General features: G+C 46.8%; 2 protein-coding genes and 1 non-coding gene across 3 annotated transcripts; 2 read left to right on the top strand and 1 right to left on the bottom strand.

The window, feature by feature from the left end:
- Positions 1-3,117: 3,117 nt before the first annotated feature.
- LOC115855551 (U6 spliceosomal RNA) lies at positions 3,118-3,220 on the top strand. Its single transcript, XR_004040488.1, has one exon. It is a non-coding gene; the product is annotated as a U6 spliceosomal RNA (small nuclear RNA).
- Positions 3,221-19,936: 16,716 nt separating this feature from the next.
- Positions 19,937-53,547, top strand: CCDC63 (coiled-coil domain containing 63). Its single transcript, XM_030860931.2, is given in 14 exon segments — positions 19,937-20,114; positions 24,865-24,960; positions 25,362-25,525; positions 28,396-28,585; positions 35,033-35,056; positions 35,058-35,153; positions 35,566-35,747; positions 36,739-36,882; positions 36,884-36,915; positions 40,474-40,694; positions 43,535-43,609; positions 47,468-47,660; positions 50,826-51,029; positions 53,402-53,547. Coding segments are annotated over 13 exon segments (1,680 nt in total). The 5' UTR covers positions 19,937-20,114; positions 24,865-24,951.
- A 2,166-nt stretch (positions 53,548-55,713) lies between these two features.
- MYL2 (myosin light chain 2) lies at positions 55,714-63,829 on the bottom strand. The gene is made up of 7 exons (XM_030860933.3): positions 63,797-63,829; positions 62,437-62,526; positions 59,877-59,952; positions 58,612-58,716; positions 57,631-57,709; positions 57,484-57,532; positions 55,714-55,812 (listed from the first exon to the last, which is right to left on the bottom strand). Exons 1-7 carry the CDS (start codon positions 63,797-63,799, stop codon positions 55,714-55,716), a joined length of 501 nt encoding a protein of 166 aa, XP_030716793.3. The 5' UTR covers positions 63,800-63,829.
- Positions 63,830-71,225: the final 7,396 nt, after the last annotated feature.

The raw sequence follows: 71,225 nt of genomic DNA, 5'->3' as shown, positions 1-71,225 counted from the left end.
CAGGTGGATTGAAGGCAGGGATGCTTCTAAACATCCTGCAATGTACAGGGCAGCACCCACAACAAAGAACTGTCCAGCTGAAAGTGTCAATAGTCCGCACAAAAACCTGTACATGAATGTTCACGGCAGCATTATTCATAATGGCCAAAAAGTAGAAACAACCACAATGTCCATCAACTGATGAAAGGACAAACAAAATATGGTCTATCCCTACAAAGGAATATTATTCAGCTGTAAAGATGAATGAAGAACTGATACACACCACAAGATGAATGATCCTTGAATACATTATGCTAAGTGAAAGAAGCCAGATACAAAAACCACATACTATATGATTCCTATGGAATAGGCAAATCCATAGACAGAAAGCAGATGAGTGGTTGCCAGGGCTGGGTAGTGACTGCTAATGGGTATGGCGTTTCTTTTGGGGTGATGTAAATATTCTAAAATTGATTATGATGATTGTTGCACAACTCTGTGAATACACTAAAAAGCATTGAATTGTACACTTTTAAAAAATATTTTATTTATTTATTTGGCTGCACCAGGCCTTAATCGCGGCACACGGGATCTTGGGTGCTGCAGGTGGCATGCAGGATCTTTAGTTGCGGTATACATGTTCTTGGTTGAGGCATGTGGGTTCTAGTTCCCTGACCAGGCATTGAACCTGGGCCCCCTGCATTGGGAGCGTGGAGTCTTAACCACTGGACCACCAGGGAAGTCCCAGAATTGTACACCTTAAAAGGGGGAATTGTAAGATACAGGAATTATATGCCAATAAATCTGTTTTTTTTTTTTAAAGTCAGTAGTGCTGAGGGTGAGAGACAGTGAACTAGTAGGTAACTAGGTTGACAGAAGAAAGTGGGGGGATCAGTTTAGAGGACCATGAAGGGTAGGCTAAGGAGTTTGAATTTTATTGACACTGATGGGTGACAAGATTAGTGGACTCAGCCCTGTATATACATCCATATTTCAAGACTCTTTGAGTATGTGCTGTGTGCTGGGCATTTTCATGTACATCATCCCCTGTAATCCTCATGATGAATTTGTAGCTAGGTCTGCATTCCATTGTTCAGATGAGTAAGCTGAGGCTCAGAGAAGTTCACGGACTTGATTGAGGCTGCACAGCTGGTAAATTGTAGAGCTGGGGTCTGGATGCATTTGGATTTGCCCTTGACCCCTCAGGATTTCCACTGCTGTATGCTGACTCTCAGTGAACCATCTGCCTTGGCTCTCTCCTGCCTCAGTCCTGGTTGCAGCCTGTGGTCCTGGCAGAGCCCCAGGAGGCCCTCCCCAGAGTGCTGACGCTCATCCCTCTGCCCAGGCTGCAGCTGGCATCTGGATAGGGGTTGGTTGCTTAGCAACATGGGCGCAGATTCTGCCCTGAGCCAAGGGAACCATTTCCTCAGTCTTGGCTGCAGGAATTTCAAGGAGAACAGCTCCAGGAGGGCCTGAGGGAGCAGGGCATGGGGAAAGCAGGAACAACTATGTCCCCGGGAGGGCATGGAGATGGGGACCCTCCTTAAGGAGAAGACTCAGCTTCAGGGACAGTGAAAGAGAACCAGAAGACCTGTGTCATTCATAAAGATGTTATTATTATGACCACAGCAACATTTCTTGAGCACTATCTGTGTGCCAGGCACTGTGCTAAGTGCTTTATAGTCTATGATCCTTTCCAAACCCCAGGCAATAGGTTACTATTATTATGTCCCTTTTGCAAACGAGGATCCAGGGCTCATGGAGGTTGACTTGTCACACAGTCAGAAAATGCAGAAGCTGGGATATGAACCCAGGTCTTCCTTTTCTTTTTCTTTCTTTTTTAAAAAATAAGCTTATTTATTTATTTTTGGCTGTGTTGGGTCTTCACTGTTGTGCAGGCTTTCTCTAGCTGTGAAAAGCATGGGCTACTCTTCCATGCGGTGCACGGGCTTCTCAGTGCGGTGGCTTTTCTTGTTGCGGAGCACAGGCTCTAGGCTTGCAGGCTTCAGTAGTTGTGGCACATAGGCTCAGTAGTTGTGGCTCATGGGCTCTAGAGTGCAGGCTCAGTAGCCGTGGCACATGGACTTAGTTGCTCCGCGGCATGTGGGATCTTCCCGGACCAGGAATAGAACCTGTGTCCCCTGCATTGGCAGGAGGATTCTTAACGACTGCACCACCAGGGAAGTCCCAAACCCAGGTCTTTCTGATGCCCCAGCTCAGTCCCCATTACAGCCCTGGCTGGGCACTTGATAGAGAAAATATACTATGGGGCTCCCAAGGCCCTGGGCAGCCTGCCCCACTCTCCCTGTCACTCTGCTTGCTCCAGACATACTGTCCTGGCTTTATTTCCTCAAACACTCCTACCTCCTTTCAGCCACAGGGCCTTTGCACATGCTGTTCCCTCTGCCTAGGTTGCTCTTCCATCTACTCTCTTCACTTGGTTTACTCCAACTCATCCTTCTGGTCTCCAGTGGAACATCACTTTATTCATTCATCCATTGATCCAAACCTAGTTAATGGGTGCCTCCCAAAGCCAGGTAAACATTAGCAAATAAAATGTATGACCCCAGGCTTCTTGGAGTTTATAAGCTAGTGGAAGAGATAATAGATGAATAGACAAGCCACAATTGCATGGGAAACATTCCCTGACTCCTCTGCCCTTTGGCAAGAATAATTATCAATTAATTGTATAATTATTTATTTAATGCTGGTCTCCCCTTCTAGGATGTAGGTTCTCTGAGGCCAAGGACTGTGAGGCTGTACTGTGAGGGTCAGTACTATTATTATCCCCACTTTATAGATGAGGAAACTGAGGCACAGAGAGCTTGAGCAACTTGCCTAAGGCAAGAGCTGGTAACTGGTGGAGCCAGGATTTGAACTCATGGCTCCAGGGTCCATGTTTTCAATCAGCAGGTTATGAGCAGTTTAGGAGGAAGAAAGAAAGAAAGAAAGGGAGAGAGAGAGAGGGAGGGAGGGAGGGAGGAAGGAAGGAAGGAAGGAAGAAAGGGAAAAAGAAAGAAAGGAAGGAAGAGAGAAAGAGAGGAATGAAGGAAGGGAGGAAAGAGAGGGAGAAAGAAAGAAAGGAAGGAAGGAAGAAAGAAAGAAAGAAAGAAAGAAGGGAAGAAAGAAAAAGCAAGCTCGCTTCAGCAGCACATACACTAAATTTAGAACGATACGGAGAAGATTAGCATGGCCCCTGTGCAAGGATGACATGCAAATTTGTGAAGCGGTCCATATTAAAAAAATTTTTTTTAATGAACTAATTTTTTAAAAAATTTGTTTATTTTTGGCTGCATTGGGTCTTCATTGCTGCGCACAGGCTTTCTCTAGTTGCGGTGAGCAGGGGCTACTCTTGGTTGCGGTGTGCAGGCTTCTCATTGTGGTGGCTTCTCCTGTTGCAGAGCATGGGCTCTAGCTGCACAGGCTTCAGTAGTTGTGGCATGCAGGCTCAGTAGTTGTGGCTCGCGGGCTCTAGAGCACAGGCTCAGTAGTTGTGGTGTATGGGCTTAGTTGCTCTGCGGCATGCGGGATCTTCCCGGACCAGGGCCCAAACTTGTGTCTCCTGCATTGGCAAGCATATTCTTAACCACTGTGCCACTAGGGAAGCCCGTTCCATATTTTTAAAAGACAGCCTCTTCAATAAGTAGCGCTGGGAAAACTGGACAGGTACATGTAAAAGAATGAAATTAGAACACTTCTGAACACCATACACACAAAAAAACTCAAGGTGGATTAAAGACCTAAATGTAAGACCAGACACTATAAAACTCTTAGAGGAAAACACAGGCAGAACACTCTTTGACATAAATCGCAGTAAGATCTTTTCTCATCCACCTCCTAAAGTAATGAGAATAAAAACAAAAATAAACAAATGGAACCTAATTAAACTTAAAAGCTTTTGCACAGCAAAGGAAACTATAAACAAGACAAAAAGACAACCCTCAGAATAGGAGAAAATATTTGCAAACGAAGCAACTGACAAAGGATTAATCTCCAAAATATACAAACAGCTCATGCAGCTCAATATTAAAAAACCAAACAACCCAATCAAAAAATGGGCAGAAGACCTAAATAGACATTTCTCCAAAGAAGACATACAGATGACTAACAAATATATGAAAAGATGCTCAACAACATCACTAACTGTTAGAGAAATGCAAATCAAATCTACAATGAGGTATCACCTCACACAGGTCAGAATGGCCATCATCAAAAAATCTACAAACAGCAAATGCTGGAGAGGGTGTGGAGAAAAGGGAACCCTCATGCATTGTTAGTGGGAAAGTAAATTGATACAGCCACTATGGAGAACAGTATGGAGGTTCCTTAAAAAACTAAAAATAGAACTACCATATGACCCAGCAATCCCACTACTGGGCATATTCCCATAATTCAAAAAGACACATGCACCGCAATTTTCATTGCACCACTATTTACAGTAGCCAGGACATGGAAGCAAGCTAAATGTCCATCAACAGAGGAATGGATAAAGAAGATGTGGTATATATATACAATGGAATATTACTCAGCCATAAAAAGGAACAAAATTGGGTCATTTATAGAGACGTGGATGGACCTAGAAACTGTCATACAGAGTGAAGTCAGAAAGAGAAAAACAAGTATCATATATTGTAATATTGTATATCGTATATTAACGTATATATTGAAATATAGAAAAATGGTATAGATGATATTATTTGCAAAGCAGAAATAGAGACACAGAGAACAGATGTACAGATACCAAGGGGGGAAGGGGGCGTGGGAGGAATTGGGAGATTGTGGTTGACATATATACACTATTGATACTATGTACAAAATAGATAACTAATGAGAAACTACTGTATAGCACAGGGAGCTCTACTCAATGCTCTGTGGTGACCTAAATGGGAAGAAAATCCAAAAAAGAGGGGATATATGTATACGTATAGCTGATTCATTTTGCAGTAGAAACTAATACAACATTGTAAAGCAACTATATGCCAATAAAAATTAATTGAAAGAAAGAAAGAAAGAAAGGGAGAAAGAAAGAGGCAGGGAGGAAGGAAGGAAGGAAAGAAAGAAAGGTGAAAGGGAAGGAGGGAGGGAGGGAAGAAGGGAGAAAGGGAGGAATGGAGGAAGAAAGAAAAAGAAGAGAAAAAGAGGGGCTTCCCTAGTGGCGCAGTGGTTGAGAGTCCGCCTGCCGATGCAGAGGACACGGGTTCGTGCCCCGGTCCGGGAAGATCTCACATGCCTCGGAGCGGCTGGGCCCCTGAGCCATGGCCGCTGAGCCTGCGCGTCTGGAGCCTGTGCTCCGCAGCGGGAGAGGCCACAGCAGTGAGAGGCCCACGTACCGTAAAAAAAAAAAAAAAAAAAAAAGAAAGGTTCCATCAAGGGTCGTGCCTTCCGTGACCAGCCGGTCCTGCAGGAAGTTGTGGTCTGTTTCAGAGCCAGGCCCAGCCTCCTGGGTCCCCACCTTCCCTGCAGCTGTGAAGCAGCCCAGGGTTGCTCAGTAGGCTGGGAAGATCATTGCTGCCCACGAACTTGGTTTGGGCCATGGGAAGGGAGCAGTAGAAGACAGCTTTGAATGTCAGAGGGAATGTCAGAAGCAACCTTTGCTTCTCTGCTGGGCAAACTGGGGTCTCAAGAGTACAATCTCACAGCTCCTGAATCCAGCCCAGGGTTCTAGAAAGATTACTCTGCCCCAGTATTCCAGAGTGTACATTCTCACAAGTCTGTGAGCCAGTAACCTGGGCTTTCTGGGGCCTTTTTTGTTCTCCTATCAAGGAAAGATTCTGGCCAGAGAGCCCTTGAGAACAGTTTTATGCAAGGCTGTGGCCACAGAACAGAGCCAATCCCTTTTTATACAAAAGAAGTCTGGTGTTATCGAGCTCATACCAAGTGCCAAGCAGTGTGCTAAGAATTCCACGTGCATCCACACCTCCAATGGTATATAGTGAAGATCTTGTCTCTATTTGATGTAAGTTGTTCCCCTTCTTACCAGCTGTGTGACCTTGGGCAAGTCCCTTCATTTTTCTGAGCTTCCATTTCCGTTTGACGTTAGAAAGATGAAGGTACTTGTCCAAAGTCACATGCTTATAAGAAGGAAAGACAATTTTTCCATCCACAAAACTTTCCTGAGTTCTTAATATATGAAAACTTATAACTATTTTGGGGCAGGAAGTGGGCAGAGCTGATTACGACTCTACTGCTGCTCTCAAGGAGATTACAATCTCGAGAAGGAAGAGCAAATGTGTTTTGTTTTTTTTTTTCCTGACAGAACGCTAGAATCAGCGGGTAATGGCTACCTGCCTGGACTCCTGCATCCTGGATCTGCGGGGAAAGAGTTCCAGGATTGATTAGTGATGTCTGCCGCAGGATCCAACTTGATGATCTAAGTACCAGTGGCCAGATGGGGACTGTTAAGAACAAAGTGAGGGTCTCCATGGAGTTCTGCAGGGGTGGGGGAAGGAGAGAGGGGAGACCACCATTTGCGCTTGAGAGAAAACTCATTGGAGATGGTAGCCGTGCTCTGAGGGGAAAAGGGTGGACTATGGCTGTGAACACGTGTGTGGCACAGTAGCTATCCAAACTGGAGGCCAGCAGGCTAGAGAGGGCACAGGCTCTGGATGAAAAGAAACCTGAATTCAAATCCTGACTCAGTCACTTTTTAATGTGTGACTTGGGACATATCTTTTAACCTCTCTGAACTTCAGTTTCCTCTTCTGTTATTGGGTTGATTGCTGACTCTTGCTACAGTGTCCACTGACAACAATAATCCAGGGAGGTAGTATTGTCAGCGCTGCTCCTTGCTGGGCTCCTGGGTTGGCATTCACTCCATAGCCTGTGAAAACTTGTGCCCTCTGGTGCCACAATGTGAATGACTACCTCCTGGAGTTGTGTGACATGGCCGCCTGGATGAAAGAACAGAGGCCAGAGAGGTTAAGTCACTTGCCCAAGTCACACAGCTAACACATGGCAGAGGTGGAATTTGAGCTCAGGTCTGTCTGCTCCACAGCCCAAGCCTGTAAGCAGCATGACCTCCTGCCCACGAGCGATTTGCCAAAACTGGAAAACAGTTCAGCCTCTATAACAGTTTGAACTTTGGCAGATTGATAAAGGTGTGTAACTTCCCCACCTGGATTTTCCTGCAGGGATAGGTAGCCAATGAACTCATTTTCATGCCTGTGAAAATCCCGAGCATAGTGCCTGGTGTGCAGTGAGAGTAACTCAGAGTGGTGAGGTTGAGGGCTGCTGGGAGACTGAACCCCACTCTGAAACTCAGTGTGAGAAGGGCAACCCTAAAAGAAAGAGGATGGTAGTAGAATTTTCAATGAGAGGGAAGCAGATGAGTTCTTGGGCCTGGGGAAACAGACTTGGGGGGAGAGCGGTGCTCAGCTGTCAGAAGGGCTACTGGTGTATCCAACTGCAGGGATGCCAATCAGTTAGGGTCCCACAGGGGACATGGGGGTAACTGCTGATCAGTAATGAAGGGCTTGTAACAGCTGTGAGCAGGAGAAAGGGAGCCAGCAGTGGGTGGTGACACTTCTGGGACTGGCAGGAGCAGGGAGCCCGTGCCCAAAGGCATGAAGGGAAAGGTTGCTCTGGAATCTGGTGAGAGCTGTAGCTTTATGAAGGAGCCGCGCTGTAGGGAGACGAACGCAAACTTCATCCAGGCCACCTGCATCCAGACACCGTGGGGGCGGCCCCCCAAACCTCACAGACTGAGAGGGGTCAAGGGATAAACCTCCAAAGGGATACTGGGATGCCCTTACCACAAGAAAGTAGGAAAACTCGACAGACGTTCATCACACAACCCTGACCAGGATGATTTGTGAACATTCTGGCAGCTCTCAAATTCTTTAATTTGATGACCATTGACTCGATCAGCTTTTATTTTTGGGGACATTAAGTTATGTGGAATCTGGTGGAGCTTTCAAATGATGCAGATTCAGGGCGGGTAGCTGGGGGGATGGGGAAAAGGGGTTAAGAGAGGCATGTTTATCTACAGCCCGACATCAGGTGGCCCACGTGTTCAAGCCAGAGAGTTTCCCAGAAGGTGAAAAACACACCACCCCCAAAGTCCCTGCTGTTATTAATCAGCAAATGTCTCAGCAGCAGGTGTGCATGAGTGAATTTTGGGGTCACGGCAGGTAATCCGGTCTGGCCAGGCCGTAACAGGTGACCTGACTGTCTGCCTGATCCTGAGCCACTGGATAAGGGGATTAATCTAAATCTCTTGGAGGAGAGGATGTTTTTCGAGAAAGCCTGGGACCCACAAAGTGAAAGCTGACTTAGTGACCTCAAACTCCGTTCCTTGGGATCATTTAGCCATTGAGGTTGAGACCCCCAGGGATGCAGGGGCAGAAAACACGGAGCTTAAAGGGTCTGGGAGGAATGGAGATAGAAAATCAGGGAGATAGAAAATCCGGGGAGTTCATGCCCTTCTCAAGGGGGCAGTTAAGACCCAGTGCTAGTTGACAGTCACTGAATAGAGCCAGATGGGCTGGATTTGGATCCTGGCTCTGCCTCTTACTCATTGTACGACACTGGGCAAGTCACTTCCTCTCTCTGTGACACAGTTTCCTCATCTGTAAAATTGGACAATGATAAAACCCACTTCATAGAGATGTTCTGTATGAATGAATGTTTGCAAACGCCTAGAACAGTCCCTGGTATGTAGTAAAAAGCACTATATATAATGTTTGCTAAATAATGAGATAAATAAGAATATAGGTTATTTGTTGTCAGATCTTCCAATCTTTATAGGGAACTAAACCTGGAAATCTAAGTTTTAATAATCATATTAATGGCAAACACTCAAGCAGTTTCGAAACACCTTAAATATTGACTGAATGTTGTAAGGTAGATACTGTTATTATCCCCATTTTACAGATAGGGAAACTGAGGGGGTCACATGTTTTGTCCTAAAGTTACATACTAGCAAGTGGTAGAAATGGAATATAGGGTGACAAACCATCCTGGTTAAAACCAGGACATTAGAAGCCCCACCTCCCAGGAAACTCTTCAGTTTGGGAGAACCAGGACTGTTGATCACCCTAGCTTCAAACCTGGTCAGCCTGGCTCCAGCATTCTGCTCTTAGCAGCATACTCTATTTTCTTTTGCATGAATGCTCCTGATTTTTAAATGTTGGCCACTGTGGGCCAAACAATTTGCAATTCCTGAAAGAATCTGATATTCCCTTGCATCAAATTTCCCAGTTGTTACAGAGAAGTGCCTGTGTTTCCTCATCTGTAGAATGGGAAAAGAATAACACAGACCTCATAGAGTTGTGGTGAGGATTAAATGAGTTCATGTACTTAAGGCACTTAGAGTAATGCCTGGTATGAAGCAAGTGCTATATAAATCTTTGCATGTATTATTGTTGTTCTTAAACAGACATTATCAAGACCCTCTCAGACTTCCTGAATCTGAATCTTGGCTTGAGGTCTGGGCATCTGTTGTTGTTGTTGTTGTTGTTGTTTTTAATGCCAAGTTCCCTAGGCAACCAGGTTTGGGAGTCAGCAATCCTGGGGTCAAGTCTGAGTAGTACAATTAATGCTCTGTGTGACCTTGAACAAGTTTCTTCACCTCTCTTTCTTCCCTTTGCAAAGGACCAGGAGTCCTGCCTCTCTCAGAGGGTTAATGTTTAGAGGCTTCTAGAACCTCTTGGAAAGGGAAAACATTTGATATAAGGCAGGTGAGGAGGTAAAGAAGTAAGAAGGGAAGCCCCACATTGCACTTGGAGGGGACTTAGGATTCAGGCCTGGGGGCTAGGCTACAGGATAGTCAGGATGGACTAGGCTATGCTGAGTGACAAAGAGCCCCAATAACTCAGTGGCTTAAAACAAGTGTTTGTTTCTCCCTCACTCCACATGCTAGTTATTAAGCTGCTGTCTCTCAGCTCCAAAGCTGCCCTCCCATACGTTGCTCTGTGATGCTGGGGCTGGGACCCCACTAGCCACATTCCTGCTTTGTCAGCTGCTCCTGGTAGGCTCTCCAGGCTCCGGACAGCCTGGAGGAAAGAGGAGGGACTTGCTCCTTCCTTCTGTTGTCTGTTCAGGTCAAGGTCACCCAAGCAACACTTCTGCATCCTGGCAGTGGCTACTGGTTCCAGTCCCTGGGTTTTTTACACACACCCCTGGAACCAGCCTCCTTGTGTCCCCGCAGTGCCGAGCACTCCCCACTTGGAGGTCTGAGTCCCAGCTCTGAGGGGGCCTCTCCTCCAAGGCTCTGGGTTCTGACACTCCAACCTCCACCCTTTGTCCACCGGCGCCAGGGACAGTGGCTGCTTCCTGTATCAGCATCTCTGTGTTGCCTAGTTGCTCTCCTGTGCTTTTTCAGCCCTCCAGCATTCATTCTAATTCTCTGTTAAAATGACTGCTGTGGTTTCCTTTTTTCTGTCAGCCACCCTGACCCACACACTCCATGCATACTATGAAACAGAGTTCACTCTGAGACCCAAGCTAAGGGAGCAGCCCACCTGGAAATTGCCAGGCATAGTGGCATAGGGGAGAGAGCCTGATGGACCACACACTAGCTCTTAAAGCTTCTGCCCAGAAGTAATGCGTCACTTCTGTCCACATGTCATTGGCCAGAGTAGGTCATGTGACCACATCTGAGTTCAACACGGGATAGGCAGTGAATATTTATGATCAGTAGTACAGGCTACTAGTGTGTTCTTGGAAAGACTGAGAAACTATACTCTTTTCTCCTTCCTGACAGTCAACCCTAATCAGATCGCTAATTAGATTTTCCTGAATAATAATAACCAGCAAGTTATTGTGCATTTACTATGTGCTAGCCTAAGCGCTGATTTTCAGAGAGTCCATGGGTAGGTAGTTGTTACCCCTATTTCTCAGAAGAGAAGAGGCTCAGAGAGGGGACGTGACTTGCCTCAGGGTATAGAGCTGTAAGAGGCAAAGCTGAGATTTACACTCGAGTCTGTCAGACTGAAGCCCAAATTCTTCACTTCTGAACTCTGTGGGGTGTCCCTTCTTGCTCCCATTCCAGAAACCCCGGGGAGGGCAGACAAGGAAAAGCAGGTATTTAAACTGGCTCAGCCCCTTTAACTGGCAAATCCTGCCTCCCACTGAAAGTTGCAGGTTCTCTACAGGGCAGCCCACTTCTGGAGCTCAGCAATCCAGAAAACTCCCCATGATTCTGCCCCCGGGAGGCTGCTCCTCTGGCCAGTCCTACTGCTGGCCTTGGCGCTTGGTTTTCACCCTCCAGCTTCCTCGTCCAGCACCTTGCTCAGCCCCAGCCTGGCTCAGGTTCTGCCCAGAGAGCGTTCCCAGGAGGGGAGACAATGTCCAGGGTCTGGGACCCCATGAGCCTGAGCTCTCCCAGGGCTCTGTCACCCCTCAACATTCAAGGGACACTGGGCTGTGCTTGGGGCAATAGCCACTTGAGTCTTGTCCCAGCAGACATGAATTTCCTCAGTTAGAATATAAGCTCTTAGTGGTCTGAACTGTGTCTTTTGTATCTTCTGCACAGTATTATTGACAGCTGATGCCCTCAGGCACCCCAGGCATCAGGCACTATGCCTATTTCAAGGGTACCTGGGATTTGTTTTAATCAGGTGTGGTAAGACACACAGAGGTGGAAATGACTGCCATGAAGGAAGAAGTTTATACTCTCACATCCCTAGAAATAGGCACAGCAGACACAGATGTTTAAAAAGAACTCACTTCTCCTGTGTTCCTTCTTTACTCACACTATTACCACACTCACAACACTTCTGACACCAGATGTGTGAGTTTTTTTCCCACACCACGCAATTCTCTGTGATGCCAGCTGGGTGTCCTACAGTTTAACTCAATTCTGACACCATCTACCTGGAGCCCCATGACACTGCCCCCCACTTCAGGTGCCAATCGCCAAGTCATAGGTCCTCAGGTTACCCACAACTTCTGTCCAGCTTGACTATACATCAGAGGTTCCCATGACCTCCTCCCCCTTGGATTCGATTATTTGCTAGAACAGCTCACAGAATTCAGGGAAACACTGACTTACGTCCACCAGTTTATTATATAATAAAGGATATAACTCAGGAACAGCCAGATGGGGATGCATAGAGCAAGGTATGGGGGGAGGGATGCAGAGCTTCCATGCCCTCTCTGAGAGCACATCACCCTTCCAGCACCTCCACATGTTCACCAGCCTGGAAGCTTTTCGAACTCCATACTTTGGGGATTTTTATGGAGGCTTCATCACATAGGCACGATTGATCGTTAACTCCATTTTCAGGCCCTCTCCTCTCTCTGGAGAATGGGGGGGCGGGGCAGGCTGAAAATTCCAAGCTTCTAATTATGGCTTGGTTATTCTGGTGACCAGACCCCAAAAGCCCACCACAAATCACCAAAAAAGCCCACCACAAATCACCTCATTTGAACAAAAGACACACCTCTCACTCAGGAAATTCCAAAGAATTTAGGAAATCTGTGTCAGGAACTGGGATCGAGATCAAATATTAGGGCAAAAGATGTTCTTAATGCTCTTATCACTTAGGAAATTCCAAGGGTTTTCGGAACTCTGTGCCAGGAACCAGGGGCAGAGACCAATATATATATTTTCTATTATTTCACAGTGTAGGGAAAGGTACATGGGGAAGAACCAGGGTCAGTCAGGAGGCAGAGGGAGTGAGGGGAAAACGTAGGCAGGAGGTTTTACTGTAGTTTCTGCAGGAAGAAACGTGCAAGGCAGAGTAAGCAGGCTGAGAAGGTTTAGGATTGGCTCATTTGATTACTTATAACAGGCTCTAGGGTGCAGGTTCCTTCCCCAGTTGTCTGGTACCTGGCCCTGGGGCGATTAAGGCAGGGGGATATTGGCCTGGAGCTAAGAGCTTGATAAAGTAGATGGTTGGGGTGTGGGCTTTGGATTGGTTGGTTTGCAGGGGAAAGGCACACTCCCAGGGGAGTTGTTTGCTCTCTCTAGGAATTAGCTAATCTTGAGAGGGGCAGTCCTTTCTAGTGTCAGCAAGGCCCCGAGATGTCAAGGCATCAGAATAAACAGATATGCTTACTACAGAGCCTTACAAGTATCATATTGCTCAATATTTGAAACCAATCTATTATTTCAGTTGGCGTGAGTTCAGCAGCCAGTAACAAAAGAACTGATTAATAGAGGCTTAAAAAATAAGATGTTTAATTCTGACATAACAAAAAGTCTTGAGGAGGAAGCTTCCAGCTTTAGTTTGTCAACTCAACAGTATCATCCAGGACCCAGACCTTTTCTCTCTTTTGCCTTTTTTCTGTTCAGCATGTTGGTGACGTGACTCCATATAATCCTAAGAAGCTGACTCAGCTCCAGGCATCAAAGCCCCACAGAACATGGTCCCAATGAGATGGAAAGGTATTTCAGTTATCTATTGCTGTGTAACCAACCATGCCAAAACTTAGTGGCTTAAAACAACAAGTTATTATTTCTTACACTTCTGTGGGTTGACATAAGTACAGCTGGGGGGTTTTTCTGTCCCACATGGTCTTGGTTGGGGCCATCCACTGAAATGCATTCAGCTGGCAGCTGAGCCAGGATGGAAGATCCAAGAAAGCTTCACTCACATGTCTAGGGCCTTGGTGCTCTTCCACGTGGCCTCTTTATGTGGCTACTTGGGGTTCCTCACAGCATGGTGGTCTCTGAGTAATGAAGTGTCTTTCATGGTGACTGGCTTCCAGGGCAAAAGTGGAGGCTAACAGGCCTTCTTAAGCCCTATGCCTGGAAGTGGCATAGCATCACTTTTGCAGCATTCTAGGGGTCAAAGCAAGTCACAAGGCCAGCTCCAATTCAAGGGGAGCTGTATCTGCAATAAAAGTAAGAAAAGGAAGGAAGGAGAGAGTAGATATTGGGGAGGCAAATGGCAGGGTCTGCCACAGTGAAGCATCAGTTTCCCCTTGAAGAGGTAGTCAGACAAGAGACTATCTTTCCTTAGAGCAGTTGAGTGGCACGGTGGGTGTGTACTACTGCTTGGGACACCAGGGTAATATAATGGCATCCAGAGTCTTCTCTTTCCCTCTCCCTCTCTCTCCTAGTTCAGTGTGCTCTACCTGCTCATTGCCTCACCCACAGGGGTGAGACCATGGTAGGGAGAGGATGATAGCACATATGGGGAGGGGGAAGAGCCCAGTTATTTGCTTTTTCAAAAAGACGGAAGCATTTGGCACCGCTCCTGGTGCCAAATTGAAATTAATGCTGGCTACACTCCCAGCCTGGCTCCCATCCCCTCTGGAGGGCAGAGTCTCTGCAGCACTGAATCCAGGAAGGTCACTTGCTTGTCACAGGGGAAGGTGGGCGAGGGGCTGCAACAGTCAGGGCCCTGGAAGAAAACTGAATCCAGTTCAGATGCTCAAGGGGCCTTAGAGAAGGGACTGTTCTCAGAGCGTGGGCAGGTTTAGGGGATCAGAGAAGGGAGGTAGAGGCACTGAGAGATTAGCAACAGAGGGAAGCCATTACCACAGTAAAGGCAGGGAGAAGCAGGGGAAGGAACTAGTGTGACCGAAGCCCAGCGAGGGCAGGAGCTGGGGAAGGCATCTAGACAGAGGCTGTAGTTGTGGAGGTGTGTAGCCGCCAGCAGGGACATGATATTGAAGGAGGGAGTTTGAAAGAAATGTCCCACCTCTCTCTCCCCCTGCCTTCTGATCTCCTGCTGGTCCTTCCCATTGGCTACACCCAGTCAGAAGCCGGAGGGCAAGGGAGCCCATGGGTGATGTGGGCCATACTACTGATTTCTGGGAAACACAGGGCAGGCAGAGGAGGCTGGAGAATGAATTGGGGTGGGGTGGGCGAAACAATACAGTTGTATTATGCAGATGCCCAAAAGCTATGGTTATTTTTGTATAACTACTTTTCAGTACTCCAGAATGTCCCCCATTCATAGATCTGCCACAAGTTACTTAAAAAATCCTTCTCTTGGGAGTTCCCTGGTGGTCTAGTGGTTAGGACTTGACGTTTTTATTGCTGTGGCCTGGGTTCAATCCCTGCTCCAGGAACTGAGATGCTGCAAGCCACTTGGCAAAAAAAAAAAAAAAAAAAAAAAAAAAAAAATCCTTCTTTTCTTTGTAGAGAGCTGTTTTATTGAAAAACGATATACATATATAAAAGGGACATGTCAGAAGTGCACAGCTTGATGAATTTTCACAAGAGAGCTTATCCATGTAACCAGATCAAGAAACAGAACATTCCTAGCACCCAGGAAGCCCCCTGAGTCTCCTTCCAGTTATCACTGCCCAGCTCCCCTCCACCAGAGAGCCTGGATTCTGACTCCCAAATAGCACAGGCTCATTCTCCTGTAGAGATAATGTTACAATGGGCATCTTTGTGTCTTCGGATTTTTTATTTATTTATTAATTTTTGTCATTGACTTGTTTTCTTAGGATGAATCTCCAGATTTAGGTTTCCTGGGTTGAAGGGTGTAAACATGTTTATTGCTCTTGCTGTATGAGGCTACATTACTTTCTGAAGGATATACAGATTCCTTATCACTTCTTATCTCAAAAGTCAGCCACTGAGATTGTAATTGGTGACTCTGGCTTCAGTAGAAGGTAGCCAGGAGGGGGCCAGTTCTGGATCCCATTAGGGAGGAATCTGAAACTCTAAATACCAACAATGCCTGCTCTCTTGGTATATGATGTTTTTGATTGCAAATGACAGAAGCTGCTGTAGGCAGACATGGAGATTATTGCAGGCAATTAGGCAGTCCGGATTCCTGGGTGGGTTTGCAGCTCTGTAGCAGGAACTGAACTCAAATCCCCCCCGCCCCTGGGCCCAGGCACTTCAGCTCACACCTCCGTGCACTGGAGGTTCAGCCAACATTTGGATCTGTTCCCAGATCCCCCAAGCGGACTTCCCCTCACATCTCATTGGCCACCCCAATATTTCAGTGGGCTCACTTTCTATGAGATTCAGTGCTCTCCACTCAATTCTGGAACACAAATCAGGGTTTTATTAGCAAGGAAGATGTGATGGAAGGGCTTTGTGTGTGGTCAGCCTCTGAGCAGTGCATATACTTGGGGAAAAATAGCTGCTCCAGCCCTGACTTCACACAATCTCTTGGCTCTTGTACCCCATACCTATTAATCAGTCTTTTGTTTCTCAAGGAATTTTTTGTCCAAATTCTGTTTTCTGGGAAAGAAGCTCTGATTTGTCTAACCTGGGTGAGGGGTTCTTGTCCAGTCAGCCATAGCAGAAAGAAGGATTTGGTGACACCACATGCCACCAACATGGAGATTAGGCCACTCGGCAGGGCTGGGCTGGGGTGGGTAGCCTTTGCTGAGTTACCCAAAAACAAAAGAAAGCAGTACCGAGGGCCCCAGTGAAGTAGGGACACCCAAAAGTATTTTTTCCCCCAAACGGTTTGTTATTTCATTTGGAAAAGCATTATGGCAGAAGTCAGAATCCTGTCAGACTACCTGACCCTTATCTTATGGATCAGTACTGTTTTTATTTTCAATGCCATAGGTGGGATGAAATACTTTACAATGTTTTCAGGCTTTAAAGTTCTCAACTTGGCCCTGGCAGTCTGAAGAAATTAAGGCTCAGAGAGGTCAACTGACTTTCCTAAGAGCATGCAGCACATCAGTGGCAGAGCTAGGACTAGAACCTGGATATCTTAACACCTTGCCCAGTGTTCTCTCCATTATATGACTCTGCCCTCCCCTTTTTTGAGAATTATTTTCACAGTCCCTGTGGAGGGGCCATTGTGCCACCTGATAGCAGCCCCCTGGCTCTTGTTATTGTGCCAACAGTGGACATAAAATCTAGACTGGCCAAATTGGGTTCTCTTTCCTGGGAAGTTGAGATTAAGAAGACAAAGATTGATTTTTTTTAGTTCTTTTTTTTTTTTTTTTTTTTTGCGGTACACGGGCCTCTCACTGTTGTGGCCTCTCCCATTGCGGAGCACAGGCTCCGGACGCGCAGGCTCAGCGGCCATGGCTCATGGGCCCAGCCGCTCCGCGGCATGTGGGATCTTCCCGGACCGGGGCACGAACCCGTGTCCCCTGCATCGGCAGGCAGACTCTCAACCACTGCGCCACCAGGGAAGCCCTGATTTCTTTTAAACTGGGATCTTCCTCCAGCTTACATGCAATAACCATGATATTCATATAATTTAGCATGCTTTGGCTGCAAGTAATGGGAATCCAGACTGGCTTAAACAATAAGAAAATGTATTAATTCCTTTAACAAGAGGTGCGGAACCAAGGTGGATTTCAGGTATGGTATGATTACAGTTCCAGCTACACTGTTCTGCAATTCTGTCTAGGCTCCTCCCTCCATAATGTGTTGGCTTTGCTCTCACATTGCTTTCCCTTATGGTTACAAGAGGGCTGCCAGCAACAATAGGGGCAACATGCTTCCTTGTTCTCATCCATGGAGCTAGAAAAAAGCATCTTTCCAGCTCTGGACTGTAAGTCCTTTCTTTCTGTCTGATTAGGCCATTGTCAATTATGTGCCTATTCTTGGACCAGTTGCAGTCTCCAAGAGAATGCTATGCACAGATTGATTTAAAATTAGGTTCCAGGTCCAATCATTGGCAAGGAGGATGGGATGGCTGTGATGGGCTAAGAGTAATTGAGAGCTATCCTGGAGATGTGTGTGAAAATCAATTTCTTTTGGCCATGTAGGCTGAATGGGAGAGGGATGGTTACCTGAACAAATTGGGATCTGTTGGGAAGGAGGAAGGGGGAACAGATGCTGGAGAGCCAAAAATAAAACCATTTTGAGTTATTTCAGGTGGGTTTCTGATCCTTGTTGTCAAAGACTCACTTGGACAATCAACTTCCTGGTCTGCGGCGAAATGCCTTTGCCCAGCCCCTCTGTATCCCGATTCTGATTTTCTCCTCCGTTCTGTAGACTCAGCTGTCGTCAACATTTCCCACCGCTAGCTCATCGTTTTGGCAAGCTGGCATCTCACTCTGCTCCAAGCCCCGCTGATGGAGCTGAAGATCCCTTTAGCAGAATTGATTCTGGCATGTTTTAATTTAAAAAGCCTTGCACTTCTCTGCATGGAGGCTGCTGAAATCTGTGCCCATAAAAGCAGAGAGTAAATTCTTCTGAGGAAAGCCTATTTTTAACAAGTCCTGAACCTAATTGAACTTAATCATTTTTCAGTCGTTGACACTTGAAATTATGAGTCATTGGGCTATATATGGAACTGAGGGCTAGAGCAGCCCTTTAAATATCATATAGATGGTAGATATCAGCTTTCAGAAGAACTTCTCAGGTTTGGAGCTGTGTTTTCACTCAGAATTGTGATAAAGCATGGGTCTCTAGAGACAGCCCTGGGTTCAAATCCTGAATCTCCCACTTACTGCAAAAGTCACTCTATTTTCTCAAGCCTCAGTTTCCTCATCTGTATTGAAAACAATCTTTTTTTTTTTTTTTTTGGCCGCAATGCATGGCGTGTGGGACCTTAGTTCCCTGACCAAGGATTGAACCCGTGCTCCCGGCAGTGGAAGCATGGAGTCCTAACCACTGGACTACCAGGGAATTCCCTCTTCATCTGTAAAATGAGGCTGGCAACACTTGTCCCAAAACATTTTGTGTGAATCATCAAGGCCTGACATGAAGCTGCTTATGATCATTATTTATTCTACTTTTCATTAATATTCATGTTTTCTTGCAGAAATGTTAATGTGTTTGATTTTGACATGTTGCCCAAATCCCATTAGTAAAATATAATGTCCCACTAACTTCCCTCATGGTTACAACATGGCTGCCAGCAACATCAGGGGCAACATGCTTCCTTGTGCACCATATCACCTTTCTGAAACCAAAAACACAGTAACTTCTAAAACACATCTTGTCCCAAGAGTTTAGGTATAAGAGAATGGAGAACTTAGTAAGACTGAGCTACAGTTCACTCAAGGGGTTGGAGGTAAGGTGGAAATCACAGGCATCAAAATTACCCTAGAAAACCAGTACCCCTAATCATTTCCCTTCAGTAATGTGGCTGCTTCTTGAGTTTAGCCCCAGAGGAAGTGGTTGGCTTATGTTTCAGGGCCATTTATATGAAACAATGTCTATCTTTAAACCATCAAATGCGGTTAGGCCAGTGAAAAATGCTCATGCCAGGAGTCACAGGTGATCTGGGTCAGACTGGGGTGCCCATGTCAAGCTCACAGAGCGTGGGGTGGGTGCTCCTAAAGAAAATTAATGGACAGATTCCTCTGCACCTGTGGTTATTTGTCTCAAGTTCTTTCTTTTTTTGCAGAGCAGAAAGATCTGAGTTCTGGACTTCTCTGGTGGTGCAGTGGTTAAGAACCTGGCTGCCAATGCAGGGGACACGGGTTCGAGGCCATGTCCGGGAAGATCCCACATGCCGCGGAGCAACTAAGCCCGTGAGCCACAGCTACTGACCCTGCGCTCTAGAGCCCGTGAGCCACAACTACTGAGCCCATGTGCCACAACTACCGAAGCCCATGCACCACAACTACTGAAGCCCGTGTACCTACAGCCTGTGCTCCACAACAAGAGAAGCCACCGCAATGAGAAGCCCACGCACCACAACGAAGAGTAGCCCCCGCTCGCCACAACTAGAGAAAGCCGGCGGGCAGCAACAAAGACCCAAGCAGCCACAGCCAAAAATAAATAAATTTATTAAAAAAAAAAAGAGAGAGAGAGAGAGAGATCTGGGTTCCTTTGTAGTGTACGTACCCAGCAGGGTTGCTGTAAGTACGGGTGAGTGTGAGATGGGGAGTAGGGAGACAGTGAGAGGACATGCGGGTGAATGAGAGAGGAGATGGAATGGTGATTGTATGGCAGTGTGAGTGGCCGAGTCAGGGAAAGAGAGCGGTAATTGAGTTAAGAAGTTAGTGGCGTGAGGGTTAGTGGCTAGTCTGGTGAGGGGTCGCCGCGGGGGAAGAGGGGTCGTTGAGGAGTCTGTCGTCCTCCCCCGCCCCCCCCAAAAAAAACAACTTTCCTCTCACCAGCTGCTCTGGTCCTCTCTTAAGGGCCCTGGACCCTCTTAGCACCTTCCAGGGGAAAACGCCCCGTCTGTGCGAGTCACAAAGGCGCCCGTTCCGGGGTTCCGAGAACGCCCGGACGTGAGAATGGGGGTTGGCTCAGCGCAGCCGCACAGCAATCAGTCCTCCCGGCGCCGTCGGACACGCAGCTCCAGTGGCCGTTGGACACGCGGTGGGAGCTGTCCTGCAGGGCGTCCCTGGTAAGTTTCACTGCGCGCGCAGCCGCGCCTGCTGCTCCACAGCTCCCCCTGCTGAGGAAAGCAAAGACGTGGCGGCTGACCCTCTCCCCTTCGGACGTTTAGCTGCCCCTAAACCTGGAAAATATCTTGGCCCCCATGAATTAAACGTAAATAAATTACAGTGTGTAAAATAACTCCAAGGAAAGTACAACAAACTTCCATTTCCCCCTGTAACGATCCCAATTTTTAAAAATCTGTGGGTGTTTCTGCACCTCTGCTTGATTAGTACTCCAAGCACATGTTTAAACCATGTTATGCATGCAGCCTTGGCTTCATTTTTTTTACAGGATCCTCCTCTCTCAGACTTGGAATTTATAACCCACATAGTGGCCTGTCCCAGGGGCCCTGCCCTTCAGGGGTCAGGATTTTCTTTTAAGGTCAGATTGTTAAAATTCAGCAGCAGAGGAGGATCCAGCCTCCTCTACCCCAGCTAATTAAATATTAGACAATAAAGTCTTCTCCCACCTGGGAGGAGACTTTATTCATTTAAATAGCATTTGCTAAGAGCTTATCATGTGCCCAGGACTACAGATACTGTAATGGATAGACTGAGGTCCGGGGAGCAGGAGGCATGTTTGTGATGCTCCCTGACCTGGACCTCTAGATCTCTTAGCACTTTCCAGCGCACACAGATGGGCAGCTTTGAGATTCCTCCCAGGAACCACAGACTCAAATTCCTGCTGGCTCCAGGCAGTTACAGGAAATGTGGGAATTGGGGGGAGGAGGAGTTAGGCAATGGGGAGGAATGGAGCCTGCAGCCAGGAGTGTGAGTGCATGACCCATATTCACATCTTAAAACACTGCCTGCTAAAAAGAACTGAAGGCAGGTTGAATTTGTCCTGTGGGCCTCAAGTTTGAGACCCCTGACTAAGAGGGTGGTGTGCCAGGGCCCAGGACACCCTGCAGGTGCTCTCTGAAGGCCCAGCTGTGAGAATGGGGGTCGATCTGTTCCCAGGGAACAGAGTGGGTCCAGCCCACAGAGCACAGAAAGGGAAAAACTTGTGTTGGTGTCTGGAAGCCGGAGAAAAGCCGGTATCCCAGGGGGAGCCTGGTTGTGGGTGTGTGTATGTATCAGCGAAAAGGTAGGCGTTGACGGAGCCTCCAGCTCCTGGGGAAAAACACACAACACAACCAGTTAACTAAAGGGCAAGATAAACTGACACTTGAAAATCCTGATTCACAGACAAGTTACATTCATCAGACACCTGTCATGTGCTAGGCACTGCGCTAAGAGCTTTATATACATTATGCTGAGTGTGGGGGTGAGCATCCCCATTTCTATAGATCAGGAGACTGAGGATCAGAGAGAGAAATCACATTGTCAGTGAATTTCAAGTATACTTTATTTAGTCATGCTTTTAGAAGGGTGCATTACAGATCCACTTAGGATCAAAAGAACCCTTAAACATAGAAAAGCTTCTGCACGATGTGAAATCGGAGCTGCACAAAATTCTAGAATTGAAAGAGGTCCTAAAGTGAGTATTCTTTGCCCAAACCTTATCAGTCTAATAAATCCTGCCATAGCCTCTACCCGTACCTTGAGGGCTCTTCCAGAAATAATCAAGCTATGGAACCATAGTCTTTATTCCACTTCCCTGCCTGTGGGAATTTTCCAACATTAGATATTTTCCTTCAAATATGATTTACCAAAAATCAGTTAGTCCTCAAACCCTCTAGAAACCCTCTAGAACATAGTAGGGAAACGCCAGAGGTCTTACAGTCTCAGCCACTATATTCTTATCACCCAGCAGATTGAGAATCATTTTCAAGATAGTGGATCATGTAGGGCAGGAATGATCTAGGCTGCAATGAACAAAATACTTGATAAGGGTGCCTTAAACAATAGTGACACTTAGTTATTTCACTTAACGAGAAGCCTAGGGTAGGTGGTTCCAAGGATGGGGCAGTGGCAAAGTGTCAGTGAGGCCCTACATTTCCCCCCATATTTCTTCTTTGTTCTCTTTAGTGTGACAGTGATATTTCTCCTCCTGGTCACAGGATGGTTGCTCCAGCACCAACCATTGTAACCTTCACAATAATTTCCAAAAGCAAAAGAGAGGGGAACATGGACAAGCTCTTTTTATCACAAAGGAATAGGAATAGACATCTCCTTATGTCTCTTTGGCTAGATCTGAGTCACATGTTCATCTTTCAACCAATCATTGACAAAGGGAAATGGGTTACTATGATTAGTGGGAACCAATCATGATTCATCCTCTGGAACTGGGCAGATTGAGGAGGGATAAGCTCAGAGTCCTGTTAGGAAAGAAGAAGTCAGAGCGTTCTTAGAGTCATACTAGTTGCTGTAGCAAAGATGCCCCCTCATTTCATTGGCTTAACACAACAGAAATTAATTTCTCTTTTTTGTAACAGTCCAATGAGGATTTCGTGGTTGGCAGGTGACTTCTTCCACAAGTTGATTTAAGAGACCTGTCTTGTGGCTCTGCCCATCTATGGCTGCGCCTCACATAGATGTCAGATTGGGAAGACAGGATGGAAATGTCACATCCACTTCTTAAAAAGTCATGGTCTGGAAGTGACACACCTCTCTGCTCACATTCCATGGGTGAGAATTCGTAGCTCTGCCTGGATTCAGGAGGAGCTGGGAAGTGTAACCCCTGGCTAGGCAACTACCTTAGCAACAACCCTTCATGAAGGAGAAGTGACTGTTGGAAGGCGATTAACTCGTCTCTTACAGGCTGATCTTCTTACATCCCTGCTTTTAAGGAACATCTTGGCTTTTCCAGACCTCTTGGCCAGTCACTTCCCAGTGGGTACTGCCGCCTACACTAGACCACACATCAGTCTCTGAACACTCCTTTTATTCACTTGCTTCTCAGCCTTTGCCCAGGCAGTTCTCTTTACCCCAAATTCCTTCCCCACTTTTCTTCTCTGCATGGTGAACTCCTATTAATCCTTCAAAACCCAAATTGAAAATCATCTCCTTTTTGCAGCCTTTTCCACTATTTTGCCCTGGGCAGGGTTCATACCACCTTGAAGGTTAACTTATCCCTGAATTCCCTACAATATTTAGCACACAGTAGGGGCTTAGTTTTTATGCTAAAGAGATCTAGGTACTTCAGGCATGAGAACTCATTTGGTTGCAAGTGACAGAAAACTCATCTCGGATTGCTTTAGGAGAATATGTTGGTTCATGTAATTGGACATGACCCAGAGGTATCTTCAGGCTTGGCTATATCCAGGGGCTCAGATGATTCCCCTACGGTTCAATTTCTCTTGATTTTGTCTTCTGTCCTCAGTGATAGCTTTATTCTCAGGCTCCCTGAAGAGGCAAGATGGCTGCCAGCCACTCCCAACCTCATTCACATAGGTTAAAGTGCAGCAGGAAACAGAGTTTCTCTCTTCCTGTGTGTGCAAGCTTAAATTCCACTATTCACTCTGCTTGGACTAGGCAAGGTCATGTGCCCATTCCTGAACTGATCACTCAGGCCAGGGGGCTGGAATTATGCAGATTGGCCAGGGATCTGGCACTCTGATTGACCCATCCAGAGTCATAGGTTGCAATCCAGAAGTTGATGGAGTAGGGTCAACCTCAGGGGCGCAAAAAATGACCAGGAGTAAGGGAGGGAGTGGCTTCCCACTGGAAATTCCAGGTATTGCTACCAGGAGACAGAGGAATGCTGGATGCCCCGTAAGCCCACATAATTTTTTTTTTTTTTTTTTTTTTTTGTGGTACGCGGGCCTCTCACTGTTGTGGCCTCTCCCGTTGCGGAGCACAGGCTCCGGACGCGCAGGCTCAGTGGCCATGGCTCACGGGCCCAGCCGCTCTGCGGCATGTGGGATCTTTCCAGACCGGGGCACGAACCCGTGTCCCCTGCATTGGCAGGCGGACTCTCAACCACTGTGCCACCAGGGAAGCCCACACATAAATATTTTTTATGCTGAACCTTCATCCTATGAAAAGACCCATATCGCACCACATCGTAACAGCCACTGTTTACTGAGGACTTACCTTGTGCCAGGCTTAGTGCCTTACATGCTGAACAACCTGTGAAGTGGCTTCTAAAATTTCTCCTATTTTCCAGATGAGGAAACCAAGGCCCAGAGAACTGAAATGACTTGCTCAAACTTAACAAGTGGCCAAGGAGGAATTTTTGCTGAGATCTGATGGTTGACACAGCAATGCTTTAAACCACTGCACTGTAGGACCCCTCAGTGGGTGGCAAAGCTAGAAGTTTCTTGTTTAAGAATCTAGCTCCTAAAGCCTGGGAGTTGGGGTGCAGTGGATCTTACAGCCCCATAGGGCTCAGAGGGTTAGCATTGTCGCCTTCTTTGAATACCTAATGTCTCTCAGTACTACTGGCTCCTGCTTTAAAAGCGGGGGGGAGTGTCCCCACAGCTGAAGCTGGGCGAATTTCGATGTAACCCCATCAGAGGAGACACTGCCCTGATGCCATCTTGCCCCTCTTCTTTGGGAACACAAGGAGCAAGAGGGTAACAGACATGCCAGAACCATCTGCCTGGCTCCTAATAATAAATCATGAGAGGAACAGGTTTCAGGCAAACATTGCTTAAAAAAAAAAAAAGCCTCTTCTCACACCCGGGCAGCCATCTGCCGTGTCCTCCTCGTGTGCCAAGCTGTGGGAGGAGGAAGGTCTGCGGGAGGTGGGGAAGGGAGAGGGTGCTGCCGGGTCCTGCACCACCAGCAGGGGTGGCTCACAAGTTCTCTTCCTTTCGCCACTGTGGACAGGTATCGCAGAGAGAGAAAGGAGCACTTGCTAGCTTTGACCTCCCTGGATACAATGTCTGAGGAGAGCGAAAGCACAATTCCTTCAAGATGCGGACGGTGGGTAACAGCAGCTCCTACATACAGAGGGCTTACTGTGGGGTCAGGCATTGTGCGGTCCTCTGTACACATATTAACTCAACTAATCCTGACAACAAATCTATGTGTGCCCATTTTATAGATGAGAGACTGGAGACTCAGAGATGTTAAGTGACTCACCCAAGGTCACACAGCAAGGCCACCTCTTCAGTATGCAGTAATGAGGTCCAGCTTCCTCTCCACCCTGGCAACCCAGGGTGGGTTTTCCATGTAACACCTAAGCAGTTGACATCACCCAAGGGTGGTCTTCCTACTCCAGCCCTGCCCCAAGCACTCTTCTTGCCCTCCACCCTTAAGCTGAAATGTGGGCTTTTCTAGTCACCTAACCTGTTGCTTAACACTCACCCTGTCTCACTCAAAAGAAGCACAGAAGAAAAGACCCTGAAAATTCCCAGGAACCTTCGGAGAAGACCAAAGAGCAGCTGGCTGAGGCAGAGCTTCGGAAGCTGAGGCAGCAGTTCCGGAAGATGGTGGACAGTCGGAAGTCCTTTAACTTCTGCTCCCAGCAGAAGATCACAAACCAGCAGTAAGTGATGCTCAGAGTTCTGTACTGAGTGAACTTGGAGAAAATGTTGGGTTTGGTTTCATGGGGCTTGCCTTCTGATGGGGTCTGGGGCAGGGACCCACTTGGGATAGCTTCAGTGGGGAGAGGAGATTTATTCTCAGAGTTCAGGGTGTCTCAGGGACTCCAAGGGGAGCAGCTCACCCATGTCTCAGTGAAGGACCCAAACAAGAAAGTGATTCTGGTTCCTGTTTCTTTCAACACATGGGTTTTGTTCTTTCCTCTCTGAATCTCAGCCGTGGCTGGTGGGAGATGGCTGCCTCCAATTCTTGAGCGACCAAAGGCCACACAGAGAGACTGTTCTTAGTCAATTCCAATCCCAAAATTCCCAGGAGAGGGAGAATCTGATTGGCTTAGCTTGGGTCTGGTGTCTACTTCTGGCCCATTCAGCTGTGGCCTGGGGGGGGTGCTGAGCCATAGGACAAAAAATAGCTATGGGTATCCCCAGCGGTTCTAGCAGTAAAGGTGGGGAGTTCCCAGAGAAGGGGAAATCACCAGTCGGTGGATACCCCAAAGGACGTTTCCTGCTTGTGCGTTATTATGGGATCTGCAGGCCTGAATATTTGAAATTGAGTTGCCCTAGAAATTATGGTGTGTATAGTTTCTTTGGGCAACAGAAGGGTGTTCCCTGAGGTTGAATAAACAAACATTAAACAAGCATTCTTAGATTCCGTCCAAAGAAATGTGATTCCTTAACCACATTCATAATGTTTATACAGGCAGTAACTGCCTATTGTTAGAAAATTTTACTGTTAGATGATGTGTGAAGTTCAGAGGGTAGGGAAAAGGGGTTCTTTAGATTTTCCATGGATTGGTTCACTCAGAGCCACTGCTAGTCCATATGGGATCATTACGTGAATTAGAAAAAGGCACCCTTTCTCAAAGACCCTTTAGTGCCATCTGCTGGAAACATTGTCATTATGTAGGGATTTTGTTAAAACAAGACAAAGTGTCTCGCAGAAAAGTGGAGTAAATCAACAAATCAATGACATGTTTTCAAGCAGATGGTGCTCCCTTGGGCTGTGCAGTCCACAACCTGCACATCTGTGCTGGTGACCCTGATTCACAGCCTACCCTTGGTGGGCATCAGGAAATGCCTACTTCTTGATGTGGTTTCAGTTTTTCTTGAATCTTACTTACCCTTCTGCATCTCACTCTACCCCGATCCATTTGATCTGGTTTCACTGTGGTGGAACTGAAGGGGAGGAGAGTGGAAGAGACCTGGGGTGAGGTGAGTGAGGTGCTTAGGGTGTAATATTTAAGGAGGTGCTTTTCCCCAGCGCAGACCCTGCACCTATACCACCCTGAAAATGAAGACCTCCTTAAATTCTGGGGCACCTCACTCCCCTCACTGCAGTCCCAGCCCTGCCTAAAGACAGACAAACCTTCCTTTTGCTTTTCCGACCTCACTGCGCCCCCGAAAGCCTAACTCTGACTTACTATCCGGCTCTCTCTCTCTCTTTTCTCTGCACCTTAGCAAAGACCCCTCCCAAGAGGGGCTTAGGGGGAGAAAAGTCCCAAGGGCCAGGTTAAGAAGACAAGATGCTCTAGACCTGGGCATGCACTCCAGTGGTTGTTAGCAACATGTGGCTATTTACATTTGCAATTTATTAAAATAAATAAAATTAGAAATTCAGTTCTTCAGTTGCACCAGCCACATTTCAAGGGCTCAATAGCCACACATGCCTGATGGATGCTGTCGGACAGCGCAGCTAGAGGACGTTTGCATCACTGCAGAATGGTCTACTGGACAGTGCTGCTTTAGAACATCAGTCAGCAAACGGTGGCCAATGGGCCAAGTCTGAGTGGCTGCCTGTTTTTGTAAATAAAGTTTTATTGGCACACAGCCACGCCTCTTCATTTTTGTGTTGCCTATGATTGCTTTGTTGAGTAGTTGCAACAGAGACCCTCTGGCCTGCAAAACCCAAAGTATTTACTCTTTGGCCCTTTATAGAAAAAGCTTTGCAGACCCCGCCCTTGAACATTCTTTGCTGTTCTAGAGTGGCGCTTCCAAAACTTTAAAGTGAGTACAGGTCACTTGAGGATCTTGTTACAAAGCACATTCTGATTCAGTAGGTCCTGGATTGAGACCTGAGCTGCTGCATTTCTCCAAGCTTCCAAAGGGCATTGAGGCAGCTAGTCTGCAAACCGCACTGAGCAGCAGGAATAGGCTGCCCAGACTTTGCCAGAAACTCGGCCTCTGTACCATTTCCTGTTGCTCAGTTGCCGTGCAGTTGCCTGAGTCTTCTTTTCTCTTTTAGAAATCCCTGGTTGCTCACGTCCCCGACACCCTCTCTTCTCCAGAGCAGACAGAGGAAGAGAAGGAGACTCATGTCAGCCAATTTCATAAATCAGTAGCCCCTGAGTAGAAAAGTTGGTGGGGGTTAGAGGTTCCTGTGCAGCTCTGTGTTGATGCACAATTGAAAGATCCTGCCTCATGGGCTTGCCTCTTATTACCAGAGATAACTGGCTGTAAAGCCGGAAAAGAAAGTCTGCAAAATCAGACAGATGTCAGTGAGCTGCTGGCAAAAGAGAACTTGGGGGCTCTCACCATGACTAGGTAATGGGTTTTGACAGGCACAGCTGCAAATTGTTCTGAGGAGTAAAAAAAAAAAAATGCCGCTCAGAGAAGGGCGGAGCAGTGGAAGTTGCAGTGAACTGGGTCAAAGGACATCTGAGTTCTGGACCTGGGTTGGAGACCTTGGGTGAGTCTCTTCCACTTGCTGCGGTGGGAAGTACCCCTCTGAGTCTCCTTTCAGGACCAAGGGGCCTGGAGTGTCTGATCCAGGCAAACTCAGGGGTTCAGGGTTAATCACATGCTGCTTTCCCAACAGCAAGGAAATCAAGACCCTGCAGGAGGAGCAGGATGAGATCACCCTGCTTTTGAATCTCATCAAGTCCTCCAGGAACTTGGATCTGAATGAGAAAAACTACATGGAGCTGTGTTTCCTGCTGCAAACCAAGGAGGACTACGAGGCCCTGATTAAATCGATGAAAGTGCTGTTGGCTGAACTGGATGAGAAGGTGTGGTCTTTCTCTTAAAGGGTTAACCAGAACACCGAGCAAGGGGAAGGAGTGCAGGAGGTGTACTTCCCACCATATCCCCACCGTTGGCTTTTCTAAACGTGACTGTGGTCACTGTCTCCACCACCATTGTAATCCCTGATCTCTCAGCTCTATTGATCCATTTCCTCACTGTGGTCTCCACTGCCTCCCCATTACAGTAAGACTAAATGCCCCAATCCTTACTGTATCAGTCAGGAGAGGTTAGGTTATGCTGCAGTAACAAAATTCCCTCTCCCCAACTCAGTGGTTTAAAACAACAAAGGTTTCTTTCCCATTCATGGTTTATGTCTATCGTGGATTGGCTAGGGGCTCCTATATCCTCTCATCCTGGGGCCAGGCTAATGGGATAGCCCCCATCTTGAACGTTGCCAGGTACTGTGGTAGAAAAAAGTGAGTCCTGAGGGTCTCACACTGGCAGTTGAATGCTCCAGTGACATGTGTCACTTCTGTTCATGACTCATTGGCTCAAGATAGTCTACCAAACCCGTAGTTTGGTAGACTATCTTGACCCAAAATAGTCAACTCTACCCATTCACAAAAGGGCCTAGGAAGTGCAACCCTCATGGATCCAGAAAGCAAAGAGCTAGAGACATTTGCTATACAGTGTTAATCCCTTAGTATCGTTTGAAAGACCCTGCCTACCCCTCTAGGCTCATCCCATGTCATTTCTTCCTTAACTCTTCACACTCCAGCTGCAAAAGACTTCTTTCTTTCTTTCAAATAATGCTGAGCCTTTTCTCACCTCAGGGCCTTTGCACATGCTCCCCACACTGCCTTACCCTAGTTGCTTATCTTTATGTCTCAGCCTGAAGGTGACTTTCTCAGGGAGGCCTTCTCTATGCCCTCTCTCCGGTTTAAAGTATATGCCCCTGGTGTTAGTTTCTTGGCCAGGAACAAATAGCACACTCTGTAGGGTACTCGGACGAGTAGGGCATTCTGGAACCTGGAGTAAATACCGCAACCTCTCTTTCTTCTCACCTCTGACCCCAACTACAAGGAAGCCATTGTGGATCCTTCCCGGTTAGCTTCCTGGGGCACAGAGCAGGGTGGAGAGTAGATCTTGGGGGGCGAATAGAAGATCCCAGTGCACCCCCTACCCTCTTTCATGTCACCCCATGGCACTTCCTTCACAGTACCTTTCACGGTGGTAATTATGCCTTAATATGGGTGTTGTCTAATGTCTCCCTAACCTGTCACCTGCGTGAGTCTGTTTTGTTCCCTACTGTACCCCCTGTTCCTATCCCAGTGTCCAGCACCTAGCAGGTCCTCAATAAATATTTACTGACTGAATGAATCTGGAAATCTCATTACACCTTTCTTCTGCTTCAAACTCTTCAGTAATTTCCAACTCTTGCTGTGATAAGGGCCCAAGTTCCTGGTGTATTTGCCGGCTCTGCTGCCTCAGCCCCTCCTGCCTCTTCCACCTTCTCTCCTGCCTCCTTCTCCTCTGTGCTCCATCCACACTGGCTGCCTTCATGGATCCACAGTGCTGTCTCTCACCTCCAGACCTTTGCACATGCTGTTCCCCCTGCCTGGAGTGATGTTCCCCATCCTCTCTGCTTGGGGGAGTCTTATTCATCCTTTGCGTCTCAGCTCAAATGCTGTTTCTGCAAGATAGTTGTCCCCTCATCTTTCTCTGCTACATGCCCCTGCTGTGTGTGTGCAAATTACCATCTATCTCCTCTCTCCTAGGGCTCATCATGCTTCCTGGCTTGTTTCCAGTCCTAGATTGTAGGTTCCCTGAGGGCAGGGACCACTCTGTCTTGGTTACCATCATACCCCTGTTGTCTGGCACCAAGCAGGGGCTTAATAAAACTGATGAATGAGTGAATGAATGAATGAGTGGACAAACATATGAATGTATGAGAAAGGAGGCAATAAAAGTGAAGAAGAAAAATGGGGATGTGGATTCTCAGAAACATTAGAAAAGGCAACTTAGTTTTGGAATCCTCCAAAGAGTACGGCACTCACTGCCCAACACAAAAACCCACTTGGTCTAATTCCATCTCAGTGCAGGCAGCTCCCAGAATCCCCTCCTGCTGTGTCCACCACACAATGCCCAGAGCTTTGTCCTTTCAAGGGGTCAGTGGAGGTGAGGATATCACTGGGCCCTGCTTAGCCTCACAAAATAATTAATAAGCTGATGCCTTCCTGCTGAGCATCTAGTGTAGGCAACGTATTTCCCCATCAGCCACAGCCTTGGCTAATGTCTCCCATTGGGCTGAAGCCTAATTACTTTCAGCATCACAAAAGCAGCGTCTGACATAAAGGTGCCAAAGGGAATACAGCTCTGAATTTAATCACAAGAGCTGATGCCACAGCTTCCTTTGGCAAGTAGGTGGAGCCCTAGGACTCTGGGGGTCAACTCGGGCTAGGGCAGGCATCCTTTCAGAGCATGTGATGCCACACCTAATATATGGTGGAGGATGCTGCCCTCCCATATATCAAAACAAGTCATTTGTTTTATTTCATAAGAGAGCTGGAGGGGGTTTGTGTTGAGGATGCTGCCTTGTGCATAGAACAGGAGAGGAGAACGGAGTAGACTAGGAACCTGACTTGACTTGAATCTGACTTTGTCAGCACTGATGAAGTAATTTGTTTTTGCTGTGAGGGAGTTTGTGGGGGAGTGTATGTGTGTGTGTTCCAGCTAACGTCCAAAGCCTGGCTAATATCAATCATAAACAGCATTCATATACCTTACTAGTTTTGGGTGAGACCCAATGGCTCCCTTGTTGCCTGATCTTTTGCTTGAGAATGTGTTGGGCTGCAAGTATTGATAATAGAATTCTTGACTGGAAGCAACTGGGAGAACAGAGGTTTGTTTTTCTCACTTAATATGATGTCTGACTAGAAATAGGCCATCCCAGGGATGGTTTAGCAGCTCTACAATGATGGGTTCTTCTTTTTCTCTATGACTCTCTTGACCAGCCTTCCCCTCATGGTCACAAGATGGCTGCCAAAGCTTAGCTAGTATAATGTCTCATATAATTGCATTCAAAAATAGGAAAAAAGGATGGGAAGTTTTTGTACATGATATTCTCTTCTTATGAGAGGGAGAATATTTTACAAAATTCCTCCAGCAGATTTTCTCTGATTGGCCAGGGCTAGGGTATATGCCCATTCCTTGGCCAATCACGGGCCAAAGGGAAATGGAATTTCTGTAATTGCTTTGGGGTAGACTAGGGGCAGCAGATTACAGTGCAAGCACCAAGTCTGGTCTGTTTGTTTATGGCCCTCCAGCAAAGAATGGTTTTTACATCTTAAATGTTTACTTTTTAAATGGTTATGTGAGTACCTACATACTAATCTCTTCGTCCTTGAAGCCTAAAATATTTACTATTTAGCCCTTTAAGATAAAGTTTCCCAACCCCTAGTTTAGACCAATGATGATTTATCCCTTGGGTTTGGAGGCAGAGCCCACCTTCCATAAGTAGATTACTGGCAATAAGAAAATGTTTTTATCTCATATAACAGGAAGTATAAAGATAATGCAAGCTTCAGGGTTGGTTGATTCAGCAGCTCAATTAGGTTATCAAGGTATTTGTCTTTGTCCTTTGGGGACAAGACAGCAGCAGCAGTTCCAGGGACCACATCCAGATGGAACAATACTGTCAGGAGAAGACAGACCATCTCTTCCTATGACTCTCTTAGGAATGAGGAAACTTTTTCCAGATGCTTCCCTACCAGACAGCCAGAGGCTCCAACTGGTTTAGTCTTGCCCATCCCTGAATAAATAAATCATAAGAAGAGTGATTAGAGTTACCATGCTTGGCTTGGATCAGTCTTCTGGGGTGGGATGGGTATTCTTTCCCAGAACACCCACGACGGGTTAACCACCCACCATGTCCACCACAGTACAGTTCTGGCTGTTGTCACCTCTGCCAGCCTCCTGGTTCTGGAACATTCTTCTGTCTTCCGTTAAGCATCTCTTGCTGCCTAAAAACCATCTTTCATCACTTTTCTGTGGGTCTTCCATGACCCTAAATGTATGAGTAGACCAGTGGCCTTCAGAACAGGCTGAGCCTGACAACATGAAGGCTTTGGCCTAACATGTTAAAAATCAGGAGATTTCATGTAAAAATTCAGATATCTGGCTTCTCTTTTTAAAAAAACTGGAAGATCTGGCAATATTGGGCCTGAATTTCCTTGAAGCAACTGTAACTACATAGTGTTGTGGGTGACACTGCCATTCTTTATGTTTTCCTCTCTAACAGATCCCTGACTTTATTCAGGGTGAGCATGTGCCCAGCTAAAAAGCTACATTTCCCATTTTCCCTTGCACCTAAAGGTAGACAATGAAATGTAAGGGGATATCTGTTAGGGGTGTCTGGGAAAGTTTTGCTTTCCAGGTATAGGTCGTACCCTTCATCCATATTGCTTCCTCTACTTTCCTCCCTGGAACATAACTGTGTGAAGGCTGGTGCAATGGCAGCCATCTTTTGAGGGAGAAGCCAGGTGAATTACAGAGATCTTGTTTTTACCTCCTTGAGTTACTGAACTTAAGCCAGCAGTGTATTATGAGAGAAAGATAAACCATAATTTGTTTAAACCATTGTTAGTTGGGCTTTCTGTAATTTGTAGTTGCATGTGTTTCTAATTGATACAAGCTGCTGCCCCTGAAGGAAGGCTGCTGAGATCTGTGCCCATAAAGGCAGAGAGGGTAAATTCTTGTGAGGAAAGCATATGTTTTTTAAAATGCTTCATTTTATTTTATTTTTTGGCCACACCGCACGGCTTGTGGGATCTTAGTTCTTCCACCAGGGATTGAACCCGGGCCCTCAGCAGTGAAAGGGAGGAGTCCTAACCACTGACCACCAGGGAATTCCCAAGGAAAGCATGTTTTTAGCAAGACCTGAACCTAATTGAACTTAATCATTTTTAGTTGTTGACACTTGAAATTATGAGTCACTCAACTGCCAATGCCCCTTTTTAACAGCAAATGTTTGGTAATACCTCCTTTACAATCCTGAAGTGAAATTCATAGATGATATAATCCTTTATCCTTCTTCTTTTAAATCAATATGATGCCATAACTATAATGCAAAGGAAAAATAAAGGAAAGCTACTTATACTAAAATTATATGTATTTCGATACGTGCATGTTTTGGCCTGACTTATCGAGACCGGGGCCAGCAAATTGCTCTGCAGAGGCCCTGATAGTAAATATTTTGACTTTGTGGGCCACACTACTCCACTCTGCCTTCATAGTATGAAAGCAGCCATAGACAATGCAAAGAATGGGCATGGCTGTGTGCCAATAAAACTTTATTTATGAAAACAGGCAGTGGGGGGCTTCCCTGGTGGTCCATTGGGTAAGACTCTGCGCTCCCAGTGCAGGGGGCCCGGGTTCGATCCCTGGTTGGGGAACTAGATCCTGCATGCATGCGACACCTAAGAGTCTACATGCTGTAGCTAAAAAAAAGAAAAAGGATCTTGCATGCCGCAATGAAGATCCCACGTGCTGCAAGTAAGACCCAGTGCAACCAAAATAAATAAATAAATATTAACAAACAAACAAACAAACAAAAAACAGGCAATGGGGCAGATTTGGCCCAGGGCCTTAGTTTGCAGACCGCTGGTCTAAAAGATATAGTCAGAGGCCAGTATTATTGATATGCAGAATCACTGAAGATTCCACACTGCAGACCAATTTGGACTTGTTGTATCCACAACTCAAAGATGATGATCCAGGTTGTGCTGGTGTCATGATTTCCAAAATGGTGGCCAACTCTTGGTAAAGTTCCAAACAAATCAACGAACATTCTCTTGATTTATACAGTGACTACATTCCTGGATAATTAAGTGTCTATTAAAACCTAATGAAAAATACTGTGTGTGTATATGTAAAAGACAGTTTGATTCTAGGTACAGAAAATTATAGAGAGGTTCTTCACCTGCCTAATATCCTGAGGGGCACTGGAAAGTCAAAAGGGGTGGAGGACAATTCTTGGATGTTTGGTGCTGTCTTACATGTTGCAGGGTATGTGACATCTCATGACCTGCCATTAAGTGCCACTAGCATCGTCATCATTGCAAGAGCAAAAAACAAAACAAAACAAAACAAAAAACAAAGGTTACAGAAGGCTTCTTGGGGGAATAATGCCATTTCTGCTGGAAATCGTGGCTTTAGGGCCAGGTGAAATTTTCGCCCACAGGTAAGTGAAATGTACATGCACGGATGAGAGTAAAAACCCTAAGTTGCCTCATTTTGCCCCAAACTGGCTAAGGTTAAGTTGAGTTGAGCATACACCCAAGAGAGAATTAAAATTCCATTCATGGGAAAAGAAAGAACATTGCAGTTTTTGTTTTACCACACTTGAGTTAGTGAACTGGCACATTTGTACCCATACAGATGTTAACACAGCTGGGTTTTCTCTCTCTCTCTCTTTCTCTTTTTCTTTTCAGATCATTCAGATGGAAAAATATATATATAAACCAAAGACAGATCTTCTCAAAAATACAGGAGGCCAATAACCCCCAGAAACTGCAAAAACGGATCCACGTTTTGGAAACCCGTTTGCATCTCGTACGTAAGGTGTTCTCTGGGGGAATTCCCTGGTGGTCCAGTGGTTAGGACTCCATGCTTCCACTGTAGAGGGCACGGATTCTATCCCTGGTCGGGGAACTAAGATCCCACGTGCTGCAACGTGACCAGAAAACAAACAAACAAAAAAAACTCTGCAAACAACTCTGCCTCCCTTTGCTAAGAGGGAAGAATGATGTCTGTGAAGCCATTAGCAGAACATACTCATCTCATTGGTTGAGTCGGGATAAGGTGAACGATGGTGTGCACACAGGCCAGGCAGCACTCCAACCATTGTTCTGTGGGCCTGGGGTGGGAGGTGAGGGGAAGACCCTTCAACCCTCTGGCTGCCTTCTGGAAGCTTGTCTCATGCCCCAGGAGTGAGCCTTATTTTGAAGCAGAGCCCTCTTTGCAGGTCACTGTACACTTTGACAAGATGCTGACCACCAATGCAAAGCTCCGGAAGGAGACTGAGGACCTACGGTATGAGAAGGCTGCTTATGACAACATCTATGAGCAGATTCATCGGCCCTTGTCGATGCAGAAGAAAACAATGAATATGGCCATCGAGCAGTCTGCGCAGGCCTATGAGCAGAGGTGGGCTGGGGGAGAGACCCTGGGGGCAAAGATGTCTCAGCCCCCTGCTGAGCTTCCTGCTCTGGGCCACCTCTACCCACTGTGCTTATGTGTTGAGGAACCTGAAATCATCATCATAATAACTCTGAGTGCTGATTGTGTGTCAGCCAAGCATGATGCTAGATGCTCTGGGTAGTATTTCAACCTTCACAACAGCCCTAGGAGTTATTATCCTCATTTTACAGACCAGAAAATGGAGGCTTAGAGATGCCAAGATACTTACCTGAGATCCAAATAAATGGCAGATGTGGTGGAGTTGCGACTCAAACCCCTATGCTGTACCATCTCCCCCAGGTGTCCCTGCCTCTAGTCCTAGGGGTCCCTCTCAGTCTGGGCTGTCTCCCGGCTTCACACCTAGAGGGGCAAAAAGCATGCAGTTTAGTGGTGAAGAGTGCAGATTTTGGAGTCAGAGAGATCTGGGTTTGAACCCTGGCTCCATCACTACTACATTGTTGGAGGACCCCTTCAGGTGGTAGTGAGGATTAAATAATATGTGTATATAAGCGAGTGGCTGGGACATAGTACTTGACAAGTGGTGATGATGATGGTACTAGTGATAATGGTGATGTGTGATGATGCTGATGGTGGTGATACTGCTGATGGTAATGATGATACTGATGGTGGTGGTGGTGGTGATGGTGGTGAAGATCATGATGGTGGTGGTGATGCTGCTGGTGATGATGTTGCTGATGGTGATGATGATCATGATGATGGTGGTGATGGTGGTGGTGATGATGATGATGATAGAAAATCATTTCCTGAGGGTGGTCTAGAGCTGTCAACTGCTGTCATTCAGGTGAGGAAAGTTGTTCCTCTACTCCCAGAAACCTCCATGATTAAAAGGAGTGATGGTCATTGACCAGTCAGGAAGTCTGTCTGGACTGGTAGGGAGAGGGGAGGAGAAGGACGGCGCCTCCGGACACTCAGACTCTGTCGTGCCCCCCTCACCCAGGCTGGAAGCCATGGCTCGAATGGCTGCCATGAAGGACCGCCAGCAGAAGGACATCTCTCAGTACAACCTGGAGATCCGAGAGTTGGAGCGTCTCTATGATCATGAAACCAAGCTCACATCCTTCCTACTCATCAAGCTGAATGATCGAGTTTGAGGAGCAGTCCAAAAAGGAAGAAGGTAATGCTTTCCAGGTGTCCTCTTTTCTCTCTCTCTCTCTCTCTCTCTCTCTCTCTCTCAACTGAAGGTGCCCGAGTCTCCTTGTAGTAGGTTTGCCAAATTTAGCAAATAAAAATACAAGATGCCGTTAAATTTAAATTTCACATAAACAATGAATAAAATTTTAGTCTCATGTAGTATTTGAGACATACTTATACTAAAAACTTATTTGTGGTTTATCTACAATTGGGACATATTTATACTGTTAAAAATATATCATTTGTGTCAGGACTACCCTGGTGGTCCCATGGCTAAGACCCTGTGCTTCCACTGCAGGGGGCAGGGGTTCGATCCCTGGTTGGGAAACTAAGATCCTGCGTGCTGTGCAGTGTGGCCAAAGGAAAAATATATATATTGTTTGTCTGAGATTCAAATTTAACTGGATGCCTTGGGTTTTATCTGCCACCCATAACCTGTAGGATGTGTCCTCACCCTGTGGCTCTCCTTCCATTGTTTAGAGGAGGAGCTTGTGTGTCAGAGGTCCCCAAGACCACCCCTGGGCTGGGTGATTCTCAAAGAGGACTCACAAGACTCAGCAAACATGGCTATGATGTAGGGACACAAAGAAAAATCAGCAAAGAGGAAAGGTGCGTGGGGCGAAGTCCAGAGGAAACCAGGCACAAGCTTCCAGGATCTTCTCCCAGTGGAGTCACACAGGGCATGCTTAATTCCTCCAGCATCTAATTGTGACAACACATATGAAGAGTCGTCTGCTTGGGGAGCTCATTAGAGACTTGGTGCCCAAGATTCTTACTGGAGGCTGGTCACGTAGGCACCCTCTCCCCAGCGCATACCAAAATTCCAGCTTCCCAGCAGGAAGGCAGGTGTTAGGCATAAAGCACACTGTCCTTACAGTCTGGGCTCAGGAGCCACACTTACCGTTTAGGAAAGTTTTATATCAGTGTAGGGAGCTGTTCACCATTTAAGTTCCCAGATGAAGGCCAAGGGCCAACCTTGCAAGCAGGCCTTTCTAAGGAGAGCAGTCTCAGGTCTGCTATGTTAACTCTCTCCTCAACAGATTGAAGGGAGAGCCCCCTGTGCAGCTGCATTTGTTTTTTTTCTTTCAGCCCCTTCTGTCCCTTCCTACCTTATTTGCAACTGTATGGCTGGAAGTGTTTTTCTGAGAAATCCCATCTCTCACTCTCTAACATTACAAAAACCACCTTTTGGACCTTCTGTCCATCCATCCATCCATCCTTCCATCCTCCATCTATCCATCCATCCATCCATCCACCCATCCATCTTCCATCCTTTATCCATCCATCCTTCCATCCTCCATCCACCCACCCATCCATTTACTGAGCCACTGGCTTATGCCAGCTTCCATTCTCTATGCTTGGCATGCATGGCTTCCATTTAGCCTTCACAACATCTCCAAGAGGCAGACATTATTATTAACACCCCCAGTTGACATATGAGGGCAATGCAGCTGAGAGAGGATACATGGATATAGCCAAGGTCCTCTGCAATGTAAGTAACAGATCCAGGACCCCATCCCAAGTGTGTCTGCCTCCCAAAGCCTGAGGTCCTACTACTCTCCTCTTCTCTCTCCTAATCCACTGAGCAGCCTCAAGATTCCACTAGGCATCCAAGACCCGAACTGTGCAGTCAATAGGAGTTCTCCCATTCACTGCCACTCCAGTTGACTTGTGCGTCCATCCTTCCTCTTCTCACTGCCTCAGCCTTGTCATCTTTCTCATCACATCTCCTCTAGCAGCTTCTGCTGGGTCTCCCAGCCTCCAGGCTCCTCCTGTTCCTGTGACACGGCAGGGGTAAGTTCTTCATGATCAGTTGACTCCTTCCTTCATCCATCCAACCATTGCATTCTTGGTCTTCCAACAAATTTTAATGATCACCTATCCTGAAACAGGCACCATGTTGGGGACCAGAGACAGAGCAGTGATCAAGACAGTGTTAGTCCTTGATGTCACGGAGCTTATGTTTTAGATATGGAGACACACAAAAAAACAAGCAAATAGACAAATACAAACACTTCAGGTTGTGATAGAACCTTTGAAGGAAGAAAACAAGGGACTGAGATGGAAAAGTAACAGGGAGACCTCTCTTGGATAGGATGGACAAGGAGGGGCTGTTCAGACTGTGATCTAAAGGATGAAAAGAGTCCAGTTGTGCAAGGGTGAGGAATCCAGGCAGAGACAAAGGCCCAGAGGCAGGAACGTGTTAACTGGAGTGTAGACGCAAAGCTGGAGAAACAGGCAGAGGCCACTCCTGCAGGACTGACCATGTGCCAGGAACTGGGCTATGTGTTGGGAGACGGTGGGGAGTAAGACAGAGGTCCTGTCCTTCTGGAGCTGAACTTCTGTCAGGGGAGATGACAAATTGGCAAATTGGCAAAAGTTAATCTGATCTCTCGGGAACCCATGAGCATGATGAAGAAAACAAAACAGGATAATTGACAGAGAGTAACCAGGGGCTGCTTTATCTAGGGTGGTCAGGGTGGGCCTCTTGGAGGAGGTGCTGTTTGGGCAGAGACTTGAATGATAGGAGAGAACCAGCCACATGGAAGACTGGGAGAAGCACATCCCAGGAAGAAGGAATTGCAGGTGTAAAGGCCCTGAGGTGGGAGTGAGGTAGGCATATTTCTAGAACAGAGAGGAGGCCAGTGTGGCTGGAGTGAGTTGATGCCAACAGGAGAGTGGTAGGAGATGAAATTGGAGGGGTGAGGAGGAGCCAGACCACACAGGCCCTTATAGGCTGCACAGGGAGCTCACGTTGATTCTAGGTGTGGTGGGAAGCTATCAGAAGATTTAGGCAGACTAGTGACTGAGTCTGATAGTGACCAGGCACTGAGGGTTAGAGGGGATCAGATCTTAAATTATGCCGAGAAACTTCAGCTTCATCCCAGGGACAGTAGGGAGCCACACATGAAAAGGGGTCATGTGGCCAGATGTGCCTAGGAAGATCTAGAAAGATCCTTCCGATTGCCATGTGGAGGCCAAATCAGAGAGACAAGGCTGGATTCAGGAGAGGTGGGGCTATTGCAGGCATCAGGCTGGGGAGCAAGGCTTGGAGAACTTTCTTTGTTCTAATGCCTTGAATCTGCCAAGCCCTGAGACTGCTTAAGGCCCTCTGCCAAGAGGGCTTCCCCGGCCTTCATCCTGCTCACGTCACCTCCTTCCCTGGCCACGCAGCTACCCCATCACAGCACCTACTACATCTCCTCCATTGCCTGGGCCACAATGGTAATTATTGGATTTCTTTTTCTGTTTACTTGGCTATCTCTTTTTCTTTTCTCTTTGTGGCTGATTCCTCCACTAAAAGCTCTGTGGAGCAGTGATTTTGTAGCTATGGAGCCCAGCACAGTGTCTGGAACATAGTAGACAATCAATTAGATATTCGTGAAGTGGCTAAGGAGGGAAGCTTCCACTCCATCTCATGGGAAAGTCTAGCCCCCTCCCCAGGGCACAATGATAACGCTATGGAGCACATCCCTCCACTGGGCACTACTCTGAGCGGCTTCCCTTTCAGACTCATGGTTGCCAGTTCTTCCTTTTCTAGCTCTCAAGGCAAAGAAGCATGGGAAGAAGAACAAGGGTGAGAGTTTTGAGAGCTATGAGGTGGCTCACCTCCTGCTGCTGAAGCTGACAAAGAATGGCAACCTGAATCAGCTCATCGAGGAGTTTCTGGCCAAGGAGGAGAAGAATTTTGCTCAGTTCATGTATGTCACAGAGCTCAACAATGACATCAAGATGATGCACAAGAAGACTGAGAGAATCCAGGTCAGGGCACCTCTTCTTCCCCAGGCCAGGGGCCCACCCGCTCCCACAGCAGCCTTCCCCAAAGCGGGTTCCTTGGAACACTCCTTGAGATACTCTGCAGAAAAAAGGGCTTCAAGTCAAAAAAGTTTAGGAAATACTATATTCCCCCAGTGTTTTCCCCCCCTACATTTTAACCTTCCTGAAATTGGTATTTGTCTTCCAGTTGATACATACACTTAATGTGTTCATGTCCCCTCACCTCCAATAAGTGACATTTAAAATCCATGGTATGTCTTATAATCCAGAGTTCAGTAAACTATAGCCACAGCCAGATATGCCCTTTGGCCTGTTTTTGTACAGTCCATGAGCCAAGAATGGTTTCACATTTTTAAAGGGTTGTAAGGAAACAAAGTATGCAAGACAGACCATATGTGGGCTGCAAAGCCCAAAATATCGACAATCTGGCCTTTTGCCTTAAAAGCTGGCTGACCCCTGTTAATCAACAGCTTCACAGAATTGAGGAGAGATGGTAAACTAATCTTGGAGAGAGTTGATGTATATGAGCATAATAAAGGCTCTGACAAATCCTACAGTAAAGAAACTATTTACCTTGTTGAATCCATAATTTCCCAAACTTAATTGGCTCCCTGGACTACTTGCTCCGCAGAACACACATAACCAGCCTTTGTAACTGTCTGCACAGGAGAGAGTCTAAACTCCTTAGTGTGACACTCCAGTCCCTTCAAAATTTGGCTTCAACCTGCCCCTGCATGCTCAGCTCCCATCATGACCCCCAAGGCACTCTCATCAGCTGCCAGTCCCAGCTTCCCTCTGCATTTCCTTCCTCTGAGGCTTTCCTCATGCTATTCCCCGCCCCTCCCACTTTTCTTCTGATGCAATACCGCTCATTAGTCTTGACAGATGTCACCTCCTCTGGGAATTCATTACTCTTTCCTCTGAGGTCCCTGTGCTCAGGGGAGACTGAGGGGAGCCCTTCCTTTTGCAATGTCACTGTTTCCTGAATGTGGGGTCATGTGCAAGTAGCTATGCCTGTGGGAAAATGTAATTCAGAAAAATATAAGGAAAAAGTACAGGTCACCAAAATATCACCACTCAGAGACACTGCCAATAAATATTTTGGTGACATTGCTTTACGAAGGCAGTGTGCACTTAAGCATGTGTCCGTGCGTGCGCACACACACACATACATACACACACTCCCCTAGATGCCCACTTATAGTGCTGGGTGTATACTAGATAGTTCGTGCTGTTTAATAAACTTTTTTCTTCAACAATTCATCATAGATTCTGCCCAACATCTTCTATGTTCTTTTCAGTGGCTTCTGGAGACCCTAGATGCTCTGTGGTAGTATCACAAAATTCTTCGTAAAAGAACAGATTCCCCAGGCCCTATCCCATACCTACGAACCTAGATTCTCTGAGAATAAGCCAGGAATCTGCATTTAAACCATATATTTAAAAAAATTAATTAATTTATTTTTGGCTGCATTGGGTCTTCGTTGAGGAGCGCGGGCTTCTCATTGCAGTGGCTTCTCTTGTTGCGGAGCACGGGCTCTAGGCACGCGGGCTTCAGTAGTTGTGGCACGTGGGCTCAGTAGTTTTGGCTCACGGGCTCCAGAGCGCAGGCTCAGCACTTTCAGCGCATGGGCCTAGCTGCTCCGTGGCATGTGGGCTCTTCCGGGACCAGGGCTCAAACCTGTGTCCCCTGCATTGGCAGGAAGACTCCCAGCCACTGTGCCACCAGGGAAGCCCTAAACCATATTTTAATTTGAGACCCTTTCCCCCCCACAATGTAAATGTACCATCGTTTACTTAACCGATCCCCAACCGGTAGACATGTAGGTTGTCCCTAACGGAGATTACAGATAATAGCACAAGGGACAGCCTTGAGTGGCCACCTTGCCCACATGTCCTATTGTTTCCATGGGACAGACTCCTAGAGATGGTATTGCCCCATCAAAAGGTGCTTGCTGGGCTTCCCTGGTGGCGCAGTGGTTGAGAGTCCGCCTGCCGATGCAGGGGACACGGGTTCATGCCCCGGTCCGGGAGGATCCCACACGCTGTGGAGCGGCTGGGCCCGTGAGCCATGGCCGCTGGGCCTGTGTGTCCGGAGCCTGTGCTCCGCAATGGGAGAGGCCACAACAGTGAGAGGCCCGCGTACCGCAAAAAAAAAAAAAAAAAAAAAGGGTGCTTGCCTTTTACATTTGGACACACTGTTCTAGCCCAGGAGTTCTCAAATCTAGTCCCTGGACCAGCAGCATCTCCTGGGAACTTGCGAGAAATGCACATTTGTGGGCCTCACGCAGACATACTGAATCAGAACCTCTGGTGTGGGGCCCGGATATCTGTGTTTTCACAAACCCCCAGGTGATTCTGATTCATGCTAGAGCTTGAGAACCCCTGCTCTGGAGCTGCCCGTCCATTACCATAACCATCAGCTACATGGGGCAACTTAAGTTTAAATCAATTTAAATTAAATTAAAAAATGAGTTCCTCAGTGGGACTAGCCACATTGCAAGTGCTCTGTGCCCATGCGTGGCTAGTGGCTGCAGTGCTGGACGGCACAGATAGAACATTGCCACCATTGCAGCAAATCCTACTGATTATACACAATTCTCCAGAAAGGATGAACCACCCACCTGCTCATGCCTACATCCTCCTTTTAATTCAGAAACATCAGAAAGAACCCCCATGGACATAAGAGGGGTCCAGGGGTTCTGGGGCTACTTGAAATGGATAATTTAAATCCTCACCAACGCCTCGAGGCATTGGCTTATTTTTAGGTATGTTGGGCAGGGGAGCACTTGCTTTTCCTTATGGTCTGGTTCTCTCCTGAGCAGAATGAGGTTATCCGCTCGCAATCCCAGCAGAAATCATCACATGAGGACAGCTGCTCCATCCTGAGACAGCTGGAGGTAAGACCAGGGTGGGGAGGGAGGGATGCAGGAGTCTCCATTGTCTGTCAGGTGACCTGTCAGTTGGTTCTCAGGAGGAGGAAGATGTCTGCCCCATGACTATCTACTGGCCTGGGTCATGTCTTGACATGTCCCGACCTTTTGTTACAGGCAGCCTCTGCTACAGATCTTGCTGCAGAATTTTGTCCCTGAGGCTCTCTTTGTCCATTTTAAAGACTCTCCCACTTCAGGGAACCTATCTCAGGCCCTTGTGCCTATAATTTCATCCCAGGCTGGTAAATTCCAGACAGATCTCTGCCTCAGTCTTTTATTCTCTCTCCCCCTTGTCCTGGCTGTGGCCTGTTCTCAATCAATAATAGTAATTACAAACATTTCCTGAGCCATTACTACATACTAGGCACTGGGCTAAGTGCTTTGCTTGCATTATCTCATTTAATCCTCACAACAGCTCTATGAGGTAGGTGGTATGATCTATTTTACAGATGAGGAAACTGAGGTTCAGGGAAGTAATCGCCAACATCATGGAGCTGGGATACTGCATGAGCTTTGCATTGCATTCAGCTGCTAATAATAGGGACCCAAAATAACAGTGGCCTAAGCAATAGAAGTTTATTTACTTTGTTAAAACATAAATCTGGAGATAAACACTTCAGGGCTGGTCATTATGTCATCAGTAACCCAGCCTTCTCCTTTCAGTTTTTCCATCTTTAGTGTGTGGCTTACATTCTCAAGGATGCCTCATGGTTGTATTATGGCTGCCAATGGCCCACCCATCACATACACATTCCAAGCAGAGAGAAAGTAGGGAAGGAAAAAAAGGCCTTGCTAATTGAGTTAGTCAGCTTAAAAGTTTTTTCCCTGAATTCTCAGCCAGTGACTTCTGTATCTATGTCTCACTGGCCATCCCTATTGCAAAGGAGGGTTGGAGATATAACTTTTAACCGGCACATTGCCACCCCAAATACAATCAGCATTTTGCTATTAAGGTATAAGGGGAGAATGGATAGCAAATGTCTGGCAAAGATATGACCAGAGAGTTTGACTGCAAAGCCCTGTTCTAATCCAGTAGTTCCTGGCCCAGGAACTACAATCCTTGGTCATTTCCCTTCCTTTCTCTGTGGCTTATTTCTACTCTTGGCATGCAGGTGGCAGAAAGGGTTGGCCATGCCATTCTCTCATGCGCCACTGGAGGGCAGCAAAGCACCTCTCAGGCTCAGCAACCTCTCCCAGGACTCGGGGATGGGGAATGTAGACTTGCAGGCAGGGCCCAAGTTCAAGGAGACTCTCCTTAAGTTGGACACATGCTTGGGGTCCCACATCCTCGGCTTTGAGCCATCCAGTGTCCAAATGCTTCCTTGGGGTTGGGACTTGTGCTGTTCTGCCTCTTGGGGTTTTGAAGGCCTAAAGGGGGACACAGTTTGGGAAGGCTGACCAGGCAACCCCAAGCATCTCCCCCTGAAGACCTCTGCCTGAAGCCCTCCAGCAGCTCTTTGTTCCTTTGGCTTTAGTAGGAACTCCTGGAACCTCTTTTCAAATGCAAATACTCTAAGCAAGAGAATTTGTCTTAATAGCAATGGGCTCACTTAGAACCCACTTTTCTTACCCCCCTGCTAAAGATCGCTTCCATCTCCTCTACTCTTGGAACCTTTCCACTTAACTTCCATTTCATCCTCCCCTCTGGGAGAAGTGGTGAGACCAGTCCTTTAATGGGAGGGTTTTGCATAGGAGTTAAGCAACCAGGCCCTGGGAACAAATGCTTGGGTATGACTCCCAGAAGAGTTGCTTCCTGGCTGTGTGACTTTGAGAAAGTGACTTAACCTCTCTGAGGCTCTGTGTCTCACCTGTAAAGTGGGGATTAAAAATTGTACTCACTTTGTAGGGCCGTGAAGATTGAATAAGATACTGCAATGTACACGCTTGGCACAGTGCAGGGCAGAGAGCAATAAACATAGCTATCATTATTGTTGTTGTTTATCCTGTAAGTCAATAAAACCTCAAATCACCATCATCTTGTTACCAAATAATTGTCCAAATAAAGAGTTGTGCCCATGGTCAGGTATTAGACAACTCAATACAGAGGAGCTAAACACAAGTTCACTTTTCTTCTCTGACCTCAATATTCCTCATCTGAAAACTGGGGCAGTTGTGAGGATAAGTTAAGATGATGTGTGTAATATGCCTGGAACATTTTAGGTGCTGGACATGTGTTGTCACTGTCACATCAGGCTTTAAGAAATGTTTTTAATCATGTGATCTTTTTTTTTTTTTGGCTATGCCGCGCAGCTTGTAGAATCTTAGTTCCGTGACCAGGGATTGAACTCATGCCCTCTGCAGTGGAAGCACAGAGTCCTAACCACCGGACCACCAGGGAATTCTCAACCATGTGATCTTTTAATGCACCTTTAGAATGAGGGGGGGCTCTTGCTGTCATATGAGGAAATGCAGCCCTGGGAACTGAATATTCCAGTGTTTGGGATGGAGGAAGCTGCCTGGTGTGGTGGTTGAGAGACAGTTCAAACCATGGCTTCCCTCTCCTGGCTGTATTCCTTAGAGCCTCAGTTTCCTCACCTGGAAAATGGGGGTGTGAATAGGGCCCTTTGGGATCCTTATTTGGAATGGTCTGTACGGAGCTGGTGGGAACAGGGCCCAGTTCACCTTTGCAAGCTGAGAACTCAGAGTGACAGGCAGGAAGCCACTGAAGCACTCATCCCAGAGCAGCGATTCTCAGTCTGGGCTGCAAGTCAGAATCACCTCGGAGGCTTTAAAATTCCTGATGCCTAGGCTGCATCCCAGACCAAGATGTCTAAATCTCTGAGGCTGGAGTTTGGGCAGCAAATGTTTAAATACTCCCACGTGATACCAATATGAAGCCAAAATTGTGATCCAGTGGACTCACAGAAGTTCTCAAATTTTATCATGCATCAGGATCACCTGCATTAAATACAGATTGCCAGGCCCACCCCCAGAGCCTCTGATTCATTCCGTCTGGACTGGATCCCAGGAATCTGCATTTCTAACAAGTTCCCTGGTGAAACTGATGCTGCTTGTCCTGGAACCCCACTTTGAGAACCACTGTGCTCTAATGTGATTTAAACTGAGTGGTGAAATTGGTTTGTTGGATTGCACCAGCATTTAAAAATAACAAGAGGGCTTCCCTGGTGGCGCGGTGGTTGAGAGTCCGCCTGCTGATGCGGGGGGCACAGGTTCGTGCCGCGGTCCTGGAGGATCCCATGTGCCACGGAGTGGCTGGACCTGTGGGCCATGGCCGCTGGGCCTGTGAGGCCACAGCGGTGAGAGGCCCGCGTACCGCAAAAAAAAAAAAAAAAAAAAACAAGATAGAATAGAACAGAACAGAATGGAAAATACTAGAACACACAATAAGAATATGATTTGTGAATCTATAATTTCATTTGATTAGATAAATATATAAAAATACACGTATATAAGTATTGGGCTGCAATGTAAAATATATTCCTTCCTGTGGGCCATTTTTAAAAAATGAGTCACCAGCTTTTTAAAAATAATGTAATCCAGTACACATGTAGACACACATACACATATGTAAGTAAACAAAACTTACATTAAACAATAACTACGCTCACTACCTGCAATGCATGTTAGTATTTTCTCTTCCTTTCTTTTCTGATCATTTTATTTCATTTTTTAAAAAAATGTGGGTTGAGGCCAATTTAATGATTAAATTGATCTCGCACCCCTTTAGAGGTTTGCAGACCTGCACTTTGGAGATCCTGGCTCCAGAGGGTCCTAAATCCTCATCGCCAGCAAAAGCTTTCATGTGAGGGCTGAGCCCAGGGTGATGACCTGGCTGACCTGGATGGGAATTGGGGTCTGCCACAGGAGAAACTAAAGAAGACCATGGAGCAGGCAGATATGTATGAGAACAACTACAAGGAGATCAACAAGACCTTGGAGTATCTCAAGAACTCGGTTGAGAATCTGTTTAAGAAGGTAAATTGTGATGCCACCAAGATCCTGGTGCAGTTAGGGGAGACAGGGAAAATCACTGATACCAACCTCCCACAGTACTTTGGTGAGTCGAGCTGGGGTAGCAACCTTTTCCAGAGATTTCTATGACCAGACCCAAGGACTTGTTCTTTTGGAGGTAGTGAGCCTGGTGGTGAAGCATATGGGCACTAAAGCCAGCTTGGTTGGGTTCAAATCTTGGTTCTACTCTTACTAGCTGTGTGACTTTGGGCAACTTTCTGAACCTCTCTGTGCTTTAGTTTTTTCATCCAAAAAAATATTGGGAGGATTAAATAAAAGAGTAGTTCTTAGAGAAATAGTACATGATCATCTCAATAGATGCAGAAGGAAGTATTTGACATAATTCAACATCCATTCATGATAAAAACTCTCAACAAACTAGAACTAGAAGGAAACTTTCTTACCTGATAAAGGGCATCTACAAAAACACCTACAGCTAACCTCATACTTAATGGTGAAAAAACTGAATGTTTTTCTTCTAAGATCAGGAACAAGGCAAAGATGTTTGCTCTCGCAACTCCTATTCAATATTGTGTTGGTGGTCCTCGATAAGGAAATAAGGCGATAAAAAGTAATGAAAGGCATTTAGATTGGAAAAGAAGAAATAAAGGGCTCAGAGCAGTGCCTGGCATGTAGCAAATGCCTATTAACTATAACACACATTTCTAGGCATAGGCCTTGAACTCAGGATAGAGAGGGAGGATGCACCTACAGAGATCATGACAATTTAGAATGAATGGCTTCCACTACTCTTAGAATAAAATGTAAGGCTCTTAATACAATCTGTTTTTGAGAGGTTCCCAAGACACCTCCCTCCCACCAGTTTCAGTGATTCACTAGGAGGGCTCCTGGATTCAGCATATAGTCATATTCATGGCCCTGATTTATTATAGCAAAAGGATACAAAGCAAAATCAGCAAAGGAAAAAGGGGCTTGGGGTGAAGTCTGGAGGAAACCAGGAGCAAGGTTCCTCTTCCAGTGGGTTCACACAGAATGAGCTTAATTCCTCCAGCAATGGGTTGTGACAACACAAGTGAAATGTTGTCAACCAGAGAAACTCACTGGATACTCATTGCCCAGGGTTTGGATTGGGGGCTCATCATATAGGCACCTCCAGCATGACACATACCCAAATTCCAGACTCCCAGAAAGAATAGTGAGTATTCAGCATAAATCACATTTTTTATACCACAGTTTAAATATGATGAGCCACTCTTTTAACAGTTAATGGTAGTGGGGACCTTCCTGAAATGCAAATTCCCTGATGCTATCCAAGGGCCAATCTGGTAAGCAGCCCTTTCTAAGAGCAGTCAGGCTTTGCTGCGTTAACTCTTTCTTACCCACAGCCTATCAGGTTCTTTATAGCCTGGCCCCTACTTACATTTTTCATCATCTCTTGTCCTGCTCTCACTCCTTTCTCACCACATTCAGCCACAGTGCTCTCCTCTCTGTATTTTCTTTTTTTTTTTTTTTTGCGGTACGCGGGCCTCTCACTGTTGTGGCCTCTCCCGCTGCGGAGCACAGGCTCCGGACGCGCAGGCTCAGCGGCCATGGCTCATGGGCCCAGCCGCTCCGCGGCATGTGGGATCTTCCCGGACCGGGGCACAAACCCGTGTCCCCTGCATCGGCAGGCGGACTCTCAACCACTGCGCCACCAGGGAAGCCCCTCCTCTCTGTATTTTCAAATCCCTCCCCCAACTCATCCCCGCCACAGGGCCTTTGCATGGGCTGTTCCTGGGATACTCATCCCATGCCCAGTTCCTCCTCATTCTCAGATCTCAGTTTAAATGCCCTCCCTCCAGCAAGGCCTCCCTCTGCTGCCCCATATGAAGCTGGTCCTCCCCTACCCACTATTATTCACTCTTACAGCAGTCCTATTATTTAATACTCACCCAGTTTGTCTCTATGTACAGGTAATTCTCATTATCTGCATCTATGAGGTTCTTGAGATCCAATAGCAAGGTTCAGATGCAAATCTTTTTGGTTCCTGACTTTCAGAGAGAATAGAAACGGTATGGGTTGTGTGAGTTTTTTTCAAAAAAATTATCCAGATCCAGTAGTTACTGAATTCAGATAATAGGCATCTGGATAGTGAGGGATACGTGTATTTATTTGCTGAACTTGCCTTTCTCTCCGTCCCCCCATTCATACTGAAGCTTATGTGCTTCATCAGGACAGGGACTGCACCTCTGTTATTGTTTATCGTCATTTTGTTTTTCTTCCATGCACTGTAGCACCATGCCTGGCATGATAGGCATCCAATAATAATTTGTGGAATGAATGAATAAATGAATGAATGAATTATTCTGGTGACTCCATGAGGCTATGAAACACGGTGGGAAGGGCAGCTCCCTCAAACTCAGAGACAGCACTGAGGAAAAAACCATAGTTTAAGGCAGAGCTTGCCCAGGGCTCCCAATTTTTAGTGTAACCCAGTGTTCCTCAATCTTCTTTTCATTATTGTCCCCTAAGGAGCCTTTTTATATTTTTATTTAATTAAAAGTTTTTTTAAAAAAATAAAATTATTTATTTATTTTTGGCTGTGTTGGGTCTTTGTTGCTGCACGCGGGCTCTCTCTAGTTGTGGAGAACAGGGGCTACTCTTCGTTGTAGTGTGCGGGCTTCTCATTGCTGTGGCTTCTCTTGTTGCAGAGCACTGGCTCTAGGTGTGCGGGTGTCAGTAGTTGCAGTGTGTGGGCTCAGTAGTTGTGGCTCGCGAGCTCTAGAGTTCAGGCTCAGTAGTTGTGCCGTATGGACTTAGTTGCTCTGCGACATGTGGGATCTTCCCGGACCAGGGCTCGAACCCATGTTCCCTGCCTTGGCAGGAGGATTCTCAACCACTGTGCCACCAGGGAAGCCCTAAGGAGCCTTTTTAGACATTCTTTTCCCAACTGCTCCGCCTTGTGGAATTTTAATACAGTTCATATACCATATAACTGTTTATGTCTTGTATGTATATCTGTACTTTATATATTAAAGAGTCAGATTATTTTTGCTTCTCAAGAACCAAATTGTGCCCTCTAGGGAACGTGTGATGTAACCCAAGAGAAAGCCTTGTCTATAGGAGCTCATGACCTGCTCCACTTCCTGTTGCTACCATTCATCTCCAGCAGGAGGCGCAACCTCTAGCCCCCCCACCCCCACCCCCGCCCCCACCTCCCCGGGACTCCGGTCTCCCAGCAGCCCTCTTGGTTCTGTTTATTTTTTTCCAGCCATCATTGAAAAGAAGACCAACGACCTGCTGCTGTTAGAATCCTACAAGCGGATCATGGAAATGGAAGTGGCGGAGATGGACGTCCCACCACCCTTCATCAACCCCTTCTGGGGTGGCTCTGCCCTCCTCAAGCCTGCAGAACCCATCAAGGTCATCCCCCCCGTGCTCGGGGCTGATCCCTTTAGTGACAGGTTGGATGGAGGTGAGTTCTTTCTTCCCGGACTTCTCTTTCTACTGCTCAATGACTCAGCCACAGATTCTGAAGTTTAGTTATCCTGGGTACTTTAAAAAAATTGCAACAACTTTGTGACCATTTGATGAACCTTAAAATGTGTAAAATTTCCAGGTTGTCAAGTTATGGGCACAGGAGATTTCCTGATCCTGGCTCCCACCTTCACCCTATGCTCTTGAGACTCGCTCCTCCATCTGTGACCTCCTTTCCTCAGCCCCATCCACATCCCCCAACCCCGTGGTTGAAGTGCCCGAGATGGTTCACGCCAGAGCTGAACTGTGGCCCTGCGGGCGCCTGCACGTTGATCTTTGCTTTTGGAGGCTGAAGCTCATGATACTCCCCCTCGTGGGGGTCTGCCCTTCTCTCCGAAGGTGGGGATATAATCGGCCCCACATAGTTTTTGGAGGGCAGTTTGGCAACACGTTCGGGAAGTCTGAGAAATGGTTATGTTACTGAGCCAGTTTCGGTTTTTGCGATATGCAGCAAGCCAAACGCTGAGAGTGGAGGGTTGCAGCTGAGAGGGGGCGTTATTCACAAGGCAGCGAAGCGAGGAGATGAGATGGGAGAACAAACATCCAAAATCCACCTCCCTGAAAGCAAGGGGCTCGGGTATTTATGGGATAAAGAATAAAGAAGCAGGGTGGTCCGAGGTGTGGGGAGTGTGAGGAAAGGCAATTGGAAAACGGTGCGGTAATCGGGGTTCTGTGCCGGTGTAACTAAGCTGTGGGCCTCTGCACGTTCAAGAGGTCATCCAGTGACACTCGCACGTGCCCAGTTAAAGGATTGGTGGTTCCTTCCAGTGTTAACCAGCTCACCTAGAACTAGACATAGCTGAATCCAAGCTCCTGGAAAACAGCTCAGGCAAACACATTGTTTAGGCTAAATGCTGCTTGGAGGACAAGCAAGTCTTTTGTAGCAATAATTAAAACGACCTTGCTTAGTGAAGGCAGGTTACAGGTGAAATGGGGTTGACTAATGATTACCTACGGTTTCAGATACACATGTTGAGTCTGTAATCTCACTTGTGGGGATTGGTCCTTCAAAGAAAAACTTATTCGAGGGTTAAAGATGGAAGTAGGAGGGTGATTGAACTGGAAATGACTGAAATGCTCACCCGTTAGAGATTGGTTAAATAAGTTATAGTTCACCCATGCATGCCATGGAATACTATGCAGCCACTAAAAAGAATGCAGTGGGCTGACATGAACTGACATGTATATATGGCATCTAGTGGCCAGGGATGCTGCTAAAAATCGTGCAGTGTACAGGACAGCCCTTCACAACCTGATTTATAATAAAGGGAGGGGGAGAGAGAGAGAAGGAAGGAGGAGGAGGAGGAGGCAGAGGAAGGGAAGGAGGAAGTTATCTTGATGATACATATAAAAACGAAGAGGATGTATACTGCTGACTTACAGTGGGTATTTCTGGGTGGTGGTTTGCAGAGAACTTTGCATTTCTAAGTTAATTCTGTATTGCTTAGAATTTTCTTTAAAATGACCTTGCATGACTTGAGTAATCAGAGGAAAAAAATTGGTATTTTGAAAAGCTGCCCCTCTTCTGTGAGCAACGTTTCAATTGTGCAGGTGTGCCAAGGAGGGAGGGAGGGGATGGCCAACAGGCGCTCATGCACAGGTGCACAGGTGTACACACATCTCCTGTTTGATTTATTCAAGGCACCTGAGACTTAGCAGGAGTGAAAACTGGGGCTGATGTCAGCCACCTTAGCACAGCTTCCCTTGGCCCTTTGAGTGCTTAAAGGAGGAGGGTGGCAGGGCACAGCTGTTGAGAACACTGTCCTCACAAGGTCAGGAATGTACAGATGTTGTCTTATTTCCGTTCAAGGGAATGTTGATAAACATTAGGTTCTCTTAGCCCACTAGCCTCTATGGCTTGTATGTGTGAATTAGAAGAGGCAAGCCCCTCTGGGCAGATTAATTAGGAAAAGGAGCCCCTGATGGGTAGACATGGCTTGGCAATCAAGTGGGGGGCTGGATTTCAGCCCTGTAGAAACAGGTGTCTTTGTGCAATCTACATCCTGAGCAGCGGCACGTGGTTACCCTATCTCCTTGATACTAAACCAAACTCATTTTTACATCCTCATCTTGGAGAAAAAAACAGTTATTGTCTGGCCATCCCTGAGCAGTACATCTCTGCCTGTCCTCCCCCTCCCTGGACTTTGAGAATTTTTACACTCCAACCCCCAGCACTATGGAGGGACACCAAACCAGGCTTGGATATCCTTGAACAGGGCAGAGAGGCACTGTCCCTGGGAAGGAAGCCCACCCCCTGCTGTGCTGGGTTTGATTTCCAAATTCCTCACACTAGTCCCATCTTTGGCACAGTGGACCAACCCCTGGACCACAGCAGCCTTCGGCAAATGGTGCTCAGCCACTACACTGCAAGAGAGTCTAGAAACAGGGATTTACACATGGACAGCGTGCCTGAAAAGGGGGACGATCTGAGGCCCAAGAAGAAGTTAACAGTCTGAGGTGGACATGGCCATGTTTGTACCATAACCAGAGAGAGTAAATGTTTTGTTCCGTAACCCCGGTGCCTCTTCACATTCATTACTAAGAGACTGGGGTGCTGGAGCCACCCCAGGATGGGGTAGAGGAGCAGGAGGGTCGAGTTCCAAAGCCAGCAAGGGGACAAGAGTGGTGTGAGGTCACCACAGCTAGGAGCCAAAATACTGATTTCACGTCCTGGAACCACATGTGGTGCGGCAGACGCTCACAGGTGGGAACCAGGAGCCTTGGAGGCTGTGTGTGTGTGTGTGTGTGTGTGTGTGTGTGGTGTGGATGAGTGTGTCACTGTGGAGCTGTGTCCAGAGTGTCTTGCCCAGAAACACAGACTCCACTCGAGCGCTCTGGGCTGGGGCCTCTCCCGGGCCTGGCCGTGTCTCTGTAGGAGCCCCAGGTCACAGGTTCCGGACGTGGGGGATATGGGTTGTTGTAGGGTTTGGATCATGATGGGTCATCATGGCGTGGGGGGCCCCTGAGTCCCTGCCTTCCCAGCTTGCTGTTGGCTTTGAAAGGGACCCCCCTTCCCAGCAAGTGATGTCATTGGAGCTGACCCTGAGCTCCTCCTCTGGGGGCTCTGGTGTTGTTCTTGAACCTTGAAGACTCGCTCCAGTTCTGACTCCTTCAACCACCTGGACCCCCTCATACCCCCTGGTCGACCCCAGCTGCCACTCCCACTCCCAGTTTCAGCCCTTTGTTTCCATCACATCATTCGCTTTGGCTGTGTCCTGGGTTCTTGGGGTTCTCTTGAAAACTTAGAGTGCCCGGCATCCACTCCCCTTTCTTCCTAAAACGCATTTGGATTTTCCTTTCGGGAACGGCCCCTCCCATCCTCAGGCCATGTGGTTTGGAAGGGGCTGGTTTCAACCCCAACACAAGAGTTAATTGTGTGACCAAGTTTGCCAGTCAGAGCACTACACCTGTTTCAGAGTTAGTTCAGGTATCCCATAGGCCCTGTTCTGGGATTTGTGTGGAGCTGGGAGAGAGGGAGGTGCCTTCTTTCCACTAGGATTGCTGTGGGGATAGACAAGAGCTAAGAACTGCTGGTGACCGTTCTGTCACCACTGGGAGCAGAGCAACATGAAAGAAAGCAGAGCAGTGGAGAGGCCTCCTCAGGTTCTGTTGGTACTGTTTGAGCTCCTGGATGCAGCTGTGCCTGAAGCCCTCAGACTTCTCAGTTATGTGAACTCATTTGTCTCCTAAGTTGGGATTCTTGCAGCCAAAACAGACCTCAGTGTTTCAACAATGATTTTGATCACTCATAATCAAGAGTCAACTCACACCTAGGCCTAGTTCCTAGACCCCAGGCAGGGTCAGAAGTCATTATCTATGTATGTCTGTGTCCCTCCCCTAATTTGCCAGGAGAGAAATACAGACAACTTCTACTTTATATGAAATTAGAAATTAACCTCTTACAGTTAATGGATGTGATTTTTTGGCAGTGTGCATGTGAGGCCTCTTCTTCTTAACTTATCCCGGGGCCTAAACACATCTATGGGAGAAGCACTCCAGTGGCATCCTAAAGGAAAGTACACCGGGGAAGCTAGGCTCTACCAGTGCTCGAACTCTTTGAAAGAAAGGTTTGTGGTCCTCTGGTTAGCATTCCAGTAAAATGTGGACTTTCATAGAAATAGTCCTGAGTGGCTGTGAAGGTCTATTTTTTTTTTTCCTGGCCACGCTGTGCAGCCTGCGGGATCTTAGTTCCCCGACCAAGGATGGAACCCGTGGCCCTGCAGTGGAAGCATGGAGTCTTAACCACTGGACTACCAGGGAAGTCCCTGAAGGTCTATCTTACAGAGTCACTAAGATTCAATAATAATGACAGCAGGGCCATCACTAGCTCATACACCACCTTCATGGGAACTAGCAAAGGGTCTTCCATACTCAAGGACACACCATAAACAAATACACAACCTCCTGTTTATTTGAACATGGCCTCTGGATGGATTTCCATCTGCTGGCTGTGTGGCCACATGGTATCTCTAAGGCACCCAGGCTGTGAAGAAGATGGAGGTAGATAAATGAGGCGGCCACACAGCCAACAGGCCAGGGGCAGGGGTGGTGGCATTACTGGGCAAGGTGAGAAGAGGGCAGGGACGCCCCCCCATCCACCCACCCAAAGGCAGTCCCCTCCCTTAGTCCTTCTCTTCTCCATGGGTGATGATGTGCACCAGGTTCTTATAGTCCAAGTTGCCAGTCACATCAGGGGGGAAGGCGGCAAACATCTGGTCGATCTGCAACGAACCAGCAAGACATGCTGAGGACATGGGGAGGGGCAGTGGAGGGGGGAGGGCTGTGTGCAGGGCGGCCCGAGTGGAGAGGCAGCTGGGGGCCTGGAGGACATGGGTTGCGTTGGACATATCCCTCCGTGCCCTCCTGCTTCCTTGCCCTTTGTAGCTCTTCCACAGGTGCCAACCCCAAGGGCCATCCAGCAGGGATGTTCCCGGGAACCAACCTGCGATGGGGAAAGAAGGGATCACAAACTCAAGTGTGCAAAGGGGCAGGCAGGTTATGTAGGGGAGCAAGGTGGGCCTGGTGGGGACTGTGGCTAAATGGAGACTAGTCCATCTACAGAGATCACAACTGCTCAGGGCCAGTTAATGTGTCCACATGGGCAAGGAGGTCAGACTCTTTGAGGGAAACTAGAAATTAAATATTTTAGAATGTGCAATTTCTACATTTAAAAAGTATTGGCTAGTTATGTTTTTTTTAATTTGGGGTTAATAATAGATAACATTTATATTGCTTTTATCACATATCAGCACTTTATACATGTGAACTCATTTAATCCTCACAGTGTACTATGAAGTAGATTCTATTATTGTCCCCACTTTACAGATGAGGAAATTGAGGCACAGTGAGGTTAAGGAGCTTGTCCAAAGTCCCAAAGCCTGGTGAGAGTTGAAAGGCAGACTCTTTCAACTGCTTGAGTTTTGAGGGGGAGATCCAAATAAAATTTTTAGTAAAATGTGAAACTTTATGGAACCAGGCCAGAGAGGCTATAAGGGACTATTTTATTTTATTTATTTTTTATTTTTTTGCAGTACGCGGGCCTCTCACTGTTGTGGCCTCTCCCGTTGCGGAGCACAGGCTCCGGGTGTGCAGGCTCAGCGGCCATGGCTCACAGGCCCAGCCGCTCCACGGCATGTGGGATCTTCCCGGACCGGGGCACGAACCCGTGTCCCCTGCATCGGCAGGTGGACTCTCAACCACCGTGCCACCAGGGAAGCCCGGGACTATTTTAAATAGACTCATTAAGGTTCATTAGTAACGTTGACAAGGCAGTTGCTTGTTTATACAGGGCCTTCGGTGAATTAGCAATAGTGCCCCTTCTTCCAGGCACATTACTGCCACCTGCCAGAAAAAGTCATATATTCTGATTTCTAAAAAGTTATAATAAGACACTTTACTGCCATCTGCTGGAAAACTATTGCAACAAATAAATACTCTGCAGTATATATTATTAAGGGCATCCAGGAGGATTGTTCAGTGTATAACCTACACGACTGTATGTGGTGACCCTGCATGCCACCTTCGCTTCATCAGGAAATTGATACTCTCACCAGGTATCCATGCATTATGAGGAAGACAGAACCTGGAGTCAGACAGACCTAGGTTTGAATCCAGGCCCCGGCATTTCTCATTAGTGTTGTCCTTTCAGTCAAAGCAAAGTGACTTTGCTTCCCTGAGCCTCAGTTTCCCCATCTGTAAAATGACGATAATACTAGTCCCTACCTCACAGGGTGATTGACAGAGTGAAATGAGATAGGGGCTTAGTAAACAAGAGCAGATTCTCTCTCAGTGTGGGGTCAGGGGTGTTTTATATAAGAGAGTCTGGAGAGGGAGTCCCCAGAAGGGTGAGGCCAGGAACTGAGGTGCAGAGAGTGTCCGAAGGGCCCGGTTACCTCCTCCTTGGAAAACCTCTCCGCCTGCGTGGTCAGCATCTCCTGTATGCTGCAGAGAGAGAAAAGCAGGTATTGCAGCCGGCTGTGTGGAGAGGGCTGGGGGGAGAAGCAAGGAACCCCAGGTCTTCCCCCACAGATCCCACTCACTAATCAGCCCTGAGCACCCCTTTGCCTTCAGGGTCAAACACTTTGAACGCGTTGAGAATGGTCTCCTCGGGGTCTGCCCCTGAAACAGAAAACAGAGTTAAAATGTGCCATGGGTGGCTGGGAACCTCTGGTAAGGAGGAGAGGTCCTGTTGCCTCCTGAGCACTGAGCCTTGGCGTTTTGAAAGAGTGGGCTGAGAATCCAGTTCTTTCTATCTTTTTTTGTTTCTTTTTGGCTGTGTTGGGTCTTCGTTGCCGTGAGCGGGCTTTCTATAGTTGTGTCGAGCAGGGGCTACTCTTTGTTGCGGTGCACAGGCTTCTCATTGTGGTGGCTTCTCTTGTTGCAGAGCACAGGCTCAGTAGTTGTGGCTTGCGGGCTCTAGAGTGCAGGCTCAGCAGTTGTGGCACATGTGCTTAGTTGCTCCACAGCATGTGGGATCTTCTCGGACAAGGGATCGAACCTGTGTCCCCTGCATTGGCAGGCGGGTTCTTAACCACTGCGCCACCAGGGAAGTCCTGAGAATCCAGTTATTTCTGAGGAAGCCCAAGGTCAAGCATGGATCTAGGCTTAGAAAGACTCGGATTCAAATTCTGACTCCAGCATTTGGTAGTTGTGTGGCTGCAGGCAAGAGACTGTCTGTCTCTGAGCTTCAGTTCCCCATCTGTAGACTGGGATAAGAATAGAAACTATCTCCTAGATGCTATTAAATAAGGTGATGCATATAATGTGTTTAAAGTGCTTAGCATGAGGTCTGGATCAGGGTAAGCCTTGGAGCACTGTTAACTTCTGTTTTTATTGTTTTTTCTTCCCCCTGACGTTACTCTGCCTTCATGTGCCAACCCCAACATGTTCTCCCAGTGCTTTAATTGATGCCCAAAGATGAAGACACATAAAGACAGACAGACATACACAGATGCACAGAGACACATATACACAGATATACATATACACACATAGATGCACAGATATACACATGAACTTACCCTTAAGTTTCTCCCCAAACATCTGTAGGAACACAGTAAAGTTAATTGGACCTGGAGCCTCCTTGAGCATTTCATCAATTTCCTCATTTTTCACATTCACACGCCCTAGGGCAGGAGACACACACTTAGTAACTCCAAGCTGGGACAGAAACAGCTGTCAGGACACTGGCATTTGCCCTTGTAATCCTACTTCAAGGAATCTTGTCTAGAAATAATCAGAGACGGAGTGGATGGGGCCAAAGATTCACGTGAGAAGATGTTCTCAAAAGTGTTATTTATAAAAGTCAGACAACTGGAAACAACCCAAAGAGGGTTTAGTTACTTTTTAAAATAGTGCCTTCAGAACCTGGAACAATTTATACAGATGTTTTAATATTTTACTCAATGGGAAATGCTTGTATTATAAATTAGCCCTTGTTACTTGGAGGTGGGAGAGACATCAGAATTACCTGAGGGAACTTTTTCAAATTATACCTGCTATAACCCATACAGCCTTGGAGATTCTGATGTACCTGCTCTAGCCACTGCCACAGGCCGTATAGTAAGTACCTTTGTGTAAGTTAGAAAAAGCCGCCCCAACTTAAGATAGTTTATGTTTTAAATGTAAAAGTCTACAGTGGCTACAAATATGAATAGTACTCTGTATAATTGCTCACTACACAACCTGCACAGCTGTTCATGGCCCTGAGTTCTGGGGTTAGGAGTCGAGGAGCGGTTAGTGGTGGCAGGTTGAACACTTATATTTTGAAACAGCTCCATGTACTCATCCTCATCTTCCTGAGATGTTAAATTTTAAAAGCTGAATCCAAAATAGAATGATTCCAGCTATTAAACACACACGTGCACGCATGCTCACGCACACGCACGCGCGTGCGCGCGCACACACACACACACACACACACACACACACGAGATGCCTAGAAAAAAACTTAGAGGCTGAGATGTTAACAGTGGAATGTGGCCTAATGGCCAACGTTGTTTCCTCTTTATACTTTTCTGAGTTTTCCAAGTTTTCTATTGTAAACTGCCATTGCATTCAAATCCACACAAAAATTAATTTGAAAGAAAAATAAGACACATGTGAAGACACTCAAAGACTAAAACACTTCTTTCCTATCCTCTGAACTTTGCCTTGAAAACAAATCTTGGTTGAGCTGTTTCTTTGGAAAATGACAAGCTCTTGACCTTTTTGATGGCCCCACCTCCTGCCCCTCACGGGAGTGGGATAAGGAGACCCTCCTGCAGGTGTTGGTGGGGCGACGTACCAAGAGCAGCAAAGGTGTCCCTCAGATCGTTCTTGTCTATGAAGCCATCCCTGTTCTGGTCCATGATGGTGAAGGCCTGTGAAAGGGAGGTGGTTGTCTGGTCAGCCCGAGAGAAATTGGGGGGAGGAGCCCTAGAGGTTATGCCAAGGGCTGGGGGCAGTGGGACTCTGGGGTTTTCAAGGCACATCGAAGGACATTAGATCAAGAATCAAAGATCTGAAACAGTCTAGCAGTTCCTCAAAATGTTAGGCCTAGAGTTACTGTAGGACCCAGCAATTCTACTCTTCGGTGTGTTCCTAAGAGAAATGAGAACATATGTCCACACAGACACCTGTAGGTGAATGTCCACAGCAGCACTATTCACAACAGCCCCAAACTGGAAACAACCCACATGTCCATCAACTGATGAGTGAATAAACAAAATGTGGTCTCTCCCCATGATGGAATATCATTCAGCAATAAAAAGAAGGAAATTCTGACACATGCTACAACATGGATGAACCTTGAAACATGATGCTGAAAGAAGCCAGACACAAAAGGCCACATAGTATATGACTCCATTTCTATGAAGCTTCCAGAACAGGCAAATCCATAGAGACAGAAAATAGATCCGTGGTTGTCAGGGGCTGGGGGGGCGGGAGAAATGGGGAGTGACTGCTAATGGGTATGAGGTTTCTTTTGGGGGCGATGAAAATGTTCTAAAATTAGACAGTGATGATGGTTGCAAAATTCTGTGACTATATTAAATAACCACTGAATTGTACAGTTTAAAAAGGTGACTACATGGTACGTGAATTATATCTTTATAAAGCTGTTATTGAAAAACAAAACTAAGTTAAAAACTGGAGTCTGTCTCCGCCAGCTCGCAAGCCCGCATTATCTGTAAAACAGAGCCAGTAATCTTTCCCAGCTGGCTCCAGAGAGACTCTAAGAGCTTTGTGAACGCCCAGGTAATTTACAAATGATGTATTATATCTGTGTTTTTTTAGTTCTTTTAGCAACTGGTTCCTGAAAGTATTTGCATCCCCAGGTCATACCCCCAGCAGCTGATCTCATTCCAGAGGTTGGGACAGAGTGAGGGAGAAGGGAGGGTGTAGTCTTCTCCATGGAAGGGGACTATTTCAAGTTCAGATATGATATTTCATCCCAGGAATTCCTCTTTCTCTGGCAGCTTATGGGCCACGGCGTTCCTGTGATCTGAATGTTGGTGCGGACAGCACGGGCCAGTCTTCATGTCCCATTGGAAGCCCCAAACAGTTTCCCCTTTTATATAAAACAGTGTCCTCTCCATCATAGCTTTAACGTATTTTCCTCTGAAGGGCCAGGTGAGAATGTGGATGACTCAGTGTGAGCCATCAGGACTGCTGGAAAATTAATTCAGTTTATCCTTCTGAGTCTGCGGCAGTGGCTTAATTTTGCCTAATTGGTACTTAGGTTTGCTTACTAAGGCACATGCGCATAGACTGTGATAGGGTTTCAGACCCGGCTAGCATCCAACAACTGAGGACTGTAAAAATTAAAATCTAAGATACTCTCAGACATCTCTCAGATTGACAAAAATAACTTCTGAGACGTTAACGCCCTATGTTGATGAAGATGTGGCGGCAAAGGCACTTTCTCCTCTTGGTGCTGATGGGAGTCAGAATGATCACAGCATTTCTGGAGGGCAACTTGGACCAGTGGTTATACTTGGTTTTAGTTCCTTTTTTAAAAAGTTCCTTCGATCCAGCTGTTCTGCTTTTAGGAATTTACCCCAAGGAAATAACCAGAGATACAAGCAAAGATGTGTTATTTATAATAGTACAACATTCTGTGTATAACATCCAACCATAGGAAGCAGTTTAAATAAATTATGGAAAATGTTGGTGCCGAATTGCTCAAAGAAAAACAGCAGGTACTGATTAGTGTGCTTTGTTTAACAAATGTGTACATATTTTGGGTTGGCCAAAAAGTTCGTTTGTGTTTTTCCATAAGATCTTATGGAAGAAAATGAAAGAACATTTTGGCCAACCCAATGTATAACAAAAATCACTGGAAGGGTGAATACCAAAATGTTAACTGATTATCTCTGGGTAGTAGAACTGTAGGTCAGGTCTTTTTTTTTTTTTTTTGTGGTACGCGGGCCTCTCACTGTTGTGGCCTCTCCTGTTGCGGAGCACAGGCTCCGGACGCGCAGGCTCAGCGGCCATGGCTCATGGGCCTAGCCGCTCCGCGGCATGTGGGATCTTCCTGGACCGGGGCACGAACCCTTGTCGCCTGCATCGGCAGGTGGACTCTCAACCAGTGCGCCACCAGGGAAGCCCAGTCAGGTCATTTTTATTCTTTGTGCATTTCTGAAATTCTTTCTTACATTTTCAACAAGACACATGCTTTACTTTGAGCAGCAAAAGTTAATTTCTTTAAGTCATTCACACACACATTCAGACCGAATTTGGGGTTTTGGGGGAAGATAAAGACAACCTAACTGAGAGGTCCTTGCAGGGAGTATGGAACGAGGGAAGGGCTCTTTCTAGCGTGTGAGAATCTCCACCCAGGCGTATGATTCCACAGCTGTACCCACCTCCTTAAATTCCTGGATCTGGCTCTGTTCAAACATGGAGAACACGTTGGAATTGGCACCCTCTGGTCTCTTCTTGGCTTTCTTAGGTGACTAGGGTGTAAAAAAGCATCGATTAAAAAAAGTCAGAGGCTGGGAATTAGAAGACTAGGTCAGGTGTCATCTCTGGGTGAGCCTCAGCTACGTATCTGTGAAATGGGGGTATGGTGCCCATACTCATCTCAAAATGGCGATGCTGGAAAGATAAAAGGACATGGAATAAGGTTTCTCAAAAGCACCCCAGTTCTGGTGGATGGTAAAAGACTGTGGATCTTGCAGCAGCTCCTTTGCAAACTAGCGGAGGTAGAGGTCTGTCTCCGGGGATGGAGGCCAGGCTTTCGGATCAGCCCCAGCAGGACCCAGCTGCTTTTGTTTCGATGCATTTCACAAAAAGTTCAGTAATGCACAGAAGGAGAATTGATTGGAGGCGAAAAAGAGCCAGGCTCACTAAACCATGAGGAATGCGAGATGAAATGACACATTTTCAGGGTGTTAAAACCCAACTGCTCTGTCCCCCTCAATTTTCTCTTGATCCAAATGGCAGCAAAATCTCCTCTCTAAATGTTCTGTCCTCGCACCGTGCAAACAGAGCAGAGAAGAGCGAGTTAACATTTCCCCACCCGCTTCTGACTTGAGTTACAGCAAACGCTTGAACACTGCATATGTTATTGCATTTAATCCTCATAACTGCTCTGTCAAGTGGATGCTATTATTACCATCGCCATTTTACGGGGAGGCAACCGAAGCTCAGAGAGGTTGGGTCATGTACCCAAGGTCACACAGTCACAGAAAGGCAGAGCTGGTATTGAACTTGGGCAGACTGACTCCAGAGTCTGTGCCCCTAACCACAGTCCTACACTGACCCTGATTTGGGGGCTTCCTGCTTCAGGAGGGGGACACCTAACCAAAAACATAGGGAGAAAGGTTTTAAATTTGCAAGTTCAAAAGGTGAAAACAAAAAAGATTCTTTTCCCCAAATGCCTGAACAAGAGAAAAGAATTACAATTTGATCCTTAAAAGTGTTCAATCCCATTTTGCAAGCCCTGGGCATTATTGATTCCTCGAGAGGTCAGTAGACAAGCCATAAAAAGGCCAACTCTCTTATTTTGTTTTTGCGAGTACCCGGGAGCTGCTGTTATTTGTGGCTTATCGGGGCATTGATTGGGGTTCCTCTGTGTGCACACAGCGAGTAGTGCTTTTTCCACCAGGGTCTGGGGCCCCAGAAAGCTGCCTTTCTCCCCCTCCCCTTTCGTCCTTTGCTTGTAGGTGGTGTCCTCACCTCGCCGCCCAGCATCACTTACCTCTGGGGGCCCTTGATACTCACCATGGTGGAAAGGACACAGCACTGCTCCCCCAGAAGAATCCCACAGGCTGCCCAGCTCTCCTCAGCCCAGGAACAATAAATACTTCCTCCCCAAGTTTAAAAATAACCCCATGACCACTTTTGGCAGTAGTAGGTGAGGCGGACACCACCTAAGGCCCCCCCACCCCCACCCCATGCCGTTCTTCTGAAGTAAGGGCAGCTCACTCGCCACCCAGTGACACGTGAGACCCAAAAAGGCATTCAAGGTTAAATAGACTGGCGGCTGGTGCATGGGGAGAGATGTGGCTCACTTTCTGCAGCGCTTGGGTGGTCAGCACTTGTGCTTGTCTGTTTTGAGAAGGAAAATGGCGGGGAGGGAAACTGTTAAAATTCTCTAACATTATCAGGCATGGGTCCCACCTCAGGGTCTTTGTACCTGCAGTCTCCTCTGCCTGGAATGCTTTTCTGTCAGATATCTGCAAGCCTCCCTTCCTCACCTCCTTCAGGTCTTTGCTCAAACGTCACCTTCTCAGTGAGACCTCCCTACCACCCTATTTAAAATAGCCGTTTAGCCCTGCCCTGCAGAGACCTTTCTCTGCTTTGTTTTTCTCCCCAGCATTTACCACTTTCTAACATACCGTGCAATTCACTTATTTTGTTCACTGTCAGTGGACAGCTCCGGAGGGTGGGTCCTCTTTATTTTCCTCACCACTCTATCCCTGGCTCCAACCTCGTGACTGGCAGGCACACAGCAGCTGCTCAATGAGTATGTGTTAATTGACTGAAGAAATAACAGCTCTCGGGCTTCCCTGGTGGCACAGTGGTTAAGAACCTGCCTGCCAATGTGGGGACACGGGTTCGAGCCCTGGTCCAAGAAGATCCCACATGCCACAGAGCAGCTAAGCCCATGCGCCACAACTACTGAGCCTGTGCTCTAGAGCCTGCGAGCCACAATTACTGAGCCTGTGTGCCACAACTAGTGAAGCCCGTGTGCCTAGAGCCCGTGCTCCACAACAAGACAAGCCACCGCAATGAGAAGCCCGCACACCGCAATGAAAAGTAGCCCCCGCTCGCTGCAATTAGAGAAAGCCCACGTGCAACAATGAAGACCCAACACAGCCAAAAATAAAGAGAGGGAGGGAGGAAGGAAGGAAGGAAGGAAGGAAGAAATAACAGCTCTCATGGAGTGCCTGTGTACACGTCTCTTGTTCCAATTTAAATTTATAATCACTCTGTGTGGTAGAGACCACCTTATTTTCAGTGTCCCCATTTCACAGATGAGTAAACTGAGGCCGAGAGGCAAAATGAGCTGCCTGGAATCAGGCAGTGAAGTTGGGAGTGGATCTGAGGCTCATTTGCCTCCAGAGTCCAAGCTCTTAAAGGGCCTTGGGAAAGGCCATTTGCTCTCAGAACGCCAAGCACTGTGGTTGTTAATCTCCCTCAGGATGGTTTTCCTCCTGTGGCCTCACAGGCAGCCTTGGGATCCAAGGAGTGAGAAGTCAGGGCTTGGAATCAAGTCATGGCCTTGTTTAGTGGCCATGGGTGACGGGCTCCAGAGTCCACGCCTCTAAGAAGCAGAACATTCTCTCAGCTGTCCTGTCCCTGGTGGTGTGGCCCCAGGGCCGATGGCTGGGCCAGTGGTCACCCCCTCTGTGGAGCCTGCTTTGCGCCATGCACGGGGCTAGTGTGGGAGACTGCCGCCGAGTGACAAACTCCACACCCTTATGACGCTGTGTGCAACGGGTAGATGGATAAAAATAAACAAATGCATAACCCAGAGAATTTCAGGTAGTGACACATATTACAGAGAGATGAGATAGAGAGGTGGGTAGTGCCGGGCGGTAGTACCGAGCAGAGACTGGGGGAGAGTGCTTCTGGCCACAGGATGGCAAAAGCCTCAGAGGAGGATGGATTGGGAATCTTTGAGGAGCAGAAGGACCATGTGACTGGAGCTGAGTGTGGGCCAGGGCACAAAGTGAGGCGAGCAAGGTGGGCAGGGCAGATCACGTGGTATGGCCTTGGGATTTCATTCCAGAAGCAAGGGGAGTTCCCAGCAGGGAGACCCTTTGGCTAACCAGCCCCCGGGCTGCCCATGCCAGGGACAATCTGATTTGGGGGCAAGGCCAGCAGGCAGCACCCTGGAATGAGATCCTATCAACCAAATCAATCTACAAATATGTGCTCAGTTACTCTGATGTGCTGAAACCTTTGTGGATGTTGCTGGAGAAAACTGGAAGATCCTTGACCCCCAGGAATGAACAAAGTAGTTAATAAACAAGTAACACAGACTTTGCTTTCCTTGCCAAGGGCCTGAGTAGGGATTGTTAGAACATTTTCATTCAACCTTAGGCAGTTTGAGGCGATGGAGTGGAGTGATTGAGCCCTCAGGCTTGGAAGTCAGACAAAATTGCATTTGAACTGGTGGGCTCTGTGTGACCTTGGGCAAGTGACTTTACCTCTCTGAGCACATAAAGAAAACCTTCCTTTTGAGATTTTCCAGAGGGTGAGTGGCGGTGAGGCCCAGGCAGGTCCTCATTAAATGGCAGTGATCACTCACTTCCTTTCTCAGGTGAAAAAAAATGTTCAATTTTGGGGGTGCAAACCCAAGAATCATTTATGGCCATGACCAAAAAAAACGGTGTGAGTTTTTACCTCTCTAACATGGGTTAGAATTACCCAGGAACCTCTTCTAACAGAATCTTTAATAACAAAAAATGTGTTTTCCTGTATGGGTACAGGCACAGGTACACACACTTGAGTGGGCACCTGCATCCACACACACGCACACACATGCCCACACGTCTGTGTGCGGACCAAAACACACCCATGCACTCGTGCACATACACAGAGGCACATATTATACACAGACTTATGCACACTTATACACACATGCACGTGCACACAGACAGGTCAAAAAGAGCTTTTCTCTGACAACACCAGAATAAATGTTTCCCTAGCTAATAGGCACACCATGGATTTTTGTTAAAACGCTTGTGCGAGCAGTCAGTAGCTATAAATGACCAAGCGAAAAGGTTGTTGCAGCCATAGCGGATGTGTAGAATGCATGGTGAGGGCGGAGGATCCCTGGTTCAGGGGTGAGGATGGGCTCAGGCCCTCCAGAGGTAGGTGGTGCCCCTGAAGGGCATCCGTATAGCTGGGCCCTCTGAGAACATATTTTATTCAACTGAACCTTTAGGAGAAGGTGCTGGGGGGAGAGTTCTGGCTCCATAGCCAGAGGTGTGGCGTCTCAATCAGGGTAATAAGTCTCTCAGGGCCTCAGTTTCCTCATCTGGAAAATGGAGACCATAATAGTACACAAACCCCCATAAGGCTGTTGAGAGGATTAAGTGAGATTGCGTATGTCAGGGAAATTCTGGGATCATGTGGCCTGAGTAGGGCATGGAGTCACATGGCTGCCAGAACTTGGGCCCACAGGCTGGGTTAGACCTTAGGCTCTGTTGTTGGAGACCCAAATACCCACTCTGGTCAATGAGCTGGGCCAGCATTGGGGAGTCCCCCAGAGCCCTGGGACAAGGCCCTGGGAGTGGCAATCCGGGAAGACTTGGGGTTTGGGTCTATGTAGACATTCAGGGGTACGATTCAGCATCAACCTCAACCTGCACCGGGGGAGGGAGCTTCGTGGGTGGTCTGAGGCCTCTCTATCCTCGAGGCTGGCTTGGCTAAGGCACCTTGCCTAGGAACACAGTCCCAATGGGCCTGAGAGCTTTCTACTGCTGGTGGGATTCATACAGCTAAGAAGTGTCCAGCAACCAGACCTAAGTTCCATGCAGCCGAAGAGAAAAATAACTGCCCACCTGAACAGAAGTCAGAGAGAAGAACATTGGGCAGAACAATCAGAATAGCAAATTCTAGAACAATCAGAAAACAAACCTAGTGGATTCGTTTCTTACTGCAGCTATAAAAATATTGCCATAAATTTGGTAGCTTAAAAGAGCACTAATTTATTAATCTCACAGTTCTGGAGGTCAGAAATTGAAAATGCAGGGCTGCATTCCTTCTGGAGGCTCTAGTGGAGAATCCATACTTGCCTTTTCCAGCTTCTAACACCTGCCCACACTCCTTGGCTTGTGGATGCATCACTCCAGTCTCTTGACTTCAACCTCTCTGATCCTCTTGGCTCCTTTCTGTCTTCTGAGGACCCCTATGATTACACTGGGCCCACCTGGATAATCGAGAGTAATCTCCCCACATCCAGATTCTTAGTCACATCTTCAAAGTCCCCTTTGCTATGTAAGGTAGCATATTCACAGGTTCCAAGGATTTGGGCATGGACGTTTCTGGAGAGTTTTATACTGCCCCCCACATCTAGTGAGCACAGGAGGAAACAGAGCAACAGCTGAGTAATATTAATTACAACAATAAAATTTAAGTGTATTAAAATTCATGGAACTGTACACGAAAAAAGGTCAATTTTATTGAATGGTAATTTAAAAAATTACCCACTGACAATTTTTTTAAAAGGCGTGAGGAGAGGGAAAAAATATAAGTAGTGCAAATAGATGTACACTATTTTAAAGCAAGAATGATTTTGACCCCAGTTTCAAAGGACGTGAATTACTTAAATATTTATTGGTGCCCCCCTTTATGCAGGGTCCTGTTCTTAAGGCATGATGTATGTCAGTAAAACTTCGTTTGGGTAAGGGGAGAGTCATAAATACTAAGCTTCAATTTGAGAAAAGTAAGAATTTATGTTCATCTGCCTATGGCACAATAATCTTCTGTTTTGAAAATGTAGCAGTGTGTTAATTTGATTATTTTTTAAAACCCACGTATTGGCTTACTACATAAAACAAAAACTGAAACAAACAAACATAGAGAAATACCAGTGAAACCCCAAAATGACATCCTGGAGCTTTAAGACCTAATTTTTGAACTAAGAACTTAACTAGATGAATTGTCAACAAGGAGGGTCCCTGTTGCAATCCACATAGTGGTTTGGAAGATGGTGTGCAGGGAATATCTTCGAGGAAAATAATGAAGAGATGCAAACCATAAATATTCCAGAAGGAGGGGCTGAAACTAAACAAGTAATACAAGAAAATTTTCTTCAGCTGAGGAGAGAAGGAAATCTGTAGATTGAAAGGACTCCCAAGCTCCATGTGGGATGGATGAGGAAAAGAACACAAACCGAGGTATATCCTGGCAAAATTCACAACCTCCCAGGATTAAGAGAAAATCTGACACATTTCCAGGCTCCTGTGGAAAAAATATGAATGGCATCAGACTTTTCCTTGACAATGCTGGAAGCAAGGAGCCAGAGAACGGGGGGCTGCAGCCCACAAACCCCAGGTTCCAGCAATTGGTCATCTGCCAGATTGAGGACAGGAAGAATATTTGCTTTTGATTCTCCTTGAGATGGCCTAGTGTGACTGCTCAGGGTTTTGGAATCAGATAAACCAAGGTTTGAATTCAGGCCAGCTGTGTGATCTCAGGCAGGTTTTTTTTTTTTTTTTTTTGCGGTACGCGGGCCTCTCTCTGTTGTGGCCTCTCCCGTTGCGGAGTACAGGCTCCGGACGCGCAGGCTCAGCGGCCATGGCTCACGGGCCCAGCCGCTCCGCGGCATGTGGGATCTTCCCAGACCGGGTCACGAACCCGTGTCCCCTTTATCGGCAGGCGGACTCTCAACCACTGCGCCACCAGGGAAGCCCTCAGGCAGGTTTTTTCCTCCTCTCTGAGTCTGTTTCCTTATCTGTAAAATGGGGAAAATAATAGCATCGCCTCATAGGGTTGTCATGAGGGTCAAATAGGATAGAGCATTGTGAGCCCTCGATAAATGTTAGCCACTGTGATTGTTTTGGGGTGCTTGGTTGTTAGACCTGGGAACACCTTTCCCCAGGCCTGGAAAACGTGGTCTAACCTGGGGGAGGGGAAGTCCTTGAAGGAAGAATAGTCCTTTTCCACTGACTGTTTGGAGCCTTGACATGGAGTGTCTCAGGGTCAAAGTGCCCATTTGAACTTCGATCCAACACCTTTGCCTGGGTTGACTGTGTTTTCAGTGGACAAAAGGGGGCTTGGAATGAGGGGAGATGGGTAAGGAGACTTTGGATTCCTATAAGCCTTTGATTCCCACTTTGCTGATGATCACTGCTCCTCATATTTTTTCTAAGGTAAACATTAACATTTTAAATTTCAAAACAGTATATGGATGAACAGGCAAAATGGATCTGTGCTGTTAGGGGTCAGAACAATGGGAGTTCGTAACTGTGAGGGGCCTCTAGGGGTGGGTTACTAGGTTTAGCCAAAAAAAAAAAAAAAAATATATATATATATATATATATAATGCCCAGTAAATTGGAATTTGAGATAAACAGTATTTGGGGGATCTTTTGGGACACTGGGAAGGTTCTGTATCTTGATCTGGGTGCTGGTTACACAGATGTGTTATGTCTGGGAAGATTTATTGAGCTGCAGTTTTATGATCTGTGCCCTTCTCTGTGTGCATGTCCATAAAAAGTTAAATTAGTACAATGTGAATGAATACATTCTTACTATAAAACAGTTTGAAATGCTACAGAAATATTTTGACTAAAAATCTTCCTTTCTGTCACTTCAGCCAAATCCTCCCCAGAAGGAACCAGTGTTTGTGGTTTGATGTAAAGTCTTTTAGACTATATTTTAATTCTTTGGTTTTTAAACATTGAGATACACCTGTAATAAGGCGCATGCCTCTTCAGTGCCCAGTGCGGTGAGTTTTTCATATGCATACACCATGTCACCACCACCCAGGTCAAGACCCAAAACATCCCAGCTCCCGGAGCCGCATCCCTGTCAACACCCCCCAAAAGTAACTGTTTTTTGACCTCTAGCACTGGAGATTAGCTTTGCCATTCTAGAACTTCAGGAAATTCCTTCCAGACTTTTTTAAAATAAAATTTTAATTTTAAGATTTACAGAAAAGTTGCAGAGTTCTCATGTCCCCCTCATTCAGTTTCCCCTAATGTTAACATCTTATGTTACCATGGACATTGGTCAAAACTAAGAAACTGACGTTGGTGCATTACTATTGACTCAACTCCAGACTTCATCTGGATTTCACTGGATTTTCCACCATTGCCCTTGTTTCTGTTCCAGAATCTATTTCAGGATTGCATCTCAGCTTCTCCCTCTCTCTCACTCTCTCAACTGCTCTCATTTGCACACACAAATATACATTTTTTGCATTAATATCATATCACGCACATACATGTACATACTAATATACTTTTTTACATTAATGATATTGACACACACACACACACACACACACACACAAGCCACCTGGACCTGTCTACTGCACGATGCGCCTTGGAAACCTTTTGAGAAGTCCTCCACCCTGGCCTCACTGATGGGGATGGGATGCATGTCTTCCCATCTGTGGCCAAGCGAGAGGCTGGTGGCAGAGCCAGGTCATGCAGCGGACATACTTAATACATGCTCAGAGCACCAGCTG

The sequence above is a fragment of the Globicephala melas genome, chromosome 13 (assembly GCF_963455315.2).
Source record: "Globicephala melas chromosome 13, mGloMel1.2, whole genome shotgun sequence".
Classification (NCBI taxonomy): Eukaryota; Metazoa; Chordata; class Mammalia; order Artiodactyla; family Delphinidae; genus Globicephala; species Globicephala melas.
The sequence above is the reverse complement of the archived record's forward strand: the minus strand, read 5'-3'. Positions and strand labels throughout refer to the sequence as shown.

Coding starts and splice junctions, on each gene's coding strand:
- MYL2 (XM_030860933.3), bottom strand. Junction 59,953..62,436: donor AGATCCAGGAATTTAAGGAG/GTGGGTACAGCT, acceptor TCCCTTTCACAG/GCCTTCACCATCATGGACCA. Junction 57,533..57,630: donor GGGGTGCTCAGGGCTGATTA/GTGAGTGGGATC, acceptor CTCTCTCTGCAG/CATACAGGAGATGCTGACCA.